Genomic DNA, 71,381 nt, shown 5'->3' on the forward strand with positions numbered 1-71,381 from the left:
AAGCCCATGCAATCCTAAACTGCATTAACAGAGGGATACAATCAAGATCAAGGGAGGTACTAAGACCACTCTAAAAAGACTTAATAAGACCACACTTTGGAATGATGCATCTTGTTGTGGTCACCCCGATGCAAAACAAGATGTGGAGACTCTGGAAAGAGTGCAGAGAAGAGCAACAAGGATGATGAGGGGGCTGGAGGCTCAAACATACGATGAACGGTTGCAGGAACTGGGCCTGGTTAGTCTAGGGAAGAGAAGGACCAGGGGAGACAGGAGAGCATCTTCCAGTATTTGAGGGGCTGCCCCAGAGAGGAGGAAGGGGGTCAAGCTATTCTCCAAAGCCCCTGAAGGCCAGACAAGGAATAATGGATGGAAACTGACCAAGGAGAGATTCAACCTGGAAAAGAGGAGACATTTTCCTGACACTGAGAACAATCAACCCATGGAAGAGAAGTTGCCTTCGGAAGTTGTGGGAGCTTCATCACTGGAGGCTTCCAAGAAGAGACTGGACTGCCCTCTGTCAGAAATGGTGTAGGGTCTCCTGCTTGGGAGGGGGGTTGGACTAGATGACCTCCAAGGTCCCTTCCAACACTGCTATTATGTTCTGTTCAGAATGGTATATATGGGGTTTCTCACTCGAGCAGGGGGTTGGACTAAATGACCTCCAAGGTCCCTTCCCACTCTGTTATTATCCAGAGATGGAGAAGGGGGTGTCCCATTTTGTAGCTGGTTAATAGATAAGGGGGACATAAGGTCTTCAGCTTTAAAAAGTCAAGCTGGCACCTAGCACCATGGTCAAAGCCCTGGCACTTTTAAAAGGGGCAGTGGGGCTTTGATTGTGGCTGCCATTTTGACTTTTTTTTGGGGGGGGGCATGTCCTTGTGGCGACCCCTGTGTTGGAACCCATCCAGCCCTCGTGCATTCAGCTTCAACCCAGTTGTGTGTTGTCCGAAGGCAGCCAAGACTCTCCTCTTTCTTGAGTTCCTGCCATGTAAATCAACGTTTTATGAATTGACTCAACTTTAATAGAAGAGAACGTCTCCCTTTTTCCTGTATTAAACACAGAGTCCTCCTGTTTCTCCAAAGGATTTAAACTCCTCAAATAACGACACCCTGGTCACAGTGACCTGTCACTCCTTTTCCTCTCTGGCATGGCTGAGTCCCTCTTGGCAAAGGTTTCTGGTAAGACGTGGAAGGTGGATGCCAGAATTTTATTTCCTGTTTGAATATTTGGGGCAGGGGTGGGTTTCACTTACCTTTGCTACCAGTTTGCTGGGCATGTGCAGAGTGTATTTGATGACGTCTAGGAGGGTGGGCGTAACCTCCTGCCACCCGCTAGTAGCAACCCACCAGTGATTTGGGGTGATAAGTTTCTAGTCCCTGTGAGAGAAGAACATACATCCACCCACCCACCCATCCATCTATGCATCCATCCATCCATCCATCCATCCTCATTCATTCATCTATTCTTTCATCCATCAATGGAGCCTGGTGGCACAGCAGACTAATAGCCTGTTATTATCATTCAGCTGCCTGCAATTACTGTAAGTTCGAATCTCGCCAGGCTCAAGGTCGACTCAGCCTTCCATCCTTTCTAAGGGAGGTAAATTGAGGACCCAGTTTGCGGGGGCAATAAGCTGACTTTGTATAAATATACAAAAAGTATGAAGGCTATTGCTTAACGCACTGTAAGCTGCCCTGAGTCTCCGGAGAAGGGCGGCATATAAATCAAATTTAAAAAAGGGGGGGACCTCAGAGGTCTTCTAGTCCAGCCCCCTGCTCAAGCAGGAGACAGTACACCATTCTGGCTAAGTCTCTTTTTGAAAACCTCCAGTATTGGAGAACTCATAACTGTCAACTCTGAAGCTGGCCTGGCTGTGGCCATTTTGAGATGTCAGTGCTAATCATCCACCAGAGAAGAGGGACAGGTGGGGGAGTGGGGAAGAGAGAGAAAGTTGGGGAGTTGTAGCCAAAACAAAGTACTTTTCTCGTGGGAACCAAGGACATTCCTGCAGGTGTTTGGGAGGAGGGGACTGGAGTCACCTAGCAACTGGACTGGAGCATGTGACGGATTGTTTTGAGAAAGTGACAAACATTCACTTTTAATTTGGTGGGAAACTGCGGGAATATTCAGAGTCGGTTTCCCATCAGCTTGTGCCAATATAAGATATCCAATAAACCTATCCTTCGAGGGAGTCGCCTTCCTCAGAGTTTTGTTTGCTATGAGTATCTTACTTGGAACCCTGACAATAACTTCTGGAGGCAAGCCGATTGCACGTCCTCCTCGACTTACAACCAAAACGGAGCCCAAATCTCTCTTGCTAAGTGAGACCGTTGTTAACTGAGCTCTGTTCTTATTTTACCACCTTCCCTGCCACCGTTGTTAAGCGAATCCCTGCGGTTGATAAGATGGTCCCATGGTTGGGAAGAGAATCTGGTTTCCCTGTTTGCTTGTCAGAAGGTCGCAAGAAGGGATCACGGGATGCCCGTGACCGTCATAAATATGAGCCAGTTGCCAAACATCCAAATTTTGATCACATGTCCACGGGGATACTGCAATGGTGAAAAAAATCAAGGGAGCTGACGTCGCGACGGCACGATGGAAGATCCTGGATCTCCAGGATCGCCGCCGATATCTCCGTCGCTGGACGGTCCTTTTTGGACCTCACAGTCCTGTTGAGACTGTGATAGTGGAGGGCACATCCTGTCGATCCCAGGGACATTGCAAAGTCCCTGGTTGATCCAGGAGAAGCCCTTTTTCCAGCGGTGGGGTGGCAGCCATTGTAGCTGCTGAAGTTGGGACAGCTCCAGAACGGAAGAAAATCGGAAGGAAGTGTCGAATCGGTGAGAAATTTTTAATCATAAACTATATAATGAGAGCACCCTGAAATTGAAAGGAAGATCAGATTGAAGACAGAAGAAAATTAAGCGGCGGAATTAAACTTGAGTCTAAAGTAGCTCCCCCCCCCACTTTTAAACTTGTTGCATTCATGGAGTTTTGACCTGGATTTGATTGTTTGTTTGTTTGTTTAATTTGATTTATATGCTGCCCTTCTCCGGAGACTCGGGGCGGCTTACAATGCGCTAAGCAATAGCCTTCATACTTTTGTATATTTATACAAAGTCAGCTTATTGCCCCCACAAACTGGGTCCTCAATTTACCTACCTTAGAAAGGATGGAAGGCTGAGTCAACCTTGAGCCTGGGGAGATTCGAACTTACTAATTGCAGCCAGCTGGAGTTAAATTACAATGCATTAGTCTGCTGAGCTATCCAGGCTCCTGTTTTGGACTGGACAAAACTCCAGATTTTGGACTGTAGATTTGTTCATTGTATTTTTAAAATGCTTATAAATTGAAGACTATTTGCAATTGTTCTAACCATCCAAAATTCCTCCTTAATTCCAGGTTGTTTCTCTCCTTAATTAGTTTCCATCTGTTCTTTCTTGCCTTGCCTTCTGGTGCTTTGGAAAATAAAATTGACCCCCTCTTCTTTGTGGCAGCCCCTCAAATATTGGAAGACTTGCTATCCTGTCACCGCTAAGTCCTTCTTTTCACTAGAACATAGAATAATAGAGGTGAAGGGACCTCGGAGGTCTTCTAGACCAACCCCCTACTCAAGCAACAAACAAAGCCTATACCCATTTCAGAGAAGTGACCATCCAATCTCTTCAAACCCTCCAGTGCTGGAGCACCCACAATTTTTGAAGGCAAGTTGTTCCACTGATTAATTGGTCAGGAAATTTCTCCTTAATTCCAGGTTGCTTCCCTCCTTGATGAGTTTCCACCTGTTGCTTCTTCTCCTGCCTTCTGGTGCTTTGGAGAATAGCTTGACTCCCTCTTCTTTGGGGCAGCCCCTGAGATATTGGAAGATGCTATCGTGACACGTTCAGACAAAACCAACTAAGATGATCAAAAGCCTGGAGACAAAAAGATATGAAGAACGGCTGCAGATTTTGGGTCTGGCTGGCTAGTCTAGAGAAAAGAAGAATTAGAGGGGACGTGATAGCAGTCTTCCTGTATTTGAGGGGCTGTCACAGAGAAGAAGGGGTCAAATTATTCTCCAAAGCCCCAGAAGGCAGGAGAAGAAGCAACGGGTGGAAACTAACCAAGGAGAGAAGCAACCTGGAATTAAGGAGAAACTTCCTAACAGTGAGGACAATTAACCAGTGGAACAGCTTGCCACCAGAAGTTGTGGGTGCTCCAACACTGGAGGTCTGCAAGAAGAGACTGGACTGAAATAGTATAAGTTCTCCTGCTTGAGCTGGGGGCTGGACTAGAAGACCTCCAAGATCCCTTCCAGCTCTATTCTATTCTGTTTTGTTCCGTTCCATTTCATTCCATTCCATTCCATTCTCTATTCTGTTTTCTCTTCTCTTCTCTTCTCTTCTCTTCTCTTCTCTTCTCTTCTCTTCTCTTCTCTTCTCTTCTCTTCTCTTCTCTTCTCTTCCCTTCCCTTCCCTTCCCTTCCCTTCCCTTCCCTTCATATTTTCTCTTCTCTTCTCTTCTCTTCTCTTCTCTTCTCTTCTCTTCTCTTCTCTTCTCTTCTCTTCTCTTCTCTTCTCTTCCCTTCCCTTCCCTTCCCTTCCCTTCCCTTCCCTTCATATTTTCTCTTCTCTTCTCTTCTCTTCTCTTCCTCTTCCTCTTCCTTTTCCTCTTCCTCCTCCATTCTATTCCCACCTAGTCCTTCTCTTTGTTAGACTAGATTCCTTTGCAGCAAAGCAACCAACCGATGCCTTACAAAAGCTGCAAAAAATGCCTCTGTGGGGAGCGTTGCTTGCAGGTGGAAGTTGGTCTCGCTAAAGGCACCCAGCCACTTTCCCCTCCCTTCCCGTGGCCCGTGGCCATCAAGTCTGCTGCTGACAGCTTCCTCTTCCTCCCGGGAGCCAAACCTGTCATGTAGGTCTTTATGGGCTGGGTGGGTGACTCCCAAGATGACCCTGCCCCCTTTTTCCCCCCCGGATGCCAGCCAAGCAGGGCTGAGTTTTCAAACACGCTCCTTGTCATCCAACACTGGTGCAGAGCCTCCCCCGCCCTGAGGTTAGGCAACTTGGACCCCCTCCTTCCCCCCCCCATCTGCTCTGCTCTCCTCTTTCCAAAAACTCCAAAGAGCCCTCCCTCCCTCCCTCCCCATCAGCTCTCTCCCCATTTGCTTTGCTCCAGCAGACGCCCCTTGGCACCGTCTTCCTCGAGCGTGTTAAGAGTGCACCTGGCTCAGAGCAGAGAAGGGGCCTTGGCGTGGCAGGGATGCTGCCATTTAGTTCCAATTCTCTTTCCTGGCTTTCTCTCCTGTTCCCTTCTGCTGGATCTTAGATTCGTTCATTCATTCATTCATTGCAAGCCCTTCGGTCTGCTTGATTTTTCCAAAAGAGAAGGTTTTGCATTTTTCTTCCACTTCTCTTTTCTCCCTTTCTTTTTTGTTTTCCTTCTGCTGCATTTTAGATTTTTTTTTTCTTTCTTTCTTTCTTTCTTTCTTCCTTCCTTCCTTCCTTTCCCTTCCTTCCTTCCTTTCTTTCTTCCTTCCTTCCTTTCCCTTCCTTCCTTTCTCTTCCTTCCTTCCTTCCTTCCTTCCTTTCCCTTCCTTCCTTCCATCCTTCCTTCCTTTCCCTTCCTTCCTTTCCCTTCCTTCCTTCCTTCTTTTCCTTCCTTCCTTCCTTCTTTTCTATTTTGCAAGCCCTTTGGTCTGCTTGCATTCTGCAAAAGAGAAGGCTTTCCATTTTTCTTCCACTTCTCTTTTCTCCCTTTCTTTCCTTTTTCCTTCTGCTGCATTTTAGATTTCATTTCATTTCTTCCATTTGTGTTTGTTTGTTCGTTCCTTCCTTTCTTCCTTCGTTTCCCTTCCTTCCTTTCCCTTCCTTCCTTCCTTCTTTTCCTTCCTTCCTTCCTTCTTTTCCTTCCTTTCTTCCTTCCTTCCTTCCTTTCCCTTCCTTCCTTCCTTCTTTTCCTTCCTTCCTTCCTTCTTTTCTATTTTGCAAGCCCTTTGGTCTGCTTGCATTCTGCAAAAGAGAAGGCTTTCCATTTTTCTTCCACTTCTCTTTTCTCCCTTTCTTTCCTTTTTCCTTCTGCTGCATTTTAGATTTCATTTCATTTCTTCCATTTGTTTGTTTGTTTGTTTGTTTGTGTTTGTTCGTTCCTTCCTTTCTTCCTTCCTTCCTTCCCCTTCCTTCCTTCCTTCCTTCCTTCCTTCCTTCCTATTTTGCAAGCCCTTTGGTCTGCTTGCATTCCGCAAAAGAGAAGGCTTTGCATTTTTCTTCCACTTCTCTTTTCTCCCTTTCTTTCCTTTTTCCTTCTGCTGCATTTTAGATTTCATTTCATTTCTTCCATTTGTTTGTTTGTTTGTTTGTTTGTTCCTTCCTTCCTTCCTTCCTTTCCCTTCCTTCCTTCCATCCTTCCTTCCTTCCTTTCCCTTCCTTCCTTCCTTCCTTCTTTCCTATTTTGCAAGCCCTTTGGTCTGCTTGCATTCCACAAAAGAGAAGGCTTTGCATTTTTCTTCCACTTCTCTTTTCTCCCTTTCTTTCCTTTTTTCTTCTGCTGCATTTTAGATTTCATTTCATTTCTTCCATTTGTTCCTTCCTTCCTTCCTTCCTTCCTTCCTTCCTTCCTTCCTTCCTTCCTTCCTTCCTTCCTTTATACACACCAGTCGCTAGGCATTCAAATTTGACGATAGGACCATGGAGATGTTGTGACAGTCGTAAGTGCGAGGACCGGTTGTAAATCAATTTTCCCAGTGATGTTGTAACTTTGGAATGTCACTAAACAAATGGGGCTCTAAGACTCCCTGTAACCATTCGTTGCAAATGCTGCCGTCGAGATTGTCTATCCCATTCCACAAATGCAATCAATTGAACGGGAGAATTAATTTATGTATTCATTTTGCTTCTTCTAAATGGCAGCCCTGCCCCCCCCCCTTGTTTAAATTCTGGTTTGCCACTGGGACCCTATCATTGTACTGACTCAAATGTCGGGGCTTGAAGAAAGTGTGCAGCTCTGATTTTGATACACCTTTGCACAGCCAAGTGTGAGAAGCAGAGGGCGGCACACAGGAGCCCCAAATGGCTGCATCAACAGAGGGATCGAATCAAGATCACATGAAGTATTAATACCACTTTATAAGGCCTTGGGAAGGCCACACCTGGAATCCTGCATCCACTTTTGGCCCCACGATATAAAAAAAGATGTGGAGACTCTGGAAAGAGTGCAGAGAAGAGCAACAAAGAGGATTTAGGGGACTGGAGGATAAAACGTATGAAGAACGGTTGCAGAAACTGGGTATGTCTATTTAATGAAAAGAAGGACTAGGGGTGACTTCATAGGAGTCTTCCAGTATTTGAGGGGCTGCCCCAAAGGGATGTGGTGGCTCAGGGGCTAAGACAATGAGCTTGTCAATCAAAAGGTCAGCAGTTCAGCGGTTCAAATCCCAAGCGCCGCGTAACAGGGTGAGCTCCCGTGACTTGTCCCAACTTCTGCCAACCTAGCAGTTCGAAAGCAGGTAAAAAATGCAAGTAGAAAAATAGGAACCACCTTTGGTGGGAAGGGAACAGCGTTCCATGCGCCTTTGGCGTTGAGTCATGCCGGCCACATGACCACGGAGACGTCTTCGGACAGCGCTGGCTCTTCGGCTTTGAAACGGAGATGAGCACCGCCCCCTAGAGTCGGGAACGACTAGCACGTATGTGCAAGGGGAACCTTTCCCTTTACCTTAGTTTAATGAAAAGAAGGACTAGGGGTGACTTGATAGCAGTCTTCCATTATTTGAGGGGCTGCCCCAAAGAAGAGAGGGTCAATTTATTTTCCAAAGCACCAGAAAGCAAGAGAAGAAGCAACGGATGGAAACCCATCAAGGAGAGAAGCAAGGTAGATCTAAGGAGGAATTTCCTGATAAGTGAGAACAGCCAAGCAGTGAAACGACTTGCTGTTAGGACTGGTGGATGCTCCATCATCCACAAGTTCTTTCTAAGCTTTTCAGAAGAGTTCCCAAAAGGTGCTTTTTTTTCCAAGAGGGCAATTGGACTTTCTTGTTTTCCTTTGAAGACGTTTCGCTTCTTATTTCAAGAAGCTTCTTCAGATCTTCAGAGCTGAAGAAGCTTCTTGGATGAGAAGTGAGACAGCCGCACTCCTCATTCCCCCAATGTTCTCCCTGCCCACTAGTTTTCCTCGCTCTCTAGCATCCTGTGCCCGGGTACCAAGCAAGAGGTCCAAGCCAGGGGCACTTCCACATTCCTGGCACCCACAAGGACTCCAGGCTAATGATTCACCCTCATGACCATTACAGCTTGCAAGACGTTCTTGTGTGAGCCTCTGATCCTTGGACACAAAGAATGAGGTGTACCATTTGGGCAACAGGTAACACCCTGTTCCTTTGACACGGGGCCAAATCAAATGCCAGAGTGAGGGTACCACAGTCTTTTGGACAGGAACTTTCAAGGCCAGGAATCAAATGTTTCCCCGGCTCACCTTCGCTATGAACTCAGCAGCTGCGGTTGGGCAAAACGTTTAAACGGGTTGTTGAATAACCATGTTTCCTGGATGGGCACCCTGGACGGAAGACAAGCAGGAGGAAAGGCAGCTGGCCTAGAACAGTGATGGCTAACCCTTTGTGGATCGAGTGCCCAAAGCGTGCACATTCCCGAACCCCCAAAATGCAATGCATGCTGCCCCCCACACATGCGCCCCAGCCTCAGAGCATGCACGTACCCCCACACGCGCCCCACCTTGAATGCATGTGCACGCAGCTCCACATATTCACCAAGCCCCCATGCATGCCGGCGTGGCCCCCTGCAAGTGCCCCCACCCCCTGCACATGTGCCCCACTCCCATGTGCCCCACGTGTATTTTATTTTATTTTTTATTTATTTTTATTAGTCATATTTCTATGCCGACCACTCTCCGAGGACTCTGGGAGGCTTACACCAAAGACAGTTTACTAAATAGCATATTGCCCCCCCAACAATCTGGGTCCTCATTTTACCCACCTCGGAAGGATGGAAGGCTGAGTCAACTTTGAGCCGGTGAGATTTGATCCGCTGATCTGCTGAACTAGCAGTCAGCTGAAGTAGCTACAGTATTGCACCCTAACCACTGCGCCACCTCGGCTCTATGCATGTGTGCCCCCTGCCCTGTGTATATGTGCAACCCCCTGCATGTACCCCCCGCCCCACATGTGTGGCAGAGACCTGAAGACCAGCTGGCTGGCAGGAGACGCGTGCTCATGCACAGTGAAGCTGAACTGGGGCAACAGCTCGCATGCCCACAGAGAGGGTGCTATGTGCCACCTCTGGCACACGTGCCATAGATTCACCATCATGGGCCTAGAAGGTGGGAGGCGGAGGGAAGCCAATGGATGAGAATGTTTGTAGGTCAGTGGTGGACTGTGGGGTCCTTGGTGGTCTCTGAGCTTGGTGGTTTTCTTGCAGATCTTTCATGACCCAACTAGGGAACAGCATCAGTGCTAGAAGGGAAGGGGGTTTCCAGAGAGGAGGAGGAGGAGGAGGAGGAGGAGGAGGAGGAGGAGGAGGGAAAGAGAATGGGAGCCTTCTTGGAACTGCTGAAATGATTGTGTTGTGAACTCCACGCCCCTTTGCACCACTCAGGCGACCCTGAGGATGCAGACAAACCTCCAGGTAGCCTCAACGGCCCTCCTAAAATAACACAACTGACCAGCTTTGTCTGCAAGGAGTATCAATCCTTCCATTCAGTCCCACCATCCAGTCAGAGCTGAAGAAGCTTCTTGGAGGAGAAGCAAAATGTCTTCAAAGAAAAAACAAGAAAGTCCAGTTGGCTCCTGAAAAAGCACCTTTTGGGGCACTGTTGCAATCTATTTATTGGAAATCCATGAGGGGGCGTAATATTTGTACAGGTAGTCCTCGACTTATGATGGTTCACTTAGTGACCATTTGAAGTTACAATAGCCCTGAAAAAAGTAACTTAGGTTTCCATACTTACAACCGTTGTAGCCTCCCTGCAGTCACGTGATCAAAATTCAGACAGTTGGCAATGGACTCGTACTTATGACGGTTGCAGTGTCCTGGGGTCACGTGATCCCCTTTTGCGACTTTCGGACAAGCAAAGTCCATGGGGAAAGCCGGATTCACTTAATAACCGTGCAAGAAAAGTCATAAAATGGGGCAAAATTCAACGAAGCACTGTACTCGCTTAACAACAGGAATTTTGGGCTCCGTTGTGGGTCATAAGTCGAGGACTACCTGTATGTGTGCTTTTAATGCACATTTTTCAACATTCTGTCCTCTTTTGTGGGTTTTATTGCTGTTTGTTAATTATTATTTTTGGGGGGGTTTTGGAATTTGCATTTTAACTTTTTGAGCAAAATAAAAAATTTAAAGTGTTGAAAAAGAATAAACATGAAATAATCCCTCTTGGGATGTGTGAGGCGCACATCCCAAATATTTGCACCCCCAATTTTGTGTGCGCACATGCGTGCATAGCCATGCACATCCCCCCACTCTTGGAGCAGGCTTGCTCAGCGCCATGGTGGCGCGCAACGGAAGCGCCTTGGCCAAGGCAGGACCCGTGGCACCTCATCCACATTCAAACTGGCAACCGTGGCATCAAATTGCTTCAAGCCAGCCTCGCCCTCGCGCCGCACCTGTTGAACCGCCTCCACACGAAGACAGCGGCCCCTCCCTTGGGGAGCAGCGGAGGCCAACACCTTCGCCTCTTGGCATCCAGGAATTGTCTTGGCCTGAGTCATCCTTGGAGGGGGGGGGGGTTCTTGGCTTGCAAAGTGGGCCACAGTGGATCAGGCGATGCAGCTCCGTCATGCTTTCCCTTTAGCTCTGACCATTGGGCAGGACAAACAGGGGTCCCGAGACCCCTTTGTCAAACATTCCTTAAGTGGCGGGGGGGGGGACAGTTTCTGCAACCCCGAATATCTATTCTGCCGTTTTCTTTGTCCTGCATCCCTTGCTCTTAACATGTGCAGAGTTCCTACCAGGGGTGAAATCCAGCAGGTTCTAACAGGTTCTGGAGAACCGGTAGCGGAAATTTTGAGTAGTTCAGAGAACCGGCAAATGCCACCTCTGGCTGGCCGGCCCCAGAGTGGGGAGGGAATGGAGATTTTGCAGTATCCTTCCCCTGCCATGCTCACCAAGCCACACCCACAGAACTGGTAGGGAAAAATTTTGGATTTCACCCCTAGTTTCTACGTAGTGGCCAAAGAAGTTGGCATCTTTTGGGGGGGGGTCTTGAGGGGGGCAATTGGTTTCCAGATGTTGAAGTCTTTGGTGTGTGGTTGGCCCCTGGGAAGAAGAACAAGGGACGTCTGCTCCCAATTCCTACTTTTGGGGAGCAAATCGGCTACCCTGGCAAAATTATGCCACAGCAAAAGAAACTCCAAAGGCAAAAATTGCACCCAGCTCTGTTCCAGTCTAAAAGAGACCCGGCAGTTTCAATGAGCAGGGCAAAGAAACTCAAAATGCATGCTGTCTTGACACTCCCAAGGGCAATCAGAAAATAATAATAATAATAGTAACAGATAATAATAATAATAATAATAATAATAATAATAATAATAATAATAATAATTAATAATAATAAATAACTTTGAACTTTTGGAAAGAACTGTGGGAAAACCCAGTGGAACACAACAAAACTGCCTCCTGGATCAAAGATATTCAAAAACAAGCAACACGAAACAAAATGGAGAATATTGTAATAACAACTGACCATGGTTGCAAAACAAGCAAAGAAGGGCAAGAACTGGAGCGCACCTGGCCTGGACGAACTGCATGGATACTGGCTAAAACACCTGACCAGCCTCCATCACTGCATGGCCACTCAATTTGATGAAATGCTTCAAAATGCAACAAGCGAAGAATGGCTAACAGTTGGTCGAATGTACTTGATAATGAAAGATCCAGAAAAGGGCACAGAACCAAGCAACTATCGCCTAATTGAATGCCAACAACATTCAAACTTTTTACAAGAATACTGGCAAATTCCGTATTCAATCATCTGATGGAAAACAGTTTGTATCCAGTAGAACAAAAAGGAAATTATAAAAAATCAAGAGGAACAAAAGATCAGCTGCTCATTGACAAAATGGTACTAAAAAATGCAAAACAAAATTTAAAAACGGCATGGATTGATTACAAGAAGGCATTTGATACATTACCCCACAGCTGGATTAACACCTGTCTGGAAAATTTTGGAATCAGCAAAAATATTTGTACATTTTTCAAAGCAAATATGCAAAAATGGAAGACAGTTCTAACAACAAATGGGGAGAACATTGGTGAAGTCAACATCATGCGAGGAATCTTCCAGGGGGACTCACTTTCACCACTATTGTTCAACATCGCATTAATTCCATTGACAATAATCCTCTGAAACACAAAACTGGGATACCAAATCTCAAGCCAACATGGCAAGATAAACCATCTACTATACATGGATGACTTAAAAATGTATGCAAAAAGCCCCACTGAACTTAAATCAATACTCAACACAGTTCAACTGTTCAGCAGCGACATCAAAATGAACTTTGGACTTGAAAAATGTGCTATATTATCCATGCAGCAAGGAAAAATGGAAAAAAATAGAAGGGATAGAACTGGGAAATGGAAACATAGTAAAAGCATTAGCACAGGATGATGGGCATACTGGAAGCAGATAACATCTTGAATGGAAAAGTCAAAGAGTCAACGCAAAAGGAATACATCAGGAGGGTCCGCAAAATATTAAAATCAAAGCTGAATGCTGGAGACATAATTAGAGGGATTAATACATGGGCAGTTCCAGTGATACGCTACTCAGCTGGAATCATCAACTGGACTTTGGCTGAACTGGAAAACTTGGACCGGAAAACACGCAAACTTTTGAATATGTACCACGCTTTACATCCACAAAGTGACATCGACAGGTTGTACCTGCCAAGAAAAATAGGGGATAGAGGACTATTGCAAACTGTAGAAGAAGAATAACGAAGTTTGAATGATTATGTGAACCAAAGTACAGAAAAATTGCTGCAGGCTATGAAAACGGAGAACATGATAAAAACAACAGAAACAAAGGCAGAATATAAGGAAAAACAGCTGGATGACAGATTAAATGGATGGAAAACCAAAGCTTTGCATGGACAGCACTTGAAAAACATTGAAGGAAGATGTGATGACAACTTGACATGGGCCTGGCTTAAGGTGGGAACCATCAAGAAAGAAACGGAAGGTTTAATCCTCGCTGCTCAAGAACAAGCACTACAAACTGATGCCATGAAAGCAAAGATGCAAAAATCCACCGACAATCCAAAATGCCGACTTTGCAACGACAAAGTCGAAACTGTCTCACATTTAATATGTGAGTGCAGCAAAATCGCACAAACTGATTACAAAGCTAGACACGACCGAGTTGCTAAATTAATCCACTGGTCATTATGTAAAAAATACGACTTACCTGTATCCAAAAAGTCATGGGAACATAAAGTGGAAAAAGTTATAGAAAATGAGAAGGTGAAGATCTTGTGGGACTTTCGAATACAGAGAGATCGTCACTTGGAACACAACACGCCAGATATCCCAGTTGTCAAAAACTGAAACGTACAATTTATTGACATCGTGGTACCAGGAGACGCCAGAGTTGAAGAAAAAGAACTGGAAAAAAATCACGAAATATCGTGACTTGGCCATCGAAACTTGGTTGATACCTAGGATACTGGCAGCAACCCATATCAACCATCAGTCAATGATATTTGTGATACATTTTTAAATATTCAGTTGACTGAGTTTCATGTTTAATGAATAAAAGTATAATAATAATAGCAATAGCACTTAGACTTATATACCGCTTCATAGTGCTTTTACAGCCCTCTCTAAGCAGTTTACAGAGTCAGCTTCTTGCCCCCAACAATTTGGGTCCTCATTTTACCCATCTCAGAAGGACGGAAGGCTGAGTCAACCTTGAGCTGGTGCGAATCGAACTGCCAAATTGCAGGCAGCCAGCAGTCAGCAGAAGGAGCCTGCAGTACTGCACTCTAACCACTGCGTCACTGCAGCTCTGATAATAGCTAATATTAATAGTAATAAAAGCGTCATTCCTGCAATGAGACTTAGATAGAATCAGGGATAGAGTCGAGGCTAAAACCTATGAAGAAGCGCTGCAGGATTTGGGTTTGGCTAGTCTAGAGAAAAGAACAAATAGGGGTGACATGATAGCTTCTTCCAGTATTTGAGGGGCTGCCAGAAAGGAGGTCTATTTATTTTCCAAAGCACCAGAAGGCAGGACAAGAAACAATGGATGGAAACTAACCAAGGACAGAAGCAACCTGGAAGTAAGGAGAAACTTCATATCAGTGAGGACAATTAACCAGTGGAACAGCTTGCCACCAGAAGTTGTGGGTGCTCCAACACTGGAAGTTTTTAAAGAGACTGGACAACCATTTGTCTGAAATGGTATAAGGTCTCCTGCTTGATCAGTGGGTTGGACTAGAAGATCTCCAAGGTCCCTTCCCATTCTGTTCTACCGTCGGCATTGACAAATTCACCGTCAATCATTTGCAAAAGGCAGCTTGACTCAGAATAGCTTACATCCTGCGACAATCCCTTTAACACCATCAAACATCCACATTTGCTCATCCCAGGTCCTTTGGGAGCACTCAAAGCAGAGGTGGTATCCAGCGGGTTCTGACCAGTTCTGGAGAACCAGTAGCGGAAATTCTGAGTAGTTCGGAGAACCGGCAAATAAATACCACCTCTGGCTGGCCCCACCCCCATCTATTCTCTGCCTCCTGAGTCCCAGCTGATTGGGAGGAAATGGGGATTTTGCAATAACCTTCCCCTAGAGTGGGGTGGGAATGGAGATTTTACAGTATCCTTCGCCTGTCACGCCCACCAAGCCATGCCACGCCCACCAAGCCACACCCACAGAACCGGTAGTAAAAAAAATTGAAACCCACCACTGACACAAAGGGTAGACTAAAATGCGAAATGCAGTCTTGCTGACTGTGCAATCAACCATAATCATAATAATTGTTGACAAGAAAGACAATAATAATAATAATAATAATAATAATAATAAGAAGAAGAAGAAGAAGAAGAAGAAGAAGAAGAAGAAGAAGAAGTTGATAAAAAAAACAAGACAAAGCATCAAACTTCCAGAGTTAAAGCTGCAAGAAATACATGTTTGATTGAAGGAAATAAAACCACAGAGGTCCCAGCTTAATTAGAAAAACTAGTTATTTTATTGTAATGAGCAAAAGTAAAATTAGTTCCCTAGCAAATTCTTTCTTCCGCGTTTGCAGAAATGTTTCATCTGTTTCTAGATTTTGCAAGCCATTTCAAAGACAGGAGTCATTCAAATGCCAAGTAAACTTGGAAGAAGAATTTACATCATTGTTATCATTACAGTTATTATTTTAATGAGGAACACAATAAAATGACCTGTCAGCTTTAATCAGCTTTAGTGGTGCTACGCAACTCACCCTCAGGTGCTAACCCATTTGTTGGAATAGGGGAAAGCCCATCATCCTGAGCAAAGGCTGAGGGGAGTTGTAGTCCGACCTATCTGAAAAACTCCTGGCTGGGAAAGCGAATTAGCCCAAGAGATTTAGCAAGCAAAATGCCCAGAGATACTACATTCACATGTGCAACTTAGTTAAGGAATCCATTTCTGGCTTGGCACATGACCTTGAAGACTTGACAAAACCCTACGCAGGATGGAAGGAAGGAGGGATGGGAGGAAAAGAGGACGGGAGGGAGGGAAGATGGAAGGAGGGAGGGAGGGGAGAGAGAGGAAGGAAGGAAGGAAGGAAGGAAGGAAGGAAGGAAGGAAGGAAGGAAGGGAAAGAAAGGAAAGGAAAGGAAAGGAAAGGAAAGGAAAGGAAAGGAAAGGAGGGAGGGAGGGGAAGGGAGGAAAGAAGAAAGGGAGAGAGGGAGGGAGGGAGGGATTGAGAGAGAGAGAAAGAAAAAAAACAAAGAAAGAGAAAGAAAGAAAGAAAGAAGAAAGAAAAAAGAGGGAGGGAGGGAGAAGGGAGGGAGAGAGAAAGAAAGAAGGAAAGGAAGGAAGGAAAGAGGGAGGGAGGGAGAGAAAGGGAGAAAAAGGAAGGAAGGAAGGAAGGAAGGAAAAGGAGGGAGGGGAAGGGAGGGAAGAAGAAAGTGAGGGAAGAAGGGAGAGAGAAAGGAAGGAGGGAGGGAGGGAGGGAGGGAGAGAAAGGGAGAAAAAGGAAGGAAGGAAAGAAGGAAGGAAAAGAAGGAGGGAGGGGAAGAGAGGGAAGAAGAAAGCGAGGGAAGAAGGGAGAGAGAAAGAAAGAAAGAAGGAAAGAAAAAGAAAGAAGGAAAGAAAAAGAAGGAAGGAAGGAAGGAAGGAAGGAAGGAAGGAAGGAAGGAAGGAAGAAAGAAAGAAAGAAAGAAAGAAAGAAAGAAAGAAAGAAAGAAAGAAAGAAAGAAGGAAGGAAAGAAACTGGAGGGGAAAATGTCCGGATCAGAAGCCGATGCTGCCTCGAGCCAGGCAATAACCCAGTTTATTTTGGTTTCCGAAAAAGGCCATCATCCCGGTGTAGGTCTGAATGCGGATGGGCTCGCTCACCAAAACCACCCCGGGAATCCGTCCTGGCGCAGGACTCATTTCTTGGGCGCTCTGCACGGCTTGAAGCAGCTGAGCCTGGAAGGCAGAAACCTGCAAATAAACAAGAGAAGCCATCAACCAATCTATTTTTTTTCCTCCTCTTCCTTGCAATATTTCCCAGGCAGGATTAATTATCCTTTTTTTAATCGTGTTTTTTATTGGAGCTTAAAAATGCAAATATAAAAACTAATGCCAACTAAACAAATATATCAAAAAGAAACAAAGCAGAAAGGAAAAGAGAGAGAGAGAGAGATAAAGGAAATAAGTAATGGTTGTTTTAGATAATTGGATAAGGCTAACAACCATTTTTTAAAAAATGGGGTGTTGTTTTTTTTTTGGAGTTTAAAAATGAAAAGTACAGACCAAAAAAATTGTGAGAGAAAAGAGAGGAGAATATAAGCAAAGAAGGCAATTATCATTTTAGGTAATTAAGTAAGATTAATTATCCTTTTTAATCATGATTTCTATTGGAGTTTAAAAATGGAAAAAACCCTGAAAGATATATCAAAAAGAAAAAAACGCAGAACAAAAAGAAGAGAAAAATATAAAGAAAGGTAATTATCATTTTGGATAATTAGATAAGATTAATTGTCATTGTTGTAATTATTGTTGTGGAAGATTAAAAATGCAAAAATAAAAATAATACAAGCTTTAAAAAATATTAAAAAGGCACTATATACTGAGAGGGGGAAAAAGGAAGGGAAACAAAGAAAATGGATGATTATCATTTTAGACAATTAGGTATTTTAAAAAAAAAAAAGCTTATTGTACTACAGAATATAGAATAACAGAGTTTGAAAGGACCTTGGAGGTCATCTAGTCCAACCCCCTGCTTGGGTAGTCCTCAATTTACGACCATTTGTTCAGTGACCGTTCAAAGTTAGAACGGCCCTGAAAAAAGGGACTTATAACCAGCCCTCACACTTACGACCGTTGCAGCATTCCCATGCAGTGGTCATGTGATCAAAACTCAGATGCTTAGCAATTGATTCATATTTATGACGGTTGCAGTGTCCCGGGGTCCCTTTTTGTGACCTTCCAACAAGCAATGTCAGTGAGAAAGCCAGATTGATTCAGAGTTCAATATCTGTATGACAAAATCGCTCAGATCTGGGAAGATCTGGACTCTGACTGGATAGTCTCAGGGGGAGGGACTGGGGCAGGTCTTGAGAATGTTATCTGGGATGAGTTTGATCCTGTGACCCCTGAGGACGTGGACAGGATTCTGGGTAGACTGAACGCGACCACTTGTTTATTGGACCCGTGTCCTTCCTGGTTAGTGCTGGCTTCCCGGGAGGTGACGCGAGGCTGGCTCCAGGGGATTATAAATGCTTCGTGGGGTGAGGGTGACTTTCCCACCACCTTGAAAGAGGCGGTGGTGAGGCCTCTCCTCAAGAAGCCTTCCCTGGACCCGGCAATGTTGGTAAATTATCGTCCGGTCTCCAACCTTCGTTTTGTGGCGAAGGTTGTTGAGAGTGTGGTCGCGCAACAGCTCCCCCAGCACCTGGATGAAACGACGTATCTGGATCCGTTCCAGTCGGGCTTCAGGCCCGGGTACAGCACGGAAACGGCATTGGTCGCGTTGGTAGATGATCTCTGGAGGGCTCGGGACAGGGGCTGCTCCTCTGTCCTGGTCCTGTTAGATCTCTCAGCGGCTTTTGATACCATCGACCATGGTATCATGCTGCGCCGGTTGGAAGAGTTGGGGGTGGGAGGCACTGTGTTGCGGTGGTTCTCCTCCTTTCTCTCTGACTGGTCGCAGTCCGTGTTGACAGGGGGGCAGAGGTCGACCCCGAGGCCCCTCATATGTGGGGTGCTGCAAGGGTCGGTCCTCTCGCCCCTCCTGTTCAACATTTATGGGAAGCCACTGGGCGAGATCATCCGTGGTTTCGGGGTGGAGTACCATCAGTACGCTGATGACACCCAGCTGTACATCTCCACCCCAGACCACCCCAACGATGCCCTTGAATTGATGTCCCGGTGCCTGGAGGCCGTGCAGATCTGGATGGGGAGGAATAGGCTCAGACTCAACCCATCCAAGACCGAGTGGCTGTGGTTTCTGACGTCCCAATATAATCAGTTGACGCCATCACTGACTATTGGGGGCGAATCATTGGCCCCCACGGAGAGGGCTCGCAACTTGGGTGTCCTCCTGGACTCACGGCTGTCTTTAGAAGAGCATTTGACGGCCGTGACCAGGAGGACTTTTTATCAGGTTCACCTGATTCGCCAGTTGCGTCCCTTTCTGGATCGGGACTCGTTACGCACAGTCACTCATGCCCTTGTCACCTCCCGCCTGGACTACTGCAACGCTCTCTACATGGGGCTCCCCTTGAGGAGCACCCGGAGGCTCCAACTGGCGCAGAGTGCAGCCGTGCGGGTGGTAATGGGAGCGTCATGGCGCTCCCATGTGACACCTCTCCTGCGCGAGCTGCACTGGCTCCCGGTGGTCTTCCGGGTGCGCTTCAAGGTTTTGGTTACCACCTTTAAAGCGCTCCATGGCTTAGGGCCTGGTTATTTACGGGACCGCCTACTACCACCAATAGCCTCCCACCGGCCAGTACGCTCCCATAGAGAGGGGCTCCTCCGGGTGCCGTCAGCCAAACAATGTCGACTGGCGGCCCCCAGGGGGAGAGCCTTCTCTGTGGGGGCACCTACTATCTGGAACGAGCTCCCCCCAGAGATACGGAGGATCCCAGATCTGCGCTCCTTCCGCCGTGCTGTGAAGACCTTTTTATTCCATCAAGCGGGCTTGGCCTGATCTCTTCCCTTTTTAAATATGTAAATTTTAATCTGTTTTTAAATTATTGGGGTGTTTTAATTTGTCTGGGCCAAAAAGTTTAATTTGATTTTATCGGGTTTTTAAATTTTGTGTATCTATGTATTTTATTGTTGGCTGTTCACCGCCCTGAGTCCTTCGGGAGTAGGGCGGTATACAAATCAAATAAACCATAAACCAAACCAAACCAGAGTTCAGGAGTGGTAAACGGGGAACTGGATGACCTTCTGTCACGGATGATTTAATTACATTCCTGCCTGGAGCAGCGGGTCGAACTAGATGATCTCTGAAGGTCCCTTTCAGCTTTTATTTATTTATTTATTTATAATTAGACTTCTATACCGCCCTTCTCCCAAAGGACTCAGGGCGGTGTACAGCTATATTAAAACACATAGCTTACCCTTTATATGATTCCGGAAGGCATCTGCTTGGGAAATTCCTGCATACATTTCCCTGGAGAACTAGAGGTAGTCCTCCACTTATGACCCCAATTCCTCCCAAAATTTCTGTTGCTAAGTGAGACAGTTGTTAAGTGAGTTTTGCCCCTTTTACGACCTTTCGTGCCACATGTTAAGTGAATCACTGCAATCGTTAAGTTAGTAATACCGTTGTTAAGTGAATCCAGCTTCCCTAATGATTTTGCTTATCAGAAGGCCGCAAAAGGGGATCGATCCCATGACCCTGGGCACTGCAAACCGTCGTAAGTATGAGTCAGTGAGAACAATTAATATCTTGCCTTCAGAAGCGGTGGATGTTCCATCACGGGTGGTTTTTAAGTAGAGATTGGACAACCATTTTGTCTGAAATGAGATAGGGTTCCCTGCTTGAGAAGGGGGTTGGACTAGAAGACCTCTAAGGCCCCTTCCAACTCTGTCATTCCGTGATTAGTTGCCAAGTGTCTGAATTTTGATCACAGGACCACAGGGATTTTATTGATTGATTGATTGATTGATTGATTGATTGATTGATTGATTGATTTATTTATTTATTTATTTATTTATTTATTTATTTATTTTATTAGGCTTATATGCCGCCCTATCTCCAACGGACTCAGGGCGGCTCACAACAATAAAACCACTATCCATAATGCAAGTTAAAACGCCTAATTGAATCAGATACAATTAAAAAAACGTAAAAAACGGGTGTTGCAATGACCATAAGTGTGTGTGTGGGGGGGGGGGAAGTCCCTTTTTTATAGTACCGTTGCAAACTTGGAACGGTCACTAAATGAATTGTCATAAGTTGAGGACTTCTTCTGTTGGGGGAGGAACGGAGCAGGAGACCTTATGGCTTACGAGAACACCTCTGACAAACAACCCCCGGAAACCAGATCCCTCCGTACAAGAGGGATCTAATGGTGTCCTTCAGCCACCTCTCCATCATAACGCAGCTGGGACCCTCCCAGATTTATGAGGGGGGGGGGAGGTTAGGGGGCAGAAGGATGTTGTTGCCAAACACTTGCGAACGCGTCTCTTGCATGCAAAGGATATTTTTCATGCCCGGGATTAAAAAGCAGCTTGGAGAGAGAGAGAGAGAGAGAGATCGAATGCACTAAAACATCCTCCCCATGCCAGGAACACAAAGGGATTGTGTTACACCCCACAACGACGGATGGAGGTCTGGAAAGCGTCCCAGATCTCGAGGATAAACCGAGACAGACGCAGATGGGGAGGAGGAGGAAGGGGGGGAAAGGAAGGGGCTGGGGTCTCTCTGGATGGAAATGGAGCAAAGCACTTGACAGCTGACCTACGCTGACCCCCCCCCCATCTTGCTCGCTTACTTGCTCCGGCACACTCGTGCACGAGCGTGCAGCTGTTTTCGTTTTAACTGGATTTTAAAATGTAAGACCCCCCGTTCTAAATGCTTCCCCTGGCACTTTTACGGAAGGATCGTCAGCGAGATAAGCAGCATATAAGTTTAATAAACAAACCAGCTTACTCCACTTAAGATCTAACAGCTGACTTTCACAGGACATGTTAAGCTTACTTAGTATTGCAGGTAGTCCTCGACTTACAACCGTCATTTGAAGTTGCAACGGCAGCGTAAAAAGCGACTTATGACCGTCTTTTCATGCTTACGACCACTGCAGCATCCCCAGGGTCAAAATTGGCAACTGACTTGGATTTATGACAGCTGCCATGTCCCGGGGTCACGCGATTCCCCCTTTGGCGACCTTCTGACGAGCAAAGTCAACGGGGAATCCGGATTCGCTTTAACAACCGTGTTCATCCACTGAACGACTGCAGGGGTTCGCTTAACAGCCGTGGCAAGGAAGGTCGTAAAACGGGGCAAAGCTTGCTTCATAACTGTCTCGCTTAACAATGGAAATTTAGGCCGTAAGTCAAGGACTACCTGTAAAGCTGCGGGAGCTTCATCACCAGCAGCTTTTAAGAAGAGACTGGACCGCCATCTGTGAGAAATGGGGTAGGGTCTTCTACTTGTGCAGAGGGTTGGACTAGATGACCTACAAGGTCCCTTCCAACTCTGTTAATCTGTATCTGTTCTGTGAAAGCTTTCGGCTGCTACTTTCTATGTTTTTTTTCTCTGTTTTTGGCAGATTCTCTCCAGCTCTTTTTTTCCCCCTGCGCTCAGCTCAATTTTCTCTTTTATTTATTTTCTCAATTATTTATTTATTCGGCTTTTAAACTATCGGGATCCCATTTATTCTCCGCGGTTTCCCGAAATAAAACATCCACAGCACAACACTACAGCTCAGATGGCAAAACCATTAAAAAAAACAAAAAAACCCAGGATCATTAAATGAAAATTAAAACGCTCGGACCATAACAATCAGAGGCAGTTTTTTAAAAAAATGTTCTTTCTTTTTTGGGCAGCTTTGACTTGGAAGAATAAATGGGTAAAATTGCTGCTTTTTCCCAAGGCCTTTTGGCTTCAAAGAACATAGCATCCCAGATCTGGAAGGGACCTCAGAGGTCCTCTAGTCCAACCCCTTGCTCAAGGCAGAAGACTCCCCCCTACCAGCAACTACCGTGACCCACTTAACAACTGTGGCAAGGTCGTAAAAATGGCCAAAACTCACTTAACAACCATCTTGCTTAGCGGCAGAAATTGCAGTCCTAAACTGAGGACACAGGCAGTGTGGTATTGATAGGATCAAGTGAACTTAATATTGAAAGAATTTAATAGCGAAAGAAAAATTTAAAATTGCTGTGTAGTGAAAACTTACTGAGTGGAGAAACAAGCCTGCCCAATGAATCTACAATGGATGGGAGCAAGAAATGGTAGCATAAAGGCAGGATGTAAGATAGACACGTCGGCAAAAATTAGCCGGGTTTTCAGAGAGGGAAAAGGAAGATTACAAGCTGTAAAAAGAGTTGCGAGAGGAAAATGGCCGGCCAGGGAAAATTAACTGAACGGGAAAACAGGAAAGGCAAAGCTAAAATTAAAAAAAACAAGAAAAAATCAATTGTTTAAGAAGCCCGGTACTCAAAACAGGCAACTGAGTATGTTTAATTACACGTTTAATTAACCTTACATCACCGTGCCTACCAGCGAAGACGGGAAAAGAAAAAAGAACGAAAACACATTAAGGAAGCCCTCAGAATGTGTGGCTATCCCAAGTGGGCCTTCATCAAATCTCCCAAAAAATTTTTTAAAAAATCCTACAAGATTTCCTCTGTAACAGACCATGACGAGAATTAATAAACTAAGCAACATTGTCATTCCGTACGTTGCAGGCATAGCGGAAAAGCTCAGGAGGATCTTCAGACAACACAACATACGTGCACACTTCAAACCCAAGAGTACACGAAGGCAGAAACTTGCCTACCCCAAGAATAAAATGCCCAGACAGAAACTGAGCAACGTGGTATAGGCAGTGCAATGCAGTGAGCCATGTGCAGATCTGTCCTTTGGGGGAACAAAACAGCCACTTCACAAACGCATGGCGCAACATAGCAGAACAAACACATTCCAGATTCAGCAGTCCATCTGCATTTAAAAGACAAAGGCCACTCTTTTGAAGACATTCTGGACAGAGAGAGGACCAGTGGTTTGGAAGAGGGGTCAAAGAGGCCATCTAGGTCAAAACTGAACAGCCCTCTCTCAACAAAGGGGGAGGGATATGACATCCTCTATCTCCAGTCTACAAACACAGTCCTTTCAGCAGTTCCAAGAAGGCTGCACCCCCATTTGCACCACTCAGATGACCCTGAGGACACAGACAAGTGGCCTCAATGACTCTCGAGAAGGATGCAAATGACCCGCTGTCTTGCAAGGAATACAAATCCTTCCATTCCCCCACTATCCAGGCAGAGCAGAAGAAGTTCCTTGAATGAGAAGTGAAACGCCTTCGAAATAAAACCAAAAGCCCCAGTTGCCTCTTGGGAAAAAAAAAAGCACCTTTGTGACAAGGAAAGCAGAGCTAAAACTGAAAAACAAGAGAAAAAAAAAATCAAAAGTGCCAAGTACTCCAAGCAAGCAACTGAGCATGTTTAATTAGCCGAAGAATATTATTCGACACACCTTGCGTAAACTATCTCCTAATTTTAATGTATGTGGGATGCATACATTTATTTATTTATTTTATTCAATTTGTATACCGCCCTTCTCCTAGTGGACTCAGGGTGGTGCACAGCCAGAACTAAAACACATACCAATACAAAATTTAAAATTATTAAAAGAATTACATGACTTTGGCCCCAAATTTAAAACAATTCGAATTACAATGATTTAGTATGTAGCAGGAAATAGGTAGGAGGAGATCGGGAAGCGTGTAAGCTGATAGTAGCTCAGCTAATGGGGAACACGGAGGGATGTGGCGGCCAGGACAGGGTTGTATAAAGAAGGGAATATTTTGGGGAGCAGAACCTTGGAGAGAAACCACGTTTTGATAAGCTTCTCTCGCCGTTTGTCGCAATAAATGTCTTGGCTGGTTATTGGTCAGCCGAATTTGCCTCTGGTCACTTGAAGGAAAGTAGCCAGGAGCACATAAAACAGCCTGAAAGGAGTGTGTGTGTGTGTGAGAGAGAGAGAGACAGAAAGAGCACACTTGTTTTGGGATACAAACAACACATCTTCCCATCTGCAATTTGGCTTAGGAGGGAATTAGTAACCGGATCCCACCCATTTTAGAAGGGGAAAAACAGCAAGCAAGGAGACGGTTGATCTCAAAGTCCTTCAGCTGGAGGGAAGACGTGGTACTTCTCCGTCTCTTACGGGGGGGGGCATCAAGTGAGAGGGGGAAGGAAGAGATATATTTGGGGGGAGGAGTATAGAATTCTTGCACAAGGAACTTGCAAAAGAAAACAGATGTGGCTATAGGCGCAAAGCTCCAGGAACAGGGACTGTAGGCATAGCCAACCTCTAGTGGAGGGGTGTCCAATCAGAATAGAGCTGGGAGGGACTTTGGAGGTCTTCTAGTCCAGCCCCCTGCTCAAGCAAGAGACCCTATATCAGAGGTCTTCAAACTTGGCAGCTTGAAGACTTGTGGATTTCAACTCCCAGAATTCTCCAGCCAGCAAAGCTGGCTGGAGAATTCTGGAAGTTGAAGTCCACAAGTCTTCAAGCTGCCAAGTTTGAAGACCTCTGCCCTATATCCTTCCAGACAAGCGACTATCTAGTCTTTTCTTAAAATGGAAGATGGAAGAATTCCCCCAATCCTTGTCTTTAAAACGTTCTGCACACTGTGAATGCAGAGATTCGAAAGCGGAAAATGCGTTGGTTGCGTTCCTGGAAAATATTTGTTTCTCTTCTCACAACTGTCTTAACTAGGTCAAGTAAAGGCTAAATTGGAATACTATTACCTAATCTAGATTAGTTTCTAGTTCCTGATCCCAACTTGATGGGTTAATTATGGCTCAATGACGGGGTGAACTCAGGACAAAGGTCTTTATGGGTATAGATTAAGCAGGATGTATGAACACATCCATACTAGCCAGTGGTGAAATCCAATTTTTTTTACTACCGGTTCTGTAGGCATGGTTTGGTGGGCGTGGTGTGGCTTGGTGGGCGTGGCTTGGTGGGCATGGCAGGGGAAGGATACTGCAAAATCCCCATTCCCTCCCCACTCCTGGGGGAAGAATATTGCAAAATCCCCATTCCCTCTCCACTCTGGGGCCAGCCAGCCAGAGGTGGAATTTGCCGGTTCTCCGAACTACTCAAAATTTCCGCTGCAGGTTCTCCAGAACCTGTCAGAACCTGCTGGATTTCACCCCAGATACTAGCTAACCATGTTTGTTTAGTTTATGGTTAAGTGGTCCCACATTAGCCTTAACCAGGTCAAGTTGAGACCCAGCAGATGTATCAGACCCATTTGTCTGAAATGGTGTAGGATTTCCTGCCTAAGCAGGGGGTTGGACTAGAAGACCTCCAAGGTCCCTTCCAACTCTGCTATTCCATTCTATTCTATTCTATTCTATTCTATTCTGTTCTGTTCTGTTCTGTTCTGTTCTGTTCTGTTCTGTTCTGTCCTGTCCTATCCTATCCTATCCTATCCTATTCCATTCTATTCTATTCCATTCCATGTATTCTATTCTATTCTATTCTATTCTATTCTATTCTATTCTATTCTATTCTATTCTATTCTATTCTATTCTATTCTATTCTTCATTCCAATATTCTATTCTATTCTATTCTATTCTATTCTATTCTATTCTATTCTATTCTATTCTAGTCCAGTCCAGTCCAGTCCAGTCTACCCTACCCTACCCTATCTTTGCAATAGACTAAGCTTGGTATATATTAACCATGGTTGGGTTTTTCATGGCTTAGGGGGACATGCAAGCCCAACTCTATAACCTTCCATCTACAGTATTTTGCAAACTAAGGAAAATGGGTTAATCTCTGATCAGTTTCAGCATCTGATTCCTGTGTGAAGGTAGCCACTCTGGGAGAATTCAGCGTATAAAACTGCCCCTCCTCCTTGCAACCTCATCCCCGCTCCCATTTTGTTGGGGTGGTCTCTCGCTGACCCACCTGACAGATGGGGCTAAGCCTCGGGCAGCCATTTTTGACCGGGTGCTCCGTGAAGGTGGTGTAGGGCATATCGGTGGACCAGGGGTTCCAGCGGGAGACGAAGTTTGGTTCTTGCTGTTTGTCCCAGAAGATCCTCAGGCCTTCTCCATTCCTCCTAGAAAACAAAACATTTTGGGTCAATGTTTCTCAACTTAGCAGCTTGAAAATATGTGGACTTCAACTCCCAGAATCCCTCAGTTACCATGTGTAGACTTCAATTCCCAGAGTTCTCGGCCAGCATGAGTGGACTTCAACTCCCAGACACATAGGTGGACTACAACTCCCAGAATTTGTCAATCAGCATGCGTGAACTTTAACTCCCAGAATCCCTCAGCCACCATATATGGATTTCAACTCCCAGAATTCCTTAGCCACCATCTAAGGACTTCAACTCCCAGAATTCCTCATTCAGCTTGTGTGGACTTCAACTCTTAGAATTCCTCAGCTAACACTAGTGGACTTCAACTCCCAGAATCCCTCAGCCACCATCTAAGGACTTCAACTGCCAGAGCTCCTCAGCCACCATGCTACCTGGGGGAATTCTGGGAGTTGCAGTCCACCCATCTTCAAATTGTTATGGTTAAAAAAAAACGCTGTTAGAGGGTGTTTTTTAGGGGTGAAGAGGTGTTTCTGGCTGTTGTGGCTCCGTTGCCTGAGCCTGGGCTATCGACAGATACAGACTCTGAGAGTGAGGGAGAGGAGTTGGCAAGGCCTCCCTCTCCAGGAACGTCCTCCTCTCTGGCAATGCCTCCGGAGGACACCAAAGGCCAAGAGATAGGCCCAGAGCCAAGCACGTCCCCGCAGCCACAGGTGGACAGCGACGAAGGAGATAAGTGCTGGCTGGATCCTCGACAGCGGCGCAGGGAGAAGTGTGCACAGCAGAGGGGAAGGCGGGCCAGAGATTAGCTGAGTCACTGGACCACACCCCACAGGGTATAAATGTGGGTGTGGTGGCCGGTTCAGTTTGTGACGAGCAAAAACTGGAAATACTCCATGATCTCTGTGTTACTGGACTTTGCCTGCTTTATCGGACTTCATTTGGATTAATCCTTGTATTGTTGACACTCTGCCTGTTTTATCAGAATGCTGGCAGTCTAATCTTTGTTTTGTGTGAGTAAAGTCTGAATTGGCAGCTAGTCACTGGGTTGCTGCCAGCTTTATCTTCAAAGAGTTTTGTCGTGTGGCTTATTAACTCCGGGCCATCCGTGGGCGGTGTGTGTGGGGTACGGGGACAGAACACTGGCCTGCTCCAAACAAGGGACTCCTTTAGATGGGCCAAGCATCCAAGTTCTCCAGAAGAACCCAAACCCCGGATATACAGAATACAGAATAACAGAGTGGGAAGGAACCTTGGAGGTCTTCTAGTCGAGCCCCTTGCTCAAGCAGGAGACCCTAGACCATTCTGGCCGAATGGCTATCCAATGTCTTCTTTAAAAGCTCCAGTGATGGAGCGGATGGTGATCCCTGTAGGGAAGGAATTCCTAGAGGGAAGAAGGAAGGATTTGAAGGACACCATACCCAGCGTCATGGACGTCAGCTATTGTAGGACTTGAAAACGGTTGGAGAACATGGGAAAGTTAAAAATTTCCCAAGGGTGACACCTGAGCTCCTGAAAAAACCAAATCCACGGATGAGTCAAGATGAAAAGCAACACAGAACTCTTGTCTGGACGTTCCCCAGGATATGAGCCCCCCCCCAGGGCAGGGAGAAGACAATCCCATTGCATAATGAAAGGTGAAGAACATTGAGGTCCCTCGGCCCCTCCCCTACACAATGTAGGGAGGGGCAAAGAAATTCTCCTCCATTGCCCCAAGGCCATTTGAGCTGTTGCACCACCAACTGCCTTGTGCATCCTTCTGGCTCTCAGCCGCACCCACATCTTCTCTGCAGCAGCTCATGGGACATCTCCCTTTCCTTCAGCAACTTTGGGTCCAAGATCCTAGAAGGCCTTGGTAAGGCCATCCTTGGAATCCCGCATCCAGTTTTGGTCGCCACGATGTAAAAAAGATGTGGAGACTCTGGAAAGAGTGCAGAGAAGAGCAACCAAGAGGATTTAAGGGACTGGAGGCTAAAACATAGAACGAAAAGTTGCTGGAATTGGGTGTGTCTAGGTTAATGAGAAAAAGGACCAGGGGTGACACGATAGCAGTGTTTTAATCTTTGAGGGGGCTGCCACAAAGAAGAGGGGGTCCACCTATTCTCCAAAGCCCCTGAAGGCAGGACAAGAAGCAACGGATGGAAACTCATCAAAGAGAGAAGCACCCTAGAATTAAAGGAGAAATTTCCTAACCATGCATCCAGAAATTGTGGGTGCTCCAACACTGGAGATTATTAAGAAGAGATTGGACCACCATTCATCTGAAATGGTATAAGGTTTCCTGCTTGAGCAGGGGGTTCGACTAGAAGACCTCCGAGGTCCCTCCCAACCATGTTATTCTGTTAAGATGCCTGCTCCTTGGAGGTACCACAGTTGCATTGAACCACGTCACATGATCCCAATCCTCATTTCTCTTCTTCTCTAAGCATCTTTAGGAGACAGGGGTTGGAGGCCTGGAGACCCTGTTGGGGGGGGCTTCTCCCAGAAGAAGACCTCCCAAAAGAAGACCTCAGCTTCTGCCCGTCGGATCTTCTGAAGAGCCTGAAGATTGAGGTGAATGATCAGGGGATGGACTGAGAGACACCCCATCCCTTCCCAACGATTTGGAGAACATAGATAGGTCTGTGGCAGGCAGCTTTTTAGGAACCAGAGGACCTAAGGGGACATTGTCTTGATACAGATATTCCTCGATTTACAACCCTTCACTTAGTGACCATTCAAAGTTGCAACAGCGCTGAAAAGAGGGACTCGCGGCCGTTTTTCACACTTTACGACTATTGCAGCCTCCTCAGAATCACGTAATCGATGCCATTTGCCACCTTCCTTACCTGGCTTCCCGACAAGCCAAGTCCACGAGGGGAAGCCAGATTCACCGCCGCGCGGTGCTTAGACCCTGGAAATTTCCCTTCGCGATCGCGGTTGTAATTAAACATGGAAATTCCCGCCGTGATTACGGTCGTAAGGCGAGGACTACTGCGTGGGGGACAGACGTTGCAAAGGAAGGCTGCCACGTGTCGGAATGTCTTCTTTGGAGACTTTAATCTTTCTGGAGCGACAGATTAGATGCGGCGTCCCTTCCCTCCTCACCAAAACTGTGATCGGGTTTCTCGTTTCAAACGCAATTATTATGAAAAACACCTTCCGAAGGATGCCAACATTCAGGCGGGGCCAACTCCCATTTCTTGCCAGCCCAATAAATCCTCCTTTTCTGTTCCTTCCTTTTTAAAGACATAATAATAAACACAGCTCTGCTCTTGGGCTTCTAACTCCGGGCCAGAGAAAGCAGAAGAGGAGGAGGAGGAGAAGAAACAAAAGGAAGAAAAATAATAAACAGATTTAAGAGCTTTTTTTTTCTTTCCTTTTTTTTTCCTTTTCCCATTCAAGAAGCACCTGGCTTTCGAGAGAGAAGGAAAAACAAAATAGGATGCGCGTGTTTTCTCCTCAGAGGAAGCCAGGTCTCCAAGCTGTGCCCACCCCCTCAATTAAAAGTCCACTAAATTGCAAGCAGCAAAAGAGGGAAATTGCAGGTCCCATCCCATCCTGTCCCCCCATTTGTGGACGGGAGTAAATTTTGGGGTGTCCGTGTGTCCTTTGCAGATTTGTGGATCCAGGCCCTTCCTTGGAGCAATGAAATCCTGTACAAATTACAGATTAGATGACAGATTAACAGAGTTGGAAGGGACCTTGGAGGTCATCTAGTCCAACCCCCACCCCACCCAAGCAGGAGACCCTACGCCATTTCTGACAGATGACAAATTAGATCCACAGGCAGCCCTTGACGTAAAACTATTTACTTAAGGGCCGTCCGAAGCTACAACGGCGCTGAAAAAAGCGACTGATGACTAGTCCTCGCACTTATGACTGTCCTGCAGTCAAAATTTGGCAACCAGCATGTCTTCGTGACAGCTGCAGCGTCCTTTGGGGGGGGTGTCACATGATTGCCATTTCTGACCTTCTTAGGACACCTCCGACAAGCAGAGACATTGAGGAAAATGGATTCATTTAAGGACCGTGTGATTTGCTCAGTGACCGTGGCAAAAAGGTCACAAAATGGCTGCCACTCACTTAACAACTGCCTTGCTTAGCAACGAAGCTGCAGTCCCAATTGTAAATTGAGGACTACCTGCAGACAGATCTGGTTCCACACCCCAGTATTCAGTGAATTTAATACGAATTAATAATAGTATCCTGTGGCTAATTAACACGTTTATGAACGTTACATGAAACGTTATCGTTCAAAAATTGGCCGGAAAATAAAGTCTCCTGTCTCAAGCAGCGGGGTTGGACTAGAAGACCTCCAGGGTCCCTTCCAGTCCTGTGATTGTATATTCTAATCCCACCCTTGTGCCAATGGTGACTCATTTAGGAGCTCCTTCCATTCACATATCACACTGCCTTTGTCTACAGTCCAGTGAAGTACAGGCAGTCCTCACCTTACGACCACAATGGAGTCCCAAATTTGGGGCATTTGTCAAGTGAATTTCACTCCATCTTACGACCTTTCTTACTACAGTTGCTAAGTGAATCACTGTGGTTATTATTAAATTAGTCACTGGGTTGTTAAGTGAAACTGGCTTTCCCACGTTGGCTCTGTGGGTCAGAAGATTGCAAAAGGGGATTCACACGACCCAGGGACGTTGCAGCCATCATAACTATGAATCAGTTGCCAAGTGTCCAAATTTTGATCAAGAGGGCTGTTCAATTTGGACATAGATGGCCTCTTGAACCCCTCTTTCAAAACAGCAGTCCTCTCTGTCCAGAATATGGGCTTTGTTGTCTTCAGAAGAGCGACCTTTGTCTTTTAAATGCAGATGGATCTTGTCCTGATCGATTTGTTCTCCTATGTTGGGCCATGCGTTTGTGAAGTGGCTGTTTTGTTTCCCCAATGGACAGATCTGCACAGGGCTCACTGCCTTGTACTGCATATACCACATTACTCAGTTTCTGTCTGGATGTTTTATCCTTGGGGTGGATTCTTTGTCTGCATTTGAAAGACAAAGGCCACTCTTCTGAAGACAACAAAGTCCATATTCTGGACAGGGAAAACCCAAGAATACACGCAGGCAGAACTCTGGGTGTTTGATCCTACCCCAAGGATCAAACACCCAGACAGAAACTGAGCAACGTGGTATATGCAGTACAAGGCAGTGAGCCCTGTGCAGATCTGTCCATTGGGGAAACAAAACAGCCACTTCACAAACGCATGGCCCAACATAGGAGAACAAATCAATCAGGACAAGATCCATCTGCATTTAAAGGACAAAAGCCGTTCTTTTGAAGACAGCAAAGTCCAGATTTTGGACGGAGAAGACAGCTGGTTTGAAAGAGGGGTCCAAGAGGCCATCTATCTCAAAATTGAACAGCCCTCTCTTAACAGAGGGGGAGGAATATGACACACCACCCATCTCCTATCCAAAACACGGTCCTTTCAGCAGTTCCAAGAAGGTTACACACCCATTTGCACTATTGTGAGGGCACAGCTAAACCTCCAAGTTGAAATCCGTTTGAATACACAACCTCCAAGCGGCCTCAATGACTCTCAGAGAGAGCGCTAACGACCAGAGGACTGCAAGGAATATAAATCCTTCCATCCTCCACCATTCAGGCAGAGCTGAAGAAGCTTCTTGGATGAGAAGCGAAACGTCTTCAAGAGAAAGCAAAGTCCAGCTGCCTTTTGAAAAAGCACCTTTGGGACAACCATTGACTGAGAAGCAACATGGACACCTAGGGAAGAGATGGTAGGACCCTTCAGGATTCAGAAGGTTTGGAAGTTCCAAAGTTTGGGGGAAAGCACCTATGGGACACCTGTGGGTATCAACTCCCTCAGCCAGCATGTGAGGATTTCAGCTCCAGTTCCTTCTCTTTCCGGTCATGGCCAACACCAAGCTCCTTCCACAGTAAATGGGAAAACCTAACAGATTTTACACACCTTGACTGGTATCTCACAAGTTCTCAAGATGTTTCTTCACCTCATCCCCAGCCGTGGATCAAACTGGAGCAATTCCTCCTTTGCTTCTCTACTTTCTCTCTTTCTCTCTCCAGAGAGGTGAAGGAACATCTTGACAACTTGCGAGACGAGAAGGAGAAAGGAACATCTGAACAGCAAAGAAGGATTTACAGGTTACAGATTACTTAGCTGCTTTAATCTGAGTTACTTGGAATAACAAGAGTTGGAATGGACCTTGGAGGTCATCTAGTCCAACCCCTCTCCCTCAAGCAGGAGACCCTACACCATTTCTGACAGATGGCAGCCCAGTCTCTTCTTGAAAGCCTCCAGTGATGAAGCTCTCACAACTTCTGAAGGCAACTTCTGGTCCATTGGTTGATTGCTCTCACTGTCAGAAAATTACTCCTAATTTCCAGGTTGAATCTCTCCTTGACCAGTTTCCATCCATTATGTTTTGTTTGGCCTTCAGGTGCTTTGGAGAATAGCTTGACCCCCTTCCTCCTCTCTGGGGCAGCCCCTCAAATATTGGAAGATGCTCTCCTGTCTCCTCTGGTCCTTCTCTTCACTAGACTAACCAGGCATTTGCTCCAGTATGATCCATGGCTGGGGATGAGCGATGAAGGAACATCTTGAGAACATGTCAGAAGTTGGGAAAGGCAGCTTGGCTGCAGTTCAGTACAACTGGGATGATGAAGCCCTCAAAGGCTTTGGAGAAGAGTGAGTGGACCAGCCTGTCGGTTCACTCCTTGAAAAAAAAAAAAAAAGAATAAGAAAGAAAGCATTGCCAGTTGTTGTGGCCACGATTAAACTTCTGAACGTGGTCAACCCAAGAACAGAGCTAAGCCAAGAATGCTTGACTGTTAAGCCCCAGGGACCTCCGGGGTAGAAAATGCCTCCTGCCTGTTTTTTCTTTTCTAGCGGTTACCTTATTTTGGGAGAACAATGAATGTGGTTTTAGAAAGGAGGAGAAAGCTCAGGAGAATGATCCTGGATGGAGTTGGGTAGTCCCGCATCCTGGTTTGGGGACCAGGTGTTTTGGTCAAAGCTTCAGAGAAATGGACAGTCGCAGATCCAATTGGGCCTGGTGCCTAAGTCTACTCGAAGGGTGGGGGGAAAGGCAGTTTTGAAAAGGAGGCCATGAATTCCATTAGACCTGGAAATTAATCAAGATTTGGAGTCAAGAGGCAAAGGAGAGGGATGTCTTCCGTTGATGTGTTTTTCTCTAGGACATTGTTTTTCAACCGTGGTCACTTTAAGATGTGCGGATGGACTTCATCTCCCAGAATTCCCCAGCCAGCATACGCTGGCTGGGGAATTCTGGGAGTTGAAGTCCACACATCTTGCTGCATCAAAAGGCGACAATGTTCCACTTTTGTGTTTCTCTTTCCTTCTGCTGCTCCTCCTCATTGTTCTTTTCCTGGCCCTCCTCCTCTTCTTCTTCTTCTTCTTCTTCTTCTTCTTCTTCTTCTTCTTCTTCTTCTTCTTCTTCTTCTTCTTCTTCTTCTTCTTCTTCTTCTTCCTCCTGCGCAACCACAATTCCTTCTTCTCCTTCTCCTTCACCACCATTGCTACCTCCAGCCCTACTTCTCCTTCTTCACCACTGGCACCATCATTTCTCCCACTCCTCCATCATCACTCCTTTCCATGCCCCTTCTCAACCATCATCGTCAATTCTACTTCTACTCCACCATCATCCTTCTCTTTCTTCTCCTGCTTCTCAACCATTGCCATCAACCCGTCTCCTCCTTCTTCTATTCTCCTTCTTCTCCTCCTCTCCTTCTCCTCCTTCTCCTTTTCCTTCCCCTTCCTCTTCCCTTTCTCCTCCTCCTCCTCCTCTTCTTCTTCCCCTTCCAATTCCTCTCCTCCTCCTCTTCTTCTCCTTCTTGCTTTCCTTCCCCTTCCCTTTCTCCTCCTCCTCCTCCTCTTCTTCTTCTCCTTCTCGTTTTCCTTCCCTTTCTCCTCCTCCCCCTCTTCCTCCTCCTCTTCTTCTCCTCCTCCTCCTTCTCCTCTTCTTCTCCTCCTTCTCCTCTTTTTCCTTCCCCTTCCTTTCCTCCTTCTCCTATTCTTCTCCTCCTTCTCCTCTTTTTCCTTCCCCTTCCTCTCCTCCTCCTCCTTTGCCTTTTCTCTCTCTCCCCCCCCTCCTTCCCTCTCTTCCTCCCTCCCCCATCCCCCCTCCCTCTCTCTCTTTCACTCTCATTTTGCAAAAGCCCAAGACATCCATTCCTGGCACCCTGGGTGCTATTCTGGATCCTGTTTGCACAGGAGCCTCAACAAGCAGCGAAGTTGGCACCTGGAGGGCAGGGGTGCTTTCACACAAAGGATGCCCCCCCTACCACCACCACCCTGGCAGTCCAGCCCTGGAGACGAGAGGTTGGGTTGGAAGCAGGCATGATTACTACAATTCAAATCATGCCCTCCAGTCTCCCCACCCCCCACCAAGCAGGTGCCGTCTTTCTGGGCTCCAGAGTCACCTGGACGCCAACCAAAAATCTTTGGTTCACCTGCACCAGGTAAACAAGCTGTCCTGTTTCCCCTTCAGGAGGTCAGGAAGGAAAGGTCCAAGAACAGGACAAGACAATCCTGCTGCTGATGTTACCTAGTCTGGTACGAGACATTCAGAGACTGATTTATTTATTGGTTCGACAATAAATAAATAAATTTAAAACAAGCTTGGAGAGCAAACCATGGCCAACATCTAAAACCCAAGCGACAACGATTTTCTATTTTTCCAAGTCCTTTTCCTCAGGACCGGCTAGAGACACCCTGCAAAGGACACCACACATTCTCCAGCCTTCTTCTTGGATGCAAAAATAATAATAATAATAATAATTACACTTTTTAACTCAAAAATATGAGTTGTGTGGCTTTTTTTTTTTTTTTGGCTTACAATTGGCCAAGGATGGACAACTGTCTTAACAGTTGCAGGCAGCAGGCTGAGAGCAAGGCAGGAGTTTAAGATAGACTGCTCTTGCCCAATGCTTGGCTGATGCCACAGCTGCTTAAGGAATCCTGTTTGTTTTATTATTTTATTTCAGATGATAAATAAATTAGATAGATAGATAGAAAGATAGATAGATAGATAGATAGATAGATAGATAGATAGATAGATAGATAGATAGATGGATATGATTTGAATAGATGATAGATGATAGATAGATAGATGATAGATGATATAGATAGATAGATGATAGATGATAGATGATATAGATAGATAGATAGATAGATAGATAGATAGATAGATAGATGATAGATGATAGATGATATAAATAGCTAGATAGCTAGATAGACAGACAGACAGACAGACAGACCCAGATATATCTAGAAGATATAAATGGCTATTCACTCACTCTCAGTGCCTCTGGGCAGCTTACAAACAATCCTTTTTCCCAGTGGTCTTGATCTGAGGGAGGGTCTAAGGGGATGGTGGACCCTCCTCCTCAGACGGTCCTGCTTTAAAGATAGTCTGGAGCAGTATTTCTCAACCTTAGTCACTCGAAGATGAGTGGACTTTAACTCCCTGGCACTAATGCATTCCTTTTGATATGGATACCCATTCTGGCCGTCTTACTCTCTTGCAATCCCTTTCTCTTTCAGTCTCTCTACTCTAGCGGACAGAAGTGGGGGGAAAAAACTCCATCCCTGGCTGGCTGGGGAATTCCTCCTAGGTTGGATCTTATCCTGCCTTCAGGTGCTTTGGAGAATAGGTTGACCCCTCCTCAAATATGGAAACTGCTATCCAGGACCCCTAGTCCTTCTTTTTACTAGGCTAGCCCTACCCAACTGTCTTTGCTAAGCGAGCGGGGAGGCGCAGAGTGAGCCAAGCCGGCCTCGTGAGAAGCGATAGGTGCTTCTGATCTCCTGCTGACAGAGTCCAGGAGTTCAGGATAGGCGAAGGAGGCATCTAGGAGCATGTTTGTTCTTGACTGAATGCAAATCTCCCGGCAGCAGCCACATTAGAGGAAAGCAGCTGTTGTCACAGTGGAGGGAGAAGGAAAAATGCAGCTGGGAGCCAAATTTGTGGGCTGGGAGCTGGAGGTTTATTTCCCTCTCGGTTTGCAAATTAAACTGGGGGATGGAGTGGTGGGGGAGGCAGAGGAAGGGTGGGGGGGGGGAACGAGCCACGCCAAGATCTCAAGGTTTGATCTGCTGAAAGCCACATGCCCCCCCCCTCCTCCTCCTCTTCATCTCCTTGCAGGCGTCTCTTGAGTCATCTGATAATTTGGGCTGCGTTTTCAGCCCCTCCAGCGGATTGGTGTGTTCCTGCCAGCCCTGCCCAAGCGGAAGAACGGTGCCAAATCAATCTCTCTAGGGTGTGTGTCTTTGTGTCTTTGTGTTTACGCCTGTAATTGCAGCTTGCATACTCCCTGCCCTTTGCAGGGGGCAATGGCTGTAGGCTGGCACAGCTCGGCTCAAACTCAGAGCCTCTGGCTGGATCGTTGCCAGTTCAGCTGGGGAGAAGAATGGGGGATTTGATTATTACCTCCTCATATTTCAGGGGTCTCCAAATTTAGCAAGTTTAAGAATTGGGGACTTCAGCTCCCAGAATTTGAAGAGAATTAAATTAAAACGGAGAGATTGCAGAGGAAGGGATCACAAGAGATTAAGCATAGATGGCTGGGGAATTCTGGGAGTTGAAGTCCACAAGTCTTAAAGCGGCCAAGATTTGGTGACCCCCTACCTGATGGGGCAAAAGAACAGGCACCATTTCAACACCCAGACAGGTTGTGCAATCCAGGTAGTCCTCGACTTACAACAGTTCGTTTAGTGACCGTTCGAAGTTACACCAGCAGTGAAAAAAGTGACTCGGGACCGTTTTTCAGAGTTACGACCGTCGCAGCATCCGCATGATTCACGTGATCCAAATCCAGATGTTTGGCAACTGATTCATACTTATGACCGTTGCTGTGTCCTGTGATCCCCTTTTGCGACCTTCTGACAAGCAAAGTCAAGGGGGAAGCCAGATTCACTGAACAACCGGGTTACTAACTTACCCACTGCAGTGATTCACTTAATGACGGTGGCAAGAAAGGATGTAAAATGGGGCAAAACACACTTAACAAATGTCTCACTTAACAGGGAACGTTGGGTTCAATTGTGGTCGTAAGTCGAGGACTATGTGTATTGCTACCTGGTGTCTGTGACCCCTTGTTCAGGGTCACCCCCCCAGCCCCTTTCTCTGGTGTTTCTTCCCCCCCCCAACCCCAGCCCAGCTGACCCTCTGCATTCACTGCCTGCTGCTTCGTCTTAAATAAAATCTTGCAGGTTATTATTTATTTAGCGTACGATGAGAACATGACAGAAGAGTAGTAAACCTATACACCCATCGGGGAGGGAAACAGCTGAGCTTGCAAAAGGGAAGGGAACTGGCCTGCAAAACGATCCCCCTTAGCAAGAGGGCTGGGTGTGAAGACCCCCCCCTCAAGTGAGAGCAAGCAAAGAACACACCAATGGGAATTCAGAAACGCAGAAAGCATTTCCTGATCAATGAACGCTTTTATTTTGGTTCGTAGTTGAATTCCTGCACTAACCAGAGGGGTCCTTGGTGCTCTCTGAGGTTGGTGGGCTTCTTGCAGACCTTTCATTACCCAAACTAGGCAATATTATCAATGCCAGGAGGAGGAGGAGGAGGAGGAGGAGGAGGAGGAGGAGGAGGAGGAGGAGGAAAAGAAGAAGAAGAAGAAGAAGAAGAAGAAGAAGAAGAAGAAGAAGAAGAGCAAAACGTGGAGGAGGAGGAGGAGGAGGAGGAAAAGAAGAAGAAGAAGAAGAAGAAGAAGAAGAAGAAGAAGAAGAAGAAGAAGAAGAAGAAGAAGAAGAAGAAGAAGAAGAAGAAGAGCAAAACGTGGAGGAGGAGGAGGAGGAGGAGGAAAAGAAGAAGAAGAAGAAGAAGAAGAAGAAGAAGAAGAAGAAGAAGAAGAAGAAGAAGAAGAAGAAGAAGAAGAAGAAGAAGAAGAAGAAGAAGAAGAAGAAGAAGAAGAAATCGTGGAGGAGGAGGAGGAGGAGGAGGAGGAGGAGGAGGAGGAGGAGGAGGAGGAGGAGGAGGAGGAGGAGAAGGAGAAGGAGAAGGAGAAGGAGAAGGAGAGCAAAACGTGGAGGAGGAGGAGAAGGAGAAGGACTGTGTGGGGTCCTTGGTGCTCTCTGAACTTGGTTGTTTTCTTGCAGACATTACCCAGCTAGGCAACATCGTCAGTGCAACCCTCATTTCAACTCAGAGTTACAAATATTCTCCTTTATTGGTACTAATACCAATATTAGTATATGAGCTGGATGACCTTGAAGAACCCTTCTACCTCATACCTTCAGTGATAAAATAACCCAAGAGATGGAGCTAGCACTGCAACCTAAGCCATGGAGAAATAACAGAAGGTTAAATTTGAGCAAACTTGACCTGTTGGGTGGATTATTCCCGAGGTTCTTCAGAAGCTGTGGGGACTCCATCGCTGGAGCTTTTTAAGAAGATTTAAACAGAGTAACAGAATTGGAAGGGACCTTGTAGGTCATCTAGTCCAACCCCCTGCCCAAGCAGGAGACCCTACACCATTTCTGACAAATGGCACTCCAGTGTCTTCTTGAAAGCCTCCAGGGATGAAGCTCCCACAACTTACAAAGGCAACTTCTGTTCCATGGGTTGATTGTTCAGATTGTTAAGACAATTAACCAATGGAACTGCTGGCCACCAGAAGTTGTGGGTGCTCCATCACTGGAGCTTTTTAAGAAGAGGCTGGACAGCCATTTGTCTAGAATGATATATAGGGTCACCCAGTTTGACGAGGAGGTTGGACTAAAATACCTCCAAGGTCCTTCCAACTCTTGTTATTCTTTTTTTGTGAAACAAACCTGGTTAAATGTACAATTAACCATTAAACACCGTTCCTGGGCTTTAAGCACAGGTTCCTAAAGTGATCCATCCGACAAATTTAGGAAGTGAGGCTGAATCAGGTCAAAAGCTGCACTGCCAGAGAATTTCCATGAACATCAATACTCTTGAAACCAGAGTGTCCCGGATCTCTTGCAATGTGACAGAAGAGGAGACCAGAGGGTGGTTGTTGCAGAAGAAGGCATGAATGGAAGTTTTAGGTGGCCTCAGACCAAGAATGCCACGTCCCTTCCAACTTGGAGATGCCACCCAGGTTGGGAAGGTCATGTGCTTTCTCGGCTTCTCTCTTTCTCCCTCTCTGGGGCAAACAAGGTGAACAGGGACAAGGAAATTAAAAGTTGGCTGGGATTCCCGGCTCTTGGACACACAGTGAGTTCCTGCTAAGAAGGTCAGCCCTGCCATCTCCAGAGAGAAGAGTGCCATCTGCTGAAGGATGGAGAAAAAGCTCGCCAGGCAGCTTCCATGCCACACTTCCTGCCTCCAATTCAGAATAACAGGGTCGGAGGGACCTTGGAGGTCTTCTAGTCCAGCCCACTGCTCAAGCAGGAAACCCTGTGCCATTTCAGACAAAGGGTTGTCCGATCTCTTCTTTAAAAAACTCCAGTGATGAAGCACCCATAACTTCTGGAGACAAAGTCATTCCACTGATTAATTGTTCTCACTGTTAGGAAGTTCCTCCTTAATCCCAGGTTGCTTCTCTCCTTGATGAGTTTCCATCCGTTGCTTCTTGTCCTGCCTTCAGGGGCCTTTGCAGAACAGGTTGACCCCCCTCTTCTCTGTGGCAGCCCCTCAAATATTGGAAGAGTGCTATCATGTCACCTACCCACCCCCTAGCCAATCACTTAATTTGATTGCCCGATCGCTGAAACATGAGCCAGCCGAGTTCGGCAGCAGCCAAAAAATGCTAATGCAATCCTAGGTTGTTTAAACGGAGGCCTAGAATCAAATTCAGGTGAAGTATTAGTAAAGCCATACCTGGAATATTCTGGATCCAGTTATGGTCACCACATTACAAAAAAGATGTTGAGACTTTGGAAAAGGTGCAAAGAAGAGCAACTAAGAGGATTAAAGGCCGGGAGACAAAAACGTACGAAGGAACGGTTGCAGGAATTTATTTATTTATTTATTATTAATCAAATTTCTATACCGCCCTACTCCCGAAGGACTCAATTGGGTATGCCTAGTTAGTGAAAAGAAGGACTAGGGGGGACATGGTAGCCTTGCTCCAGTATTTGAGGGGCTCCCACAAAGAAGAGGGGGTCCATCTATTCTCTAAACCAGGGGTCTCTCCAACCTTGGCAACTTTAAGCCTGGAGGACTTCAACTCCCAGAATTCCAAAGCAAAGCTGGCTGTGGAATTCTGGGAGTTGAAGTCCTCCAGGCTTAAAGTTGCCAAGGTTGGAGACCCCCACTCTAAACCACCCGAAAACAGGACAAGTGTTGGAAATTATTGTTGAAATGTATTTTTATGCAAAAAGTACAGTAGTATTTAACCACTAGATGGCAGTGTTTACCAGGTTGGCTCTATGGTCTATAGCTCTATGCTCTTTTGTTCTAAGCAGAGTTTCCTCTTTCCTGTTAAAGTTATATAGTTGAGCAGTAAAGCACATGGTGACTGTACCTTTGTTTGCTCTATGTGGTGCGTTATATAAACAGAATTTCTAGAAACAGTGAATGGAAACTAATCAAGGAGAGAAGCCACCTGAAATTAAGGAGAAACGTCCTAACAGTGAGGACAATTAGCCAGTGGAACAGCTTGCCAGCAGAAGTTATGAATGTTCCATCACTGGAGGTTTTTAAGAAGAGACTGGACAGCCATTTGTCTGGAAAGGAATAAGGTCTCCTGCCTTGAGCAGGGGGTTGGACTAGAAGACCTCCAAGGTCCCATCCAGCTCTATTCTGATTGATAGCCCTTCTTTTCATTAAACTAGACATACCCAATTCCTGGAACAGTTCTAAGCATGTTTTAGACTCCAGACCCCTAATCGTCTTTGCAAATATTTGCATCGACTCTGCAGAGAAGAGCCTTGGTGGCTGAGATGCCAGCAGAAGAACATTGAGGCTCTCTTGGACAATCCTGGAGCATCACTAGAATGTCAGATGGGCCAGAAGTTCTGAACTTTGGGACTTCCAAACTTTCTGAATCCTGGAGGATCCTAGCATCTCTTCCCTGGGTGTCTATGTTGCTTCTCAGTCAATGGTTGTCCCAAAGGTGTTTTTTCAAAAGGCAACTGGACTTCGTTTTTCCTTGAAAAGGTTTCTCTTCTCATCCAAGAAGCATCTTCAGCTCTAACTGAATGGTGGAGAATAGAAGGATTTATTTTATACCCTTTGCAGACAGCTGGTCATTTGCATCCTTTTAGAGGGTCTTTGAGGCCTCTTGGAGGTTTCTCTGTGTCCTCGGGGTCACCTGAGTGATGCAAATGGGTGTGGAGCCTTCTTAGAACTGCTGAAAAGTCAACATGGCCACTGCAAGGGTACAATTGAAGTTCCACTTGATTTTATGTGCATGGCACATGTGATTCACATTAAAAGCCAGGTGAAGCTTCAATTCAGTACAATATAACGGAGTTGGTGTTGCAAAAAATCAAAGGACTCGGACTTCGAGATCAAGAGAAGCTTTATTTTGGCCAAAAGCTTCAGACAGAAAAGAAAACCATCTAACATCCGAACAACGTTCTGATCAGAACACGCATTCTGTTGTGGCTCCGTTACCTGAGCCTGTGTCATCGGCAGGAGAGGACTCCGAGAGTGAAGGAGAGGAGTTGGCAAGGCCTCTCTCTCCAGGACCCTCCTCTCTGGCAATGCCTTCGGTGTCCGCCGAAGGTCAAGAGATAGGGCCGGGGCCAAGCATGTCCACGCAGCCACAGATGGACAGTGATGAGGGTAATGAGTCTTGGCTGGATCCACGCCAGCGTCACAGAGATAAGTGCGCACAACAGAAGAAAAGGCGTGCCCGAGATTAGGCTGAGTCACTGGACCACACCCCACAGGGTATAAAAGGGAGCGTGGTGGCCAGTCAAACCTTGTGACGAACAAAGCTGAAAGCTTCCACGTCATTCTGCATTGCTGGACTTTTGGCTATAGACTTTGCTGGATTATCTCTGGACTTGATTGACTCCGTAATTATTGAGCTGTTTCTTTTGATGTACCAGGAGTGGGGAGAAGTTATCTCTCCTCTTCGTAAATAATAAACTCTTGGCAGGCAGCCACTAGGTTGTTGCCAAGTTCCGTTATCATAAGGAAAAGGATTTTGCCGGCTGGTTTGGTCTTTAACTCTTGAACATCTGTTGGTGTGTGTGCGTGTGGTTGGGGACAGAACACATTCTTATAGTCTTCAAAAGCAGCAAAAACACGGAAATATCTGAAATCATTCCTATTGGCTAAGCCCCTTATTGCTGGGCGGAAAAGCTGATTATATCTTGTGTCTGAGAGACAGGTGTCATGCTGACCCATGTGGTTTTCAGTTCTGCATTTTGACATGGAAGTAAGAAAGTTAGCTAACTCTGCGGTTTGACTTTTTGAACTCAGAAACTGTCTCTTACAATAACTAGGTCGAGGGACCTTTAGAGATCATCCAAGCCAACCCCGTATCATTTCACTCTTATATCCAAATCTCACTTTACGTCCTACTTTATTGGAAGGGACATTAGAGGTCTTCTAGTCCAGCCCCCTGCTCAGGCAGGAAACCGTATTATCATTTCAGACAAATGGTTGTCCAATATCTTCTTAAAAACCTCCAGTGTTGGAGCACCCACAACTTCTGAGGCAGATTGTTCCACTGGTTCTCCCCATCAATTAAGTTCCTTAATTCCAGGTTTCTTCTCTCCTTGATTAGTTTCCATCCATTGCTTCTTGTCCTGCCTTCAGGTGCTTTGGAGAATAGCTTGACTCCCTCTTCTTTGGGGCAACCCCTGAGATACTGGAAGACTGTTATCATGTCCCCCCCAGTCCTTCTTTTCATAAGACTAGACATACCCAATTCCAGCAACCGTTCTTCGTATGTTTTAGCCTCCAGACCCCTAATCCTCTTTGTTGCTCTTCTCTGCACTTTTTCTAGAGTCTCAGCATCTTTTTTACATCGTGGCAACCAAAACTGGATGCAGGATTCCAAGTGTGGCCTTACTAAAGCATTATAAAGCAGTATTTGTTGTGGCTCCGTTGCCTGAGCCTGGGCTATCGACAGATGCAGACTCTGAGAGTGAGGGAGAGGAGTTGGCAAGGCCTCCCTCTCCAGGACCCTCCTCTCTGGCAATGCCTCTGGAGGACACCGAAGGCCAAGAGATAGGCCCAGAGCCAAGCACGTCCCTGCAGCCACAGGTGGACAGCGACGAAGGAGATAAGTGCTGGCTGGACCCTCGGCAGAGGCGCAGGGAGAAGCATGCGCAGCAGAGGGGAAGGCGTGCCAGAGATTAGCTGAGTCACTGGACCACACCCCACAGGGTATAAATGTGGGTGTGGTGGCCGGTTCAGTTTGTGACGAGCAAAAATTGGAAATACTCCATGATCTCTGCATTACTGGACTTTGCCTGCTTTATCAGACTGCATTTGGATTAATCCTTGTATTATTGACACTCTGCCTGTTTTATCGGAATGCTTGCAGTCTAATCTTTGTTTTGTGTGAGTAAAGTCTGAATTGGCAGCTAGCCACTGGGTTGCTGCCAGCTTTATCTTCAAAGAGTTTTGTCGTGTGGCTTATTAACTCCGGGCCGTCTGTGGGGGTGCGTGTGGGGTACGGGGACAGAACAGTATTAACACTTCACGTGATCTTGATTCTATCCCTCTGTTGATGCAGCCCAGGATTGCATTGACTTTTTTGGCAGCTGCCACACACGGTTGGCTCCTATTTAAATAGTTGTCCACTAGGACTCCAAGATCCCTCTCACAGTTACCACAATTGAGCCAGGTTTCACCTATTCTGTACCTGTGCATTTGGTTTCTCTTGCCTCACCAAGAAAGTCCATTTACCTTTTGGGAAAGCACCTTTGGGGTTGCACTAAATGTTCTCTCAGCTGTTTCTGCCACAAGATCCTACCCAGTTGGTCATCAACACGGGCCTTCCATGTTCTTCATGCTGGTAATTGCAATGCATCCACTCTTGGAAAGCTACTAGATCCCTTCCCTCCCCACCGATGAGCCGCGGGACCTCACCTGTCCAAGGACTTCTCTGGAAAAGCAAAAGGACCCGTGGAGATCTTCTCGATGTAGGTCAGAGGGATCCTCTGCAGCTCCAGGCATTTGAGCATGATGAAGTCATACTTGCACACCAGGAGGGCAGCATCGGTGAGCACCACAATCCGCTCCTTCTCGATGTTCCAGTGATCGATTCTGGGAGAAAGCAGAGGGAGAACTAATAGTAAGAAGACTCTGGGCAATTCGGAGCCCCAATCTCTCTGCCCAGGGAGAAACCAAGTGTAGAAAGTTAGCACCCACCCCTCTCCTAGAAGAATGAAATATTTTGAGAAATATTAAAAAGGCAGAATATGATTTTCCCTAAAGGAGAAACATGTTTTTCCAGACAGAAAGCGGCTCCCACCTTCCTTAATAACCCACAGCAGATGTTAAGAGATAAAGAGGTAGCTAGCTCTATTCATAAGCAAATTCCCTGCAGCAAGATCTGAACAAAGATAAGGTTAGCCCTCAGCCACAATAGGAATTGCCCAAGAAGCCCCTTCATTCCATCAGCAGACCAAACTTCAACCAAACTTAGCTCAGACAAACATGACTCCTACATGGACCCATGGCAGGGGTGGGTTCTAAATTTTTTTTACTTATCAGTTCTGTGGGCGTGGCTTATTTTGTGGGCGTGGCTTGGGGGTAATGTGACTGGGTGGGCATGGCCAACTTTTTTTTTTTTAACTTTTAAAAGCATTATTTCTACAACTTTAAGAGGTTGCAGAAAAGCTTCTGACGATCAGGCAATCTGCTGGGATCGCCAGAGGCTTTTAAAGGCATTTTTTTTCCTACAACCTCTTCGGCTGAAGAGGTTGCAGAAAAAATGTTTTCAGAAGCCTCTGAAGATCCCAGCTGAGCCGCGCGATCATCAGAGGATTTTTTTTAACTTTTAAAAGCATTTTTTCAGCCGAAGAGGTTGTAGAAAAAATACTTTTAAAAGTAAAAAAAAAAAAAAAGGTCTCTAATGAGGTGGGCGGGGTAAGCGAGCGGATACTGGGCCGGGGGCCGGTTCGGGGGCGTGGCCAGCCAATGTTATTACCGGTTCTCCGAACTACTAAATTTTTTTTTTACTACCGGTTCTTGCAAACCGGTGCGAACCGGGAGCAACCCACCACTGCCCCATGGTAGTCTGACAACAGCCAATAGAAGACATGTTCTTGCACAGGAACAGGAAGCTCAAGTGCAAAGCCTATAAATACCTCCCCCCCTCTCAACTCCATGTGGTCAGCTGCACCAGGACGATGGGCTTGGTGGTGCTGTTCATCATTAATCTTTCCAAGCATCCTCCATGTTGTTTCCAGTGTCTTTCTCCCAGCTTGGAACTGAATCAGATGGATATTTCTTCCAACAATAGAACACAGAGTAACAGAGTTTGAAGGGACTTTGTATGTTCATTATTAAGGCGATACGTGAATGGAAACATAAATCCAATGGATTTAAAGTCCGATGAGTAATAAATTCAGGTTTCAGTGCATTATGGGAATTTAGCCCAGGGAACTAAGGCAGTCAGCCAAGGGTCAAAAAAGTCAACATGACAATTGCAAGCATCGAATTGAAGCTCCACCTAATTTTACATGCATGGCACATAAAAACCCAGGTGGAGCTTCAACTGAATACAGAATCACAGCGTTGGAAGGGACCTTGGAGGTCTTCTAGTCCAACCCCCTGTTGGGGGAGGAGACCCTGTACCATTTCAGACACATGGCTGTCCAATCTCTTTTTAAACATCTCCAGTGATGGAGCACCCACAACTTCTGGAGGGAAGCAGTTCCACTGGTTAATTGCTCATAGTAAGGACATTTCTCCTTAATTCTAGGTTGCTTCTCTCCTTGATTAGTTTCCATCCATTGTACAATCCTTGTCAAGGTCCACGGATAACGAAGGATGTGGGCCTTTGCATTTTTCATTACAACACCGTTGGAAGGGAGCTTGGAGGACTTCTAATTCAAAAATTATCTTGAATTTATCTACGTCCAAGCAGGGTTTTCCAATCTCAGCAACTTTAAGACGCGTGGACTTCAACTCCCAGAATTCCCCAGCTTGCAAGGGGATTCTGGGAGTTGAAGTCCTCACATCTTAACAGTGGCTGAAGTGCCCCCCCCCAAAGTAGGAAGCACAATTGAAACAGAGCTAGGGTGCAGTTCTCTTGGCATCCTCTAGGTGGCATTACAGGAAAATAAATATCTACAGACTGCCAGAAACTTTATTAAAGTAATTCTCTCCTGTTATATATAATAATGTTTGAGCTTGCGGGAATTGACAATTAAATCATTTCTGCAAAGTAAACAGAAGTGATTATTTTCAGCAGCCCCTAGAGGAGGCAAATGTTGAAATTCAATTTTAAAAAAATTTCCTACTGAGTGTAAGACAGTTTTAGGGATGATTAGGGTACAAGCCATAGTTCTATTCATCACAACAACAACAAACAAACAAACAAATATCCCCAAAGAAGGCAGAATTTAATTTTAGAATAAAGGAGAGAATCGGGAAGAGACCCATTAAAAGAAGAGCAGGAAGGAGGACTCTAAAGCAGGCATTAAATAAATCACCCATTCCCTCCTCCAACCCTTTCGATTTACGAGCTGAACAAAACAAGTTTGTGTATCTGTGTGTCTGTTTGTATCAGTGCAATCAACACAGGGTGTCTATGGAGATTCTCCATCCTCCAGGTCATGCTTGTCCCAAAGGTGCTTTTTCCAAAAGGTAAATGGACTTTCTTATGGTTTTTTTTTTTCCCCTTGAAAACATTTTGCTTCTCGGCCAAGAAGTCTCTTCAGTTCAGTTCAGTTCTTCTGAACTGAAAAGTTCAGAAATATAAAGCGTTAATACCACTTCATAAGGCCTCGGTAAGGCCACACTTGGAATTTTGCATCCAGTTTTGGTCACCACGATGTAAAAAAATATGTGGAGACTCTAGAAAAAGTGCAGAGAAGAGCAACAAAGAGGATTAGGGGACTGGAGGCTAAAACATAGGAAGAACAGATGCAGGAACTGGGAATGTCTAGTTTCATGAAGAGAAGGACTAGGAGAGACATGATAGCAGCATTCCAATATCTCAGGGGCTGCCCCAAAGAAGAGGCAGTCAAGCTATTCTCCAAAGCCCCTGAAGGCAGGACAAGAAGCAACGGATGGAAACTAAGCAAGGAAAGAAGCAACCTAGAATTAAGAAGAAATTTCCTGACAGTTAGAACAATTAATCAGCGGAACAACTTGCCTCCAGAAGTTGTGAATGCTCCAACACTGGAAATTTTTAAGAAGATGTTGGATAACCATTTGTCTGAAGTGGTGTAGGGTTTCCTGCCTGGGCAGGGGGTTGGACTAGAAGACCTCCAGGGTCCCTTCCAACTCTGTTATTGTATTCTTCTTCTTGGATGAGAAGCAAAATGTTTTCAAGGGAAAAAAACCACAAGGAAGTCCATTTACCTATTGGAAAAACCATCTTTGGGGCTACCAAGATAAGGGTACCATTCCTATTCTCTGCTTAATCCATGTGCCAAATTCATCTGTTTGGTTCATTTCCAGAATACCTATTAATTTCAGAACATTTATAATTGTTACCATGCCAGATTCATTATTAGCTGTCATCGAATTACAACCACAATCGAGCCCAGAATTTCCATTGCTAAGCGAGACAGCTGTTAAGTGAGTTTTGCTCCATTTTATGACCTGTCTTGATGCTGTTGTTAAGCGAATCACTGCAGATGTTAAGTCAGGAACACGGTTGTTAAGTGAATCTGGCTCCCCCGTTGAATTTGCTTGTCAGAAGGTCTCAAAAGGGGATTAAAAGACCCCAGGACGATGCGACCGTCATAAGTATGAATCAGTTGCCAAGCATCCAAATTCTGATGACGTAACCATAAGGATGCTGCAACAGTCGCAAAGGTGAAAAGCAGGCATAAGTTTCTTTTTTGAAGTTATGTTGTAACTTCGAACGTTCACTAAATGAACGGTTGTAAGTCGAGGACTACCTGTACAGGAAGTCCTTGACTTATGACTGGTGACTGATCAATTGTATGAAGCTACAACAGACCCCAGCAAAGGTTACCTAGGATCAGTGGTGGGTTGCTCCCGGTTTGCACCGGTTCACTCGAACCGGTAGAAAAAAATTGTAGTAGTTCGGAGAACCGGTAATAACATTGGCTGGCCATGCCCCCGAACCGGTCCCTGGCCCGGTGGCTGCTTGCTTACCCCACCCATCTCATAAGAGGCTTTTTTTAAAAAAAACTTTTAAAAGCATTTTTTCTACACACTCTTTGGCCAAAAAAATGCTTTTAAAAGTAAAAAAAAAAAGTCTCTGATGATCGTGCGGCTCAGCTGGGATCATCAGAGGCTTCTGAAAGCATTTTTTCTGCAACCTCTCGGCCGAAGAGATTGTACAAAAAAAAGATGCCTTTAAAAGCCTCTGGCGATCCCAGCTGAGTTGCCTGATCGTCAGAGGCTTTTAAAAGCATTTTTTTCTGCAACCTCTTAAGGTTGTAGAAAAGATGCTTTTAAAAGTTAAAAAAAAAAAAAAGTTGGCCACGCCTACCCAGTCACATTACTCCCCACCAAGCCACACCCACAAAATAAGCCACACCCACAGAACCAGCAGTAAAAATATTTAGAACCTACCCCTGCCTAGGATCCAGTTTTCAAGTTCCAGCATCAGATTCCTTGATGATCACATTGCAGTGGTGGGATTTAAATTTTTTTACTACCGGTTCTGTGGGCGTGGCTTATTTTGTGGGCGTGGCAAGGAAAGGATACTGCAAAATCCCCATTCCCTCCCGATCAGTTGGGAGGCAGAGAATAGATGGGGGCAGGGCCAGTCAGAGGTGGTATTTACCGGTTTGCCGAACTACTCAAAATTTCCGCTACCGGTTCTCCAGAACTGCTCAGAACCTGCTGGATTTCACCCCTGGATCATATGACTGCATTTCAAACACTGAACAACCAGCCAGCATTTCAGAATCAGCTGGAAGGGACCTTGGAGGTCTTCTAGTCCACCTCCCTGCTCAAGCAGGAGACCCTATACAATTTCAGACCGGTGACTGTCCAGTCTCTTCTTAAAAACCTCCAATGTTGAAGCACCCATAAGTTCTGGTGGCAAGCTGTTCCACTGGTTAATTATCCTCACTGATACGAAGTTTCTCCTTAATTCCAGGTTCCTTCTCTCCTTGATGAGTTTCCATCCGTTGTTTCTTGTCCTGCCTTCTTTGGTGCTTTGGAGAATAGCTTGACACCTCTTCTTTGGGGCAGCCCCTCAAATACTGGAAGACTTCTATCATGTCCCCCCTAGTCCTTCTTTTCTCTAGACTGGCCAAACCCAAATCCTGCAACCGTTCTTCGTATGTTTTAGTCTCCGGGTCTTTGATCATCTTAGTTGCTCTTCTCTGCACTTTTTCCAAAGTCTCAACCTCTTTTTTGTAGAGTGATGACCTAAACTGGATGGAATATTCCAGGTGTGGCCTTACTAAGGCTGTACAAAGCGGAACTAATCCTTCACGTGATTTTGATTCTATGCCTCTGTTTGTACAACGAAGGAGTGTATTAAACATTTTTGGCTGTCGCTGCACATGGCTAGCTGGGCTGCATCAACAGAGGGGTAGAATCAAGATCACGCAAAGTGTTACTACCACTTTACAAAGCCTTAGTAAGGCCACACTTGGAATACTGCATCCAGTTTTGGTTGCCACGATGTAAAAAAGATGCTGAGACTCTAGAAAAAGTGCAGAGAAGAGCAACAAAGAGGATTAGGGGTCTGGAGGCTAAAACATATGAAGAACGGTTGCAGGAACTGGGCATGGCTAGTCTAATGAAAAGAAGGACCAGGGGAGACATGATAGCAGTCTTCCAATATCTCAGGGGCTGCCGCAAAGAAGAGGGAGTCAAGCTGTTCTCCAAAGCACCTGAGGGTAGAACAAGAAGCAACGGGTGGAAATTAATCAAGGAGAGAAGCAACCTAGAACTAAGGAGAAATTTCCTGACAGTGAGGACAATTAACCAGTGGAACAACTTGCCTCCAGAGGTTGTAAATGCTCCAACACTGGAAGTTTTTAAGAAGATGTTGGACAACCATTTGTCTGAAGTGGTGTAGGGTTTCCTGCCTAAGCAGGAGGTTGGACTAGAAGACCTCCAAGGTCCCTTCCAACTCTGTTATTCCCTTTCTATTTTCTATATTCAAGGGATCGTCCTCCAAGGTCCCTCTCAGTTATTATTTTTGAAACCAGATTTTTGCCTAATCTGTATTTGTCCTTCTGGTTTTTCCTGCCCAGGTGTAAAACCTTGCTCTGCTGACTTTGCATTCTGATGTTTTTGCAAGGAGATCTTCCAGTCTCTGCTCAAAACTGGCCCGTTAGCAAAGAGTGGATTCGCTTAATGACTCCACGTTCACTTTAGAACCATTGCAGGAAAAGGTCATAAAATGGTCATGTGTTAACTTCTATCGTGTGACTTATGTCCATATTTGCCAGACTACCTTCATGGGGCTTGATTTAGCTTGAACAAGTCTGTGGTTGAAGAGAAGCACAAATAATAACAACAACAACAACAAGACCTCCGTAGAGCTTACTCAGTGAGTAGCCAGAAGCTATGAGCCACCTCTCCCTTGTTTGCTGCCAGATGCGTCTTGAGGTCTTCCATGGCTTGATCGAAGGCTCCTGGCTAAAATGGAGAGGAGGAAGAGGAAGATGGTAAAAGCCACAATGTGATTTTGGATTCCTCCTACGTCCCCTTCTCTGCCCTTCCAGCCCAGGGGTCTCCAACCTTGGCAACTTTAAGACTGGTGGACTTCAACTCCCAGAGTTCTCCCAGAGTTCTCCCAGAGAACTCTGGGAATTGAAGTCCACCAGTCTTAAAGTTGCCAAGGTTGGAGACCCCTACTCCAGCCTCCTAGGGGTCCCCACCTATCTCTAACCCACCTGCCATGGAGGAATGGACACCACTCGAGAAGAAAAATTGAGTCTGTAGGCTTCAGTCTCTGGTGAAGGTGGCTTGATTCTCACTGATGAGGAGAGAAGCCAGGAGTCCTTCATGGGCACCCCACTCCTCAACTTTGAGAAGAGGTAAATGGACAAATACCGGTAGTAAACTCTTTCCCGTTGGGTACGATCCCACCCTCTATGCATTGGCAGGCTCAGTGGGCAGATACTTGGGACTGAGGTGGTTGTAGTATTCACACCATCTGATTCACACACACACACACACACACCGATTAAAAAAATATCTCTTATTTTGGTTAAAACATAGAATAATAGAGTTGGAGGTCTTCTAGTCCAACCACTTGCCCAAGCAGGAGAGCCTACACTATCTCAGTCAAATGGCTGTCCAGTCCCTTCTTAAAAATCTCCAGTGTTGGAGCACCCAAAACTTCTGGTGGCAAGCTGTTCCACTGGTTAATAGTCCTAACTGTCAGGAAATTCCTCCTTAGTTCTAGGTTGCTTCTCTCTTTGATTAGTTTCCATCCGTTGCTTCTTCTCCTGCCTTCAGGTGGTTGGGAAAATAGCTTGACCCCCTCTTCTTTGTGGCAGCCCCTCAAATATTGGAAGATGTGATCATGTCTCCCCTAGTCCTTCTTTTCTCTAGACTAGACATACCCAATTTCTGCAATCGTTCTTTATATGTTTTAGCCTCCAGTCCCCCAATCCTCTTGGTTGCTCTTCTCTACCCTTTTTCCAGAGTCTCAGCATCTTTTTTACATCGTGGCGACCAAAACTGGATGCAGGATTCCAAGTCTGGTCTTACCAAGGCCTTATAAAGTGGTATTAATACATGTTTTCAGACATACATCCTGTCCTTTCCTGAGTCAAGGAAGACCTTCGGTGCTTGCTGAAGAAGCCACCAGAGTGACGGGCATGTCATGGCCATCCTTGCCAACCCCATGAAGAAGACCCCCTCCCAGAGTGGCTAAGTTGACTCACCCTTGTTACAAAATACTTCCTGGATTCGTATGAATCGTCATGACGTTGGGGGTACAGCAGGGTCTTGGAGTTGGATGGTGATTGTGTGGTAGAGTTGGCCTTGGGTTGGGGAGAAACTTCGGCCCGGCGAGGAGAGCCTTCGTCCTTCTCTTCCATCTCTTTCTCTATGTCCGAACTCTGGACCTGGTGGTTGGTTCCTCCGGCCGACCGCCTTAAGACAAAAGCAATCCAGGATTACATCAATGACCACCTGTCCCCCTTTATCAGTTGCATCAGGTAGGAGGTTAGGATGGGTGGGCTTTACTTCAAGATGGCAGCTGCAACCAGGTGGTCAAACTCCCCCCTTAAAGAGGTGGGGTTTCAATCACTCGGTTGTGGCTGCTATCTTGACTTCTTCGACTGTGCCTATGGTCCAACGCTTCCTGTTCCTACACTTGATTGCTCTCACTATCAATAAATTCCTCCTTCTTTCTAGCTTGAATCTCTTCTTGATCAGTTTCCATCCATTATTCCTTCTCTGGCCTTCAGGTGCTTTGCAAAATAGCTTGACCCCCTCTGATCTATGGCAGCCCCTCAAATATTGGAAGTTGCTCTCCTGTCTCCCCTGGTCCTTCTCTTCCCTAGACCAGCCAGGCCCAGTTCCTGCAACCGTTCTTCGTATGTTTTAGCCTTCAGTCCCCTCATCATCCTGGTTGCTCTTCTCTGCACTCTATTTCTAGAGTCTCAACATCTTTTTTATAGTGTGGTGACCAAAACTAGATGCAGTACTCTAGGTGTGGCCTTACTAAGGCTTTATAGAGGAGTGGTATTAGTACCTCCCTTGATCTCGATTGTAGCCCTGTTAATGCAATTTAGGATTGCATTGGGTTTTTTGGCTGCCGCTACACACAGCTGACTCATATTTAGCTGGTTGTCCACTAAGACTCCAAGATCCCTCTCACAGTTCCTGCTATTAAGCCTGGTGTCACCCAGTCTATATGTCTACTTTTGATTTTTCTTGCCTAAGTGTAAGACTTGACTTTTCTCTACATTGAATTTCATTTTGATAGATAGGGCCCAGGTTTCAAGTCTGTCAAGATCCTTCTGGTTCTTCAGCCTATCATCTAGGGTGTTGGCTATTCCTGCCAGGTTAGTATCATCTGCAGATTTGGTAAATTCCCCTTCTATTCAATCATCTAAGTCATTTATGAAGATATTGAAGAGTCCTGGGCCTAAGTGGCACACTACTGCTTATCATAAGAGCCTTGGTGGCGCAGCAGACTAAAGCACTGTTAAGTAATACCAGCTGCCTACAATTACTGTGAGTTCAAATCTCACCAGGCTCAAGGTTGACTCAGCCTTCCATCCTTCCGAGGTAGGTAAAATGAGGACCCGGATTGTGGGGGCAATAAGCTGACTTTGTATAAAAAAGAACACCGCCGAAAGCCCTACTAAGCAGGTATGTACAAAAGTATGAAGGCTATTGCTTAAAAGCATTGTAAGCCGCCCTGAGTCTCCGGAGAAGGGCGGCATATAAATCGAACCAATAAAATAACTAACTAACTAACTAACTAACTAACTAACTAACTAACTAAATAAATAAATAAATAAATAAATAAATAACATCTTCACACTGCCAGGTAGCACGATGAGGTCCAATATCAATCTAGGCTGAGCTCCATGGTATAAGCAGCTGTCTTATGGCAATGCTTCCATTTATAGCAGTCCAAACAGTCCTCACTGAATGACCACAGTTTTGAGATGGGCAACTCCATTGCTAAGCATTGCTGTGCTCGAGGTGGAAAATCACGTGACAGCAAAAGCTGACAGCTTCCCTTTCGCCCGTTAAGCAAAACATCATGACAGCATCGTGCAACTTTACCTCCATGTTTTCCTTTAGTTAATTATTACCTTTGTATAACCGCCCATCTCACATATTGACTCTGCCTATCATCTAGGGTGTTGGCAGACCTTAGTGGAAAACCGATTACACCAATGTTTGGGTGGTGGGTTGGACTGAATGACCTACAAAGTTCCTTCCAACTCTGCTATTCTGTTATTGTTGTTGTTGTTGTTATTATTATTATCTCCTGTATTCATTAAACATGAAACTCAGTCAACTGAATGTTGACTTACACTTAAACATGTATCACAAATACCATTGACTGGTGCTGATGGTTGATACGGGTTGCTGCCAGCATCCTAGATATTGACCAAATATCTTCTTAAAATGTACGATGAAGATACTTGGTTGATACCTAGGATGTTGGCAGCAACCCGTATCAACCATCAGCACCAGTCAATGATATATGTGATGATGATGATGATGATCTCTTTTATTCATTAAACATGAAACTCAGTCAACTGAACATTTAAAAATGTGTCACAAATACCACTGACTCGTGCTAATGATTGATACCAGCGTCCTAGGGATCAACCAAGTATCTTCTTAAAATATACGATGTTCCGAATAGCGCAGTTTTTTTGCAGTTGCGCTGGTGTTATTGCAGGAAGCTGCAATTTCTTGATGCATTTTATAAAATTCTTGGACATGGTACCAAGTGCCCCGATGACCATGGGTATCACTATTACATTTCATCCATAATCGCATGAAACTCAGTCAACTGAACATTTAAAAATGTATCACAAATATTATTGACTGATGGTTGTTGTTGTTGCTATCATTATTATTATTATTATTATTATTATTATTATTATTATTATTATTATTATTCCTAGATGAGGGTCTGTGCATGCAAACAGAGGGCCTTCGGGAGGATTAATTGAAGGCTGCAGAGAGAAAGTTAGTTTTCCCACCGCCTGGTGAGATCATTTGCGCAATTCTCGGAAAGCTTCGTCCCGCAGCCAATTAACCATTCTCGCCATCGGCTCATTACTGTCTTGTCCAGCAAAACGCTGTCCAAATTTTGTCCAGGGAACTTGCTCTGTTTGGCTGATGACCGTCCGGAAAAAAAATGGATGTTCTTACGTGTCCTCTACAATCCTGTTGTGGCCGGTCAGCCCCAGCTCTCTTTTCTTTTAACCCAACTTTTTAAAAGCGCACGCACAAAAATGAACTGACAGCCAGCAAATTTGAAAAAGGGCCCTGTCTGGAAGAGCTCCAATTTCCCTTAATGGGAAGAAAGAACACAATTTATCAGATGAAGAGATGCACTTAATCTGCGGCCTCCGAATTCCCGCGGTTGGGAGCCAGTTTTTTATCTTTAATTTATTTACATAAAGCCATCCTCCTCTTCATTGAAATTCCTGCGTTGGAGAGCCTCGAGATCAGATTGCAACACACCACAAACACACGCATACAAAATGTTCCCGAAGCAAAACAGCCTGGTGTTTTAGCTCATATGGCATTGATGTCCTCAGCTACTTCAGAATAAGAGAAAAAGAGAGTTGGAAGGGACCCTGGAGGTCTTCTAATCCAACCCCCTGCTCATGCAGGAACCCCTCTACCATTCGAGACAAATGGTTGTCCAGTCTCTTCTTAAAAGCCTCCAGTGATGGAGTACCCACAACTTCTGGTGGCAAGTAGTTCCAGTGGTTAATTGTCCTCACTGTCAGGAAATGTCTCCTTAATTCTAGGTTGCTTCTCTCCTTGATGAGTTTCCATCCGTTGTTTCTTCTCCTGCCTTCTGGGGCTTTGGAGAATAGCTTGACCCCTCTTTTTTTTGTGTGTGGTTATGTGTGATTGTGAAGCCGGATTTGCTTAGAAGTGTTTTTTCTCAAGCTGGTGCCCTCCAGACAGAGTTAACCTCAACTCCCAACCCTCGATGAGAATTTTAGAAAGGCAGTCCCTTGAGGAGGAGGTGGATGGAAAGGCTAGGGAAGACTCCCATAATGGATAATTCGTTTTCCAATGACTATTGAAGTTTCTAGTCCTCATGAAACCAGCTGCCAAGACATGGACCCTTCTTGCATAAACCAGCAATAAGAGTGTTGGGAAAAGCCTCCCAAAGTTCAGACAACTTTGCAGCCAGCATCCTGGGAGCCATCAACATTTCTGCCAGCTCTTTTTTTTTTTTTCCTGATTCCAACCAAAACGAGGTTATGGTTGGCCAGGATTGCTGAGACCACCTGTGTGAGAACGCAACACCTCTATTCAGAAAAGAAGACAAGGGCCAACCAGGAGATGGGAAGGGGATGCTACAACGGTCGTAAGTGTGAAAAACAGCCCTAAGTCACTTTTTTCAGTGCCGTTGTAACTTCGAAAGGGTCACTAAATGAACTGTTGTTAAGTCGAGGACTGTTTGATCACAGTAATGGTGGCTAACATTTCACAGAGACTATATTTATATAGTTAACTATATTTAATTAACCCACATTCTGGGCATGTAATGAGATTCATGCAGCACTGCAAGCCACAAAGAAGCTCACCAGGATTAACTGGAAGCCAGCTAGCTGAACAGGTTGTACGAATGTATGGCTTACAATTGCATATTGTGAGAATAAAATCACTGCAGGCAGCGTAGTAGTTTTCGGCCTGCTTGGCTCCTGTTTTCCATGATGATCACAACCCAGGTTAATATTAACCAAATTTAGCCTACTATGACTGCATCTGCTGTCCTTTATTTCACCTGCAACATCTCCATCAGAAAGTTCCGCAGTATAATTTTCCTGTCTGTTTTTGCTTCGTTTGGCTGAGTTTTTAATTCATTGACGTCCCTGGACAATTCTCAAAAGGGGTTTATTTTTGAACATTTATTTCTGAACATTGAAATAAACATCGAGATACCGGACCAACATTTCTCTAAAAGATTTGCATTGCAGAGTGCCTAATCTCTTGGAACCCTTGCAAACGCAAACCTGGTTAAGGATGTCATGTCGACAGAGCAACCAAACCATAATGCACCAACCCAGCTTGGATTCACGAGATAGTAGAAAAACAGGGTTTGCGGGCGTGTGAGCCAACAACTGCCTTCTCACGTCACTTGGGTCTGAAATGAATTTCCTGTGTTTGCACTCTCACGTGAGCCAAAGTGCCAGCAAAGAGTTAGGTTAGTAACAGAGTCGGAAGGGACCTTGGAGGTCATCAAGTCCACCCCCCAGCTCACGCAGGAGATCTGTACTAGGGATTCGAACTGCCGACCTTTCTGATCGACAAGCTCAGTGTCTTAGCCACTTGAGTTGGTCACACTCAACACACTAAGCCATGTTTCTTGGCCTTGGCAGCTTGAGGAGGGTGGACTTCAATTCCCAGAATCCCTCAGCCAGCCAACCTTGGCAACTTGAAGATAATGGACTTCAACTCCCAGAATTCCTCAGCTAGCCAAGAATTCAACTCCCAGAATTCGCCAGCCAAACAAGCCCCAGTGATGTCATGGCTGGCTGGGGAATTCTGGGAATTGAAGTCCAACAGCCTCAAGTTGCCACGGTTGAAAAAAACCCTGCTCTAAGCTATTAAAACAAAACAATTCCACCAAACCAACATTAGCGTGGTTAGTTATCTCGTGCTGGTCCTGGGATTTTTATCCTGGCTTGGATCAATGCGCTGGGTCAAGTCCGTCCCTGCCACACACCTCTAGCGACCCCAGAAATGGGGGGAAGGACCCACGAGTGAACCTTACCAGCCCCTCTCCTCCCTTGTAGCACCCTCCACACACACACAGAGAGAGAGCCGACTCAAAGAGAACAGATCCAGAGGCCCTTACCTGCCTCAGGTGTGCCGCACCAGCTCCTTGCAAGCTTCCTACGTCTGTCTGCCAGTTAACCTCACTGACAGGTTGGGCCAGGTGGATGAGGAAGTGCAAGGAAGAAAATTGGCTGGGATCTCACAGCTGGAGAGGGAGGTTTGCCCTACCTGGGCAGGTCTCCAGGCCCCAGAAGTGGTAAAGTCCACACTAGGTATGGGCACGTGAAGTGGGAAGATCCGGCTTGGTTTGTACCTGTTTGGCTTCTAGGGTGGAGCTCTGCACTGAGAGAGAGACAGAGAGAGACAGACAGACGGAGAGTGAGAAAGAGAGAGAGAAAAAGACAGAGAGACACAGAGAGACACGCAGAGAGAGAGAATGAGAAAGAGAGAGAAAGAGACAGACAGACAGAGAGAAAGTGAGAAAGAGAGAGAGAAAGATAAAGATAAAGAGTGAGGGAGAGAGAGAGAGAGAAAGAGACAGATAGACAGAAAGAAAGAAAGGGACAGAGAGACAGAGTGACACACAGAGAGAGAGAACGAGTGAGAAAGAGAGAGAGAAAGAGAAAGAAAGAGAGACAGAGAAACAGACAGAGAGAAAGAGTGAGAAAGAGAAAGATAAAGATAAAGAGTGAGTGAGAGAGAGACAGATAGACAGAAAGAAAGAAGGACAGAGAGACAGAGAGAGAGAGAATGAGTGAGAAAGAGAGAGAAAGAAAGCAAGAGACAGACAGAAACAGACAGAGTGAGAAAGAGAGTGAGAAAGAGAAAGATAAAGAGTGAGTGAGAGAGAGAGAAAGAGACAGATAGACAGAAAGAAAGAAAGGGACAGAGAGACAGAGAAAGAGAGAGAATGAGTGAGAAAGAGAGAGAGAAAGAAAGAAAGAGACAGACAGACAGAGAAACGGAGAGAGAGAAAGAGGGAGAGAGAGAAAACACAGAGAGAAACAGAGAGAAAGAGGAAGAAAGGAGAGAGAAACAGAGAAAGAGAGAGAAACAAAGAGAGAGAGGTGTTTGCAAAGGAAGATGGGTGAGATAGGACATATTTACCCATCTCCAGAATCAAGCTTTACAGATACTTCTCGACTTACAGCAGTTCATTTAGTGACCATTCAAGGTTACGACGTCAATGGGAAAAAAGTGAGTTAAGACCATTTTTCACACTTAACGACCCTTGCAGCCTCTCCATAGTCACGCGCTCAAAATTCAGGTGCTTGGCGGCTGACTCATATTTATGACGGGGATGCAGTATCCCAGGGTGTGCGTGTGTCGCAGGATCCCCTTTTGCGACTTTCTGACAAAGCCAAGTCCATGGGGAAACCGGGTTCCCCTCACAGCCATCTTATTAATCACTGCTGTTGTTAAGTGAATCACGCTGTTGTTAAGTGAGTCAGCCCCCCCCCACACACACACAATTGACTTTGTTTGTTGGAAAGTGGCTGGGAAGGTCTCAAATGGTGATCACGTGACCCCAGCATTCTGCAATCATCATTACCTGCTGGTTGCCAAATTTTGATGGCATGGATCCCTTGAGTGGTGCAAATGGGTGTGAAGCCTTCTTGGAACTGCTGAAATGTTTGTGTTGTGGACTCCACTACTCCGGTGACTCGGAGGATACAGACAAACCTCCAAGTGGCCTCAATGAATCTCTCAAAAGGAATTCAAAGGACCAGCTGTGTCTGCAAGGAGTATCAATCCTTCCGTTCCCCACCATCCGGTCAGAGCTGAAGAAGCTTCTTGGAGGAGAAGCGAAACCTCTTCAAAAGAAAAAATCAGAAAGTCCAATTGCCTCTTGAAAAAGCACAACTTTGGAACAACCATGATCTGGATGACTGAGAATCTCTACAGACTTTTAGCTACACAATTTGGGATGAGCCCCCCTTTGAACGGTGTGGGGGTAGGAATAAATTTCCAGAGGAAAAAATTGCAGACTACAGGAACCATTTGCACCACTCAGGTGGCCCTGAGGGCACAGAGAAACCTCCAAGTGGCCTCAACAACCCTCTGAAAGGATGCAAATGACCAGCTGTTTACAAGGAGTATCAATCCTTCCCTTCCCCACCATCCAGTCAGAACTGAAGAAGCTGCTTGGATGAGAAGTGAAATGTCTTCAAAGAAAAAATAAGGACGTCCAGTTGCCTCTTGTAAATAAGCACCTTTGGGATCGATGGCATGCCCTTACAGTCTTCTCAATCCCAATGAGCTACAAACGGATTCCCCTGCGGAGGGTTTGTTATATATTTTATGTATTTTATGTTATATGGGACACCTCGCCACAGCCAACTCACCTCAGCCAACTCGCCATGGCCAACTCGCCGCAGGAAAACTCACCATGGGACAGTTTTAACGAGTCTATTTAATTATTTGAAATAAATACAAATTTTATTTTAATCCACATTAATTCATTCCGTCCCTCCTTTGGCATCCTTTCTTGAACTGTTCTGTTCCACCATTTCTTTGATGTTGGTGTAACTCTTGTCCCATGGCGAAATGTCCGTGGAAAATTGTCCTAGACACACACACACACACCACACGGGGAGCATCGGAGTCCTTCACCTGGGAGGTCCTACCTTGAAGCACCTCAACCATGCAGCACAGGCTGGTCCAACCCTGGCGAAGGAGACCAGGAGGGCAGGATGCGAGCCAGCTCATTAGGATGAAGTAGCGGAGGATGTAAGCTGATCTCACCGGCTCCTCTTTGCTTATTCGGCGTTGTTTGCCAGCAGATCCTGTTCCAGGAGGGAGGGAGGGAAGGCAGGAAGCCAGCATTGATGTAAAGGATGGAGAGATAAGTGCAGGTTAAATGGGGTGACATCGCCGGGTCTAGGTAGGGAGTCCTCGACTTACGACTGTGACGGAGCCCAACACTCCCAGGGCTAAGCGAGATGCTTCTTAAGAGAAGATAGAAGACAAGATTTAGATGAGATACTGAATTTGAAGGCAGAACGTCCAGATTCAGTCACGGTTTTGTTCCATGGAGCATCGGCCCCGTGAACTCTCAAGTTTCGACTTTCCGCCATGTATTCAAAATGGACAGTGATTAATATTGATAGTATATGTATGGGTGTATAACGCAAGAGATGAGATGAGATGAAATAGAGTAGAGTAGAGTAGAGTAGAGTAGAGTAGAGTAGAATGTGAAGAGAAGAGAAGAATAGAAGAAATGCAGAAGAGAATAGAATGCAGAAGAGAAGAGAATGGAGAAGAGAAGAATAGAATGCAGAAGAGGAGAGGAGAGGAGAGAAGAGAACAAGAGAATGCAGAAGAGAAGAAAGGAGAGAAGAATAGAATAGAATAGAATAGAATAGAATAGAATAGAATAGAATAGAATAGAATAGAATAGAATAGAATAGAATGCAGAAGAGAATAGAAGAATAGAATGCAGAAGAGAAGAAAAGAGAAGAATAGAATGCAGGAGAGAAGAATAGAATGCAGAAGAGAAGAGAAGAATAGAATGTAGAAGAGAAGAAAAGAGAAGAATAGAATGCAGGAGAGAAGAATAGAATGCAGAAAAGAAGGGAAGAATAGAATGCAGAATAGAATAGAAGAAGAGAATGCAGAAGAGAAGAGAAGATATTGCACAAGAGAAGAGAAGAATAGAATAGAATGCAGAAAAGAAGAGAAGAAAAGAAGAGAATGCAGGAGAGAAGAATAGAATGCAGAATAGGAGAGAAGAAGAGAATGCAGAAGAAAATGCAGAAGAGAAGAGAAGTAACCCTTTACAGACCTCTTAGGAATGGGGTCAGGTCCATGGTAGAGAATTTGAGGTTGAAGCTGTGGGGGTTACAGGACGTAACAACTGAGTCAGGTAGAGCATTCCAGGCGTTGACCGTTCTGTTGCTAAAGTCATATTTTCTGCAATCGAGTTTGGAGCGGTTTACCTCTTTATCTCTTATCTTATCTTATATTTTATATCTTATATCTTATCTCCTTATCACCTTCCCTTCCCTTCCTCTTTCCTTTCCTTTCCCTTTTTTCTTTTCTTTTCTTTTTTCTTTATCATCCTATCTTATGTTATGTTATCTTACATCATCTCATCTCATCTTATTTGTTTAATGAGTTTCGCCCCATTTTACGAGCTTTCCTGCCACCGGGGCTAAGTGAATCACTGCAGTTGATCAGTTAGGGACCTGGTCGTTAAAGCGAATCTGGTGCTTCCCCATTCTGACTTTGCTTTTCAGAAGGTCGCAAAAGGGAATCACGTGACCCCCCCACAGGACACTGCAGCCGTCATAAACACGAGCCAAACAATTGCCAAATGTCTTTATTTTGATCCCTGGGGATGCGGCAACAGTCGTAAGTGTGAAAAACGGTCCTACGGTAAGTCCCTTTTTTCAGTGCCATTGTAACTTCAAACGGTCGCTAAATGAACTGTTGTAAGTCAAGGACTACCTGTATATCCAAATTCAAGGCTCTGAATTCAGATCACGTGAGCACGAGATACTGAAGTGGTTCTAAGTAGGAAAAGTGGTTATAAGTCATTTTTTTCAGCGCCGTCGTAACTTTTTGTTTGTTTCTATTTGTTTTATTTATAGTTTTTCTTTAACAATCAACATTTTTTTTTTGTGGCCAGTGTAATGACTGGACGGACGTATTTTTCACACAGGGCTCACCGTATTCATAAGCGCCGTCGTAACTTTGAATGGTCTCTAAACGAAGCATCGTAAGTCGGGGACTACCCGCAGTGTTGTGCGCGTGCTTGAGAGTGACTTATGGCTAGGGAAGAAGATAACAAACCCAGTTCAGTGAGTTGTAAAATCAAGCACGACTCACTTAAGAACCGCCTTGCTCAGCCACAGACGTTCTGGTGCCGATTGCAGTCATAAATTGAGGACTAGCTGCAATGAGCACTTTGGGGCTTGGCTAGCCTGGGTCTGTCCAGGCAGGCCGCACACCCATTTTAAATTCAATTTACACACACACACACACACACACACACACACACACACACACACACGACATCCCCTGGCAAGCCTTTTGAAAATGGGGACGTTTAAAAATAATTTCTTGGAAGAAAAAAAACAGGGAAGGCTCTTCAGAAACGATGTAGAGATTTCTTCCGCGCATTTCTGGAGATCGATGGGTCTCGGTTTGGTTCTCTGAGATCAAAGGCGCCACCTTTTGTTCCACCGAGCCATTTTAGCGTCCTTTTAAAAGTACACATCTGCAAATCTTAAAAGGCGCTCTAATTCTATGGGAAATTCTGCAGAAAAACCGGGAGAAACCAATGTTTCTCAACCTCGGAAGCTTGAAGATGGGTGGACTTCAACTCCCAGAATCCCCCAGCCAGCGTTGCTGGCTGGGGGATTCTGGGAGTTGAAGTCCACCCATCTTCAAGCTTCCAAGGTTGAGAAACACTGCCTTAGACGTTTCGAAGGATCTACCTGGGGAATAGATACTTAATGGTCATCTGTCCGAGTTTTGGACACACAGGGCAACTGACCCGTACTTATGGCTGTTTGCTGCATCCTGTGGCATCTGACTGCATTTTGCCACGTTTTGGCTGAACATCAGCCTTTTGCATTCCTTGGTGCTCTCTGAGCTCGGTTGTTTTCTTGCAAGTGTTTCATTACATAAATTAGGTCACACCCTCAGCACTGATGATGTTACCTAGTGGGGTATTGAAACGTCTGCAAGAAAATAAGCGAGCTTGGAGAGCACTAAGGACCCCACAGTGTTGTTGTTGTTGTTGTTGTTGTTGTTGTTGTTGTTGTTGTTGTTCTTCTTCTTCTTCTTCTTCTTCTTCTTCTTCTTCTTCTTCTTCTTCTTCTTTTCCTCTTCTTCTTCTTCTTTTCTTCTTCGTCTCTTCGTCTTCTTCTTTTCTTCTTCTTTTCTTCTTCTTCTCCTCCTCTTTCTTCTTCTTCTTTTCTTCTTTGTCTCTTCATCTTTTTCTTCTTCTTCTTTTCCTCTTCTTCTTCTTCTTTTCTTCTTCGTCTCTTCATCTTCTTCTTTTCTTCTTTTCTTTTTCTTCTCCTCCTCTTTCTTCTTCTTCTTTTCTTCTTTGTTTCTTCATCTTCTTCATCTTCTTCTTTTCTTCTTCTCCTCCTCTTTCTTCCTCTTCTTTTCTTCTTCTTCGTCTCTTCGTCTTCTTCATCTTCTTTTCTTCTTCTTTTCTTCTTCTGTTCTTCTTCTTCTTTTCTTCTTTGTCTCTTTGTCTCTTTGTCTCTTCTTCTTTTCTTCTTCGTCTCTTCATCTTCATCTTCATTTCTTCTTTTCTTCTTTGTCTCTTATCTCTTCTTTTCTTCTTCATCTCTTCATCTTCTTTTCTTCTTCTTTTCTTCTTCTTTGTCTCTTTGTCTCTTCTTCTTTTCTTCTTCGTCTCTTCATCTTCATCTTCGTTTCTTCTTCTTCTTTTCTTCTTCGTCTCTTCATCTCTTCTTTTCTTCTTCATCTCTTCATCTTCTTCTTTTCTTCTTCTTTTCTTCTTCTTTGTCTCTTTGTCTCTTCTTCTTTTCTTCTTCGTCTCTTCATCTTCATCTTCGTTTCTTCTTCTTTTCTTCTTCTTTGTCTCTTTGTCTCTTCTTCTTTTCTTCTTCGTCTCTTCATCTTCATCTTCGTTTCTTCTTCTTTTCTTCTTCGTCTTCTTCATCTTCTTTTCTTCTTCGTCTCTTCATCTTCATCTTCATTTCTTCTTCTTCTTTTCTTCATCTCTTCATCTTCATCTTCTTTTCTTCTTCTTCTTTGTCTCTTCGTCTCTTTGTCTCTTCTTCTTCTCTTCTTTGTCTCTTCCTCTTCCTCTTCCTCTTCGTTTCTTCTTCTTTTCTTCTTCATCTCTTCATCTTCGTTTCTTCTTCTTCGTCTCTTTGTCTCTTCTTCTTCTTCTTTTCTTCTTCATCTCTTCATCTCTTCTTCTACTACTACTTCTTTTCTTCTTCTTCGTCTCTTCGCCTTCTTCTTCCTCCTCCTCCTCCTCCTCATCTTCTTCATCTTCTTCATCTCTTTGTCTTCTTCATCTCCTCCTCCTCCTCCCATCTGTACCCTTATAAATCACCTAGTCACATTTTTTGCAATGGGCAGTTCTATACATAATAAAATAAAATAAAATAAAATAAAATAAAATAAAATAAAATAAAATAAAATAAAATAAAATAAAATAAAATAAAATAAAATAAAATAAAATAAAATAAAATAAAATAAAATAAAATAAAAATAATAAAATGAAATAAAGTGAAGTGAAATAAATAAAATGAAATGAAATAAATAAATGAAATGAAATTATAAAATGAAAGAAAATGAAGTAAAAAAAATTAAAAATGAAATAAAATACAATGAAATGAAATGAAATGAAATGAAATCATAAAATGACATGAAATAAAATAGAAAGGAAAGGCACCCAAGAGAAAGGACAAACATCTCCTGCAATTTAGGGAATTGCAAAAGAAAGGGGAATTTAAATCCAATGACCAACCCACCCACCCCCACCTCTGCAAAGGTCAGCTAAGCCACCCGAAGGTGAGGGGGGACGCCAGGCCAGCTTTGCACCCCCAAATCGTGCCATGCATCTCCTGTCTCTACCCTTTAGGCAAGACGGCTCCCAGGAGGATTCTGGAGCCCAGCCAGCCCATTCGCTCATCCCTTTGTCTTGGCCGGGCTCCTGGCTTTTTTAGCTGATTGCTTTGCAAAGGACAGGCTTCTTAAATAACCAGGCACTTTTCCCCAAATAGCCCAGGGACACCTTTTTTGCAAAGTGTTTTAAGAGGAGAGAGGGAGGACGAGGCGAGGGAGGACAGGACAGGGAAGTCCCACCTGCAGTGGCCAGGATGCTTCGTGGTCAACCGAACGGGCCGGATTACAACCAGACCCCCAGGGTAACACCAGGGACATGGCAGGAATATCCTGGGTCTTCGGCCTCCTTGGTGCACAAGGGATGTTGGGTTCCCTTTTAAGCGTTTTCCTCCCATTCAATTCCCGAGGGAGCAAATGCGAGGCCCGATCCAAGCGTCGGTTTGCACACTCAGTGCAAACGTTGCATTGTGCAAAGGAGAGAAAGAAAGAAAGAAAGAAAGAAAGAAAGAAAGAAAGAAAGAAAGGAAGGAAGGAAGGAAGGAAGGAAGGGAGAAGAAAGAAAGGAAGGAAGGAAGGAAGGAAGGAAGGAAGGAAGGAAGGAAGGAAGGAAGAAGAAAGAAAGAAAAAAAGGAAGGAAAGAAGAAGGAAGGAAGGAAGAATGAAAGGAAAGAAAGAAAGAGAATAAAAAAGAAAGGAAAGAAAGAGAATAAAAGAAAAAGAAAGGAAGAAAGAAAGAGAGATAGAGAATGAAAGAAAAAAGGAAGGAAGGAAGAAGGAAGGAAGGAAGGACGAAAGGAAGGAAGGAAGGAAGAAAGAAAGAAAGAAGAAAGAAAAAAAGAAAAAAGGAAGGAAGGAAGGACGAAAGGAAAGAAAGAAAGAGAATAAAAGAAAAAGAAAGGAAGGAAGAAAGAAAGAAGGAAGGAAGGAAGGACGAAAGGAAAGAAAGAAAGAAAGAGAATAAAAGAAAAAGAAAGGAAGGAAGGAAGAAAGAAGGAAGGAAGGAAGGAGGGATGAAAGGAAAGGAAGGAAGGAAGGAAGGAAGGAAGGAAGGAAGGAAGGAAGGAAGGAAGGGGTCACCCAGGTTTTTTTTTTCTTTTGAGGAAGGAGAAAGGCCTTTCAAAATGTTGATAGAAGAACAAGACGCAAGAGAACAGATAATAGACACTAGAGCAGCGTACGGAATAGGATGCAGAATAGAAAACAGACATTAATAAGCAGGGGGCTGGACTAGGAGACCTCCAAGGTCCCTTCCAGAGATATGATCCTAGGTTGATGGCTATTGTGATAGCGTTTATCTATTTCTGCACAGTAGGGCTTCTGCACTTCTCTCTAAGTGGTTTACAGAGTCAGCACATTTCCCCCAACAATCTGGGCCCTCATTTTACTGACCTCAGAAAGACGGAAGCTGAGTCAACCTCAAGCCGATCAGGATCGAACTCCTGGCAGTGGGCAGAGTCAACCTGCAATACTGCATTCTAACCATGAAAGGAAGGGAGGGAGGGAGGAAGATAAGAATGGAAGGAAGGAAGATAAGAAAGGAAGGAAGGAAGGAAGGAAGGAAGGAGGGAGGGAAGGAGGAAGGGTGGGTGGGTGGGAGGAAGATAAGAATGGAAGGAAGGAAGATAAGAATGAGAGAAGGAAGGAAGGAAGGAGGGAGGGAAGGAGGGAGGGAGGGTGGGAGGAAGATAAGAATGGAAGGAAGGAAGATAAGAATGAGAGAAGGAAGGAAGGAAGGAAGGAGGGAGGGAAGGAGGGAGGGAGGGTGGGAGGAAGATAAGAATGAGAGAAGGAAGGAAGAAAAGGAAAGAAGGAAGGAAGGAGGGGAGGGAAGGAGATAAGGAAGGAATAACAATAAGACTTATATCCCGCTTCACAGTGCTTTTACAGCCCCCTCTAAGCGGTTTACAGAGTCAGCCTGTTGCCCCCAACAATCGGGGTCCTCATTTGACCGACCGCGGAAGGACGGAAAGCTGAGTCAACCTCGAACCAGTCAGGATCGAACCGCTGGCAGTGGGCAGAGTCAGCCTGCAATGCTACATCCTAACCCCTGGGCCCCCATGGCTCCTGATCCTGATCCTGATTACCAGTGCTGGAAGCCCTCATCTGACTTTTGTGACGTTTCTTCTGGCAAAGCCAGACCTTCATGGCGGAAGGAGGGACAGGAGGACAGAACTCTGCAGGAATCTGGCGCCTGGAATCCCAGGGGATCTTTGCCGGGGAGCGGGTTGAAGATTTGGGGGATCCTGGACCACAAGCTAAGGCTCACAGAAATCCATAACATTGATAGATGCGTCGCTTAGAAAGCAGCCTAGGAGCCCCAGCTGGAGCAAATGGCTCCTGGGGGGGGATGCAGAGAGTCCTTGAGTTACAACCATTCATTGAGAGACATTCATCAGTTAGAACAGTGCTGGTCCTCGCACTTACAACCATTGCAGCATTTCCCCCCCACGCTCACGTCATCATAATTCAGACACTTGGCAACTAACTCATATTTATGACGGTTGCAGGGGTGACACGTTCCCTTTCTGCGACCTCCTGGCAAGCAAAGGCCACGGGAAAACCAGATGGGCTTAACCGCCAAATAATTCTCTTTATAACGGCAACGATTTGCTTCACAACCACGGCAAAAGAGGTCGTAAAATGGGGACGTGACTCACTTAACAACCGCCTGGCTGAGCAAGGGAAATTCCGGTCCCCCCCTCGGAGGTCATTAAGCAGGGAAACTAAGAGTTAGTCTCTTTTCCGGGACAGAGAAAGTGCAGATGGGAGTTTGGTGCAAGAAACCCTCATTTGCACCCGGCGTGAACGGCAAAGGGCCCGGAAGGACGGGTGTGCCCCATCACAAAGTTGTTTGCACAAGCTCTCGGCTCTTGAACGCTGCGGCTCTTAGGATTGTGAGTGTTCAAGGACAACTGGAGCGCTGGGAAGGCAGCCCAAGGGCTGTGGTAGAGGAGACCCAAAGAGCTTCCTCAAAGATCCGATGTCAGGTTAAGAGCCGTTTTTCAGCCCCGATGGAAAACGAGAACCCGAACTCTGACCCCCGATTCATTCATTTCAAGGTTTCTGAAGAATTCAGAATAAATTTGAAAAACTGGAAGGACGAGGAAGTTGAGAGCAGCAAGGATCCCGTGGTTGCCATCCTCCTGTTCCTCTCCACAAACTCCCTTCCCTTCAGCACTGATGGTGTACCCTAGTTGGGTCAGGAGATGTCCGCGAGAAAATACCCAGTTCATACACATTCCTCCTCCTCCTCCTTTTCCTTTCTAGCACTAATGATGTTCCCTAGTTGGGTCATGAAAGGTCTGTAGGAAAACCAACAAACTCAGAGAGCACCAAGGAACCCGCATTCGTCCTTCTCCCCATCTTTACAAACTCCCCTCCCTTCAGCACTGATGGTGTTCCCTAGTTGGGTCAGGAGATGTCCGTGAGAAAATACCCAGTTCAGAGAGCATCCACAGTCCTCTTCCTCCCTTCAGCACTGATGGTATCACCTTGTTGGGTCATGAAACGTCTGCCAGAAAGTAACCCAGCTCAGAGAGCACCAAGACCCCATATTTGGAGTTTCACTGTAGGATGACTTGCCTCAAGCCAACCTAAAATAAAATAAAAACGAATTGTTTTAAGCAGAGAGGCTGCGTTTCTGGAAAACCTCCCAACCCTTTGCAGACGGAGAAGAATTATTTTTACGAATCCTCCCCCAAAACGGGTTGAGCGTCTTCTTGATGCTCCGTTCGCTTCCACGGAAAACAGATCTATTCCTGGCAGTGCCAACCTGTTTGCTCTGGGTTGAGTGCCAGGCAAGCGAATTCTCTCGGCGCTGTCATTGCTTCCTTTCGTTGATTGTTCCATTTACGGGCATCGCGGGGTGGTCGCTTTCCCATCGCTCGGCAGACGGTGGCTGGAGAAAGAGACTGGCACGGGAACGAAGCGGCCTCCGCCCAAACGTGTCCAACAGGCTTGCTGGGTGGGCTCAGAGACCCCCAGGGAGAGATCTGGTGGAAATCTTGGGGGCAGTTTTGGGACTGGTCTCCTGCCCACCTTAAAACCCAGATATGAGTTCCCCAAACCTACTTCTTAAAAAAACACGGGCAGTTCTGGTAAAGGAGAGGGATGAGGGCAGGGCCCATTATTTTGGGGTCTGAAAGCTTAATTTTGAGGGAAAAGCAAAAGGGTCACAAAAATCCTGCTATTCATTTCATTTCATCTCATTTATTATTTTATTTTATTGTATTATTTTGTTTTGTTTTGTTTTATTATTATTATTTTATTTTGTTATTTTAATTTTATTGTATTATTTTATTGATTTTATTGTATTATTTTGTTTTTATTTTATTGATTGTATTATTTTATTGATTTTATTGTGCTATTTTTATTTTATTGTATTTATTTTATTGATTTTATTGTATTATTTTGTTTTTATTTTATTGTATTATTTTATTGATTTTACTGTGTTATTTTTATTTTATTGTATTTATTTTATTGTATTATTGTATTGATTTTACTGTATTATTTTGTTTTTATTTTATTGTATTATTTTACTGATTTTATTGTCTTATTTTTATTTTATTGTATTTATTTTATTGTATTATTTTATTGAATTTACTGTATTATTTTGTTTTTATTTTATTTATTATATTATTTTACTGATTTTATTGTGTTATTTTTATTTTATTGTATTTATTTTATTGTATTTATTTTATTTTATTTTAATTCTTTAGAAAGAGTGCAGAGGAGAGCAACAAAGATGATTAAAAGGCTGGAAACATACGAAGAACGGTTGCAGGAACTGGGTATGTCTACTTTAATGAAAAGGAGGACCAGGGGAAACATGATAGCAGTCTTTCACTATTTGAGGGGCTGCCCCAATGAAGAGGGAGTCAAACTGTTCTCCAAAGCCCCTGAGGGCAGGACAAGAAGCAATGGGTGGAAACTAATCAAGGAGAAAAGCTATTTAGAACTAAGGAGAAACTTCCTGACACTTAGAACAATTAGCCAGTGGAACAGCTTGCCACAAGAAGTTGTGGGTGCTCCATCACTGGAAGTTTTAAAGAAGACATTGGATAACCATTTGTCTGGAATGGTGTTAGGATCTCCTGCTTGAGGAGTGGGCTGGATTAGAAGACCTCCAAGGTCTGATTTCTCTTCAAAGCATATAAATCTTTTGCGCTTCACTAAACATTTCTACGGAGGTGAACACTGATGAGTACATAGCTAATTTTTTGGGACTTTCATGTTGCAAGCCGCCCTCAAAACAAGAGGGGTGGCAGATAAGTTTAATACATAAAATACAAATAAATAAAATAAAATCCCTTCCAGCTCTGTTATTCTCTGTTCTCTGTGTTTACATTCATACTTTCTCTTTTCCCCCACCTGTTGTCTCAGGAAAACACGCAAACACCTTGGCTGATGTTTGCTGGCTCGCTTATTCATCCTTTAGTGAAATATTTTCAGCCTTCTGCTGTTCTTCACACCCGTTTCTCTTCTTTACACCTGGTGAGTCAAAGGCGGCATTCTTGTTTCCTTCAAAGGGGACGAAAAACTCTTCATTTCTCATAGGTTTCTCGCCACGTGGTCTCCCCATGTGGGTTTGTTGATGCAACGAGAATGATTTTTTTTTCCCTTCTCTCCTTTATTGGCAGATTTGGCTGGGTACACCGAGATCTCAGGTGTTCAGGCCAAACACGATGATGCAAAAGGATGCAAATCGCGCAGTGACTCACGATGCAAAAGGCAGCTTTTTTCCTACTTCTTCCGTGGTGAGGTCGGGACGAAAGTTGGAAGTCAGGCAGAGGGAATCACAATTTTGTAACGGAGGCTGTTGCTTGTTTCGCCCCCCACCGTCTCCCCTGCACACATTTGTGGGCGAGGTTTCAAGGGGAATCTCGGCCTAACCCAATAATCCGCCTTTGGCTGAATTCGCTAAAGCTCTCAAGTGTTAAG

General features: G+C 45.2%; 1 protein-coding gene across 1 annotated transcript; it reads right to left on the reverse strand.

Moving 5' to 3' along the window:
• Positions 1 to 15,165: 15,165 nt before the first annotated feature.
• TPRG1 (tumor protein p63 regulated 1) lies at positions 15,166 to 58,022 on the reverse strand. Its single transcript, XM_060694441.2, has 6 exons — positions 57,958 to 58,022; positions 52,316 to 52,526; positions 50,968 to 51,059; positions 44,394 to 44,570; positions 26,286 to 26,439; positions 15,166 to 16,621 (listed from the first exon to the last, which is right to left on the reverse strand). The coding sequence occupies exons 2-6, from the start codon at positions 52,469 to 52,471 to the stop codon at positions 16,427 to 16,429; spliced, it is 774 nt and encodes a 257-aa protein (XP_060550424.2). The 5' UTR covers positions 52,472 to 52,526; positions 57,958 to 58,022; the 3' UTR covers positions 15,166 to 16,426.
• Positions 58,023 to 71,381: the final 13,359 nt, after the last annotated feature.

The sequence above is a fragment of the Pantherophis guttatus genome, chromosome 6 (genome assembly GCF_059756535.1).
Source record: "Pantherophis guttatus breed Tessera chromosome 6, ASM5975653v1, whole genome shotgun sequence".
NCBI lineage: Eukaryota > Metazoa > Chordata > Lepidosauria > Squamata > Colubridae > Pantherophis > Pantherophis guttatus.

Excerpts from the sequence above, each read along its gene's own strand:
- TPRG1 (XM_060694441.2), bottom strand. The coding sequence starts at position 52,471 with ATGGAAGAGAAGGACGAAGGCTCTCCTCGCCGGGCCGAAGTTTCTCCC. Across the intron at positions 44,571-50,967 it reads AGCTTCTGGCTACTCACTGA|AATCGATCACTGGAACATCG; the intron begins GTAAGCTCTACG and ends GCTTTCTCCCAG. Across the intron at positions 16,622-26,285 it reads GGCTTAGCCCCATCTGTCAG|GTTTCTGCCTTCCAGGCTCA; the intron begins GTGGGTCAGCGA and ends GTTTATTTGCAG.